This window comes from Anomaloglossus baeobatrachus, chromosome 6 (genome assembly GCF_048569485.1).
Source record: "Anomaloglossus baeobatrachus isolate aAnoBae1 chromosome 6, aAnoBae1.hap1, whole genome shotgun sequence".
NCBI lineage: Eukaryota > Metazoa > Chordata > Amphibia > Anura > Aromobatidae > Anomaloglossus > Anomaloglossus baeobatrachus.
This window is the reverse complement of record NC_134358.1, coordinates 551,422,204-551,494,292: the sequence shown is the minus strand read 5'-3', so window position 1 is coordinate 551,494,292 and position 72,089 is coordinate 551,422,204. Positions and strand designations below refer to the sequence as shown.

The window sequence follows — 72,089 nt, the reverse complement described above, 5'->3', positions numbered from 1 at the left end:
GGACTCCCGTGTCCTGGAGCTATTTGAAAGTCCCTTTTCTTTAGCCTTGGCCCTAATGCAAGCAGCCTGGACTATTTAAGGGGTTCAGTCCTCGGTCCCCTCTTCGCTGCTTGTGCTTCAGGCTTGTTTGGTTGGTGATGGACCCTGGAGATCTTCTCGCCTGGCAGATTTAACAGTTGACCATAAAGTGTCCCACTGTCTTAGGGTCTGCAACCCGACTCGTGCTGAGTCCTGTGAGCCTTGGTCCCAGATTTCCACAGGCCTCCCGTGGTGGCTTCATACTCCACAGTCCTGCACTCCATTTGCAGTACTCCGGTGGTTCTTCAGGTCAGTTTCAGTACTTTCCACTACTACTTCACTCTCCTTCTTGCTTCCTTCTCCTCTCCCTTCGAACTCTCAACTCTCTTCTCCCTTCTCCTACACTCCTTCCCGCCAGCCTCCAACTGACCGCTCACCCCTCCCCCTCGCTGGGTTACCCCCAGCAGGTTGGGTGGCTACTATCCAATCAGTGCCCTCCCCTTTTACCTGTTTCTAGGCAGTCTCCCAGTCTGGTGTTGGGGTTGTGTATGTGGCCTGAGGGTGCTGGTGTACAAGCTGGCATGGGTATTCCGGGGTTTGGGTTTTCCATCGGTTACATTTGTGGCACCTGGTACCGCAGAGGTGCTACTGAAAAATGTTAGAAAGGCAGAGTCTCTCAGCAGCAAACATGGTCAGAGATCTGCAAACAACTGAGTTTAAAAATGGTGGAACAATTTTAGAAAAATATTCTACAACATGAAATGTTAAAAGATATACAGTCTCGGCCGAAAATATTATTAATATTAAATTGTTCCAGAAAATGAAATATTTCTCCCAGAACATTATTGCATTTACTCATGTTTTATTATACATATGTTTATTTATTTTCTCTGTATTGGAACAACACGAAAAAAAAACAGAGGGAAAAAAAGGCAAATCAGACATAGTTTCATATAAAATCCTAAAGGGGGCTTTACACGCTACGATATCGTTAATGTTTTATTGTCGGGGTCACATTGTTAGTGACGCACATCCGGCGTCATTAACAATATCGCAGCGTGTAATACTTACCAGCGACCTTAGGCGACCTCAAAAATGGTGAAAATCGTTCACCATGGAGAGGTCGTCCCAAACTCAAAAATTGGTAGGGGTTGTTTAGCTTTGTGATTCATCGCTCATGCGGCAGCACACATCGCTATGTGTGACACCGCAGGAGCGAGGAACGTCTCCTTACCTGCCGCCGGCCCCAATGCGGAAGGAAGAGGTGGGCGGGATGCTTACGTCACGCTCAGCTCCGCCCCTCCGCTTTGATTGGCCGGCCGCTGTGTGACGTTGCGGTGACGTCGCTGTGATGCCGAACGTCCCTCCCCCTTGAAGGAGGGATTGTTCGGCAGTCACAGCGACGCTGCCGACCAGGTAAGTACGTGTGACGCTACCGTAGGGCAGCGATCACAAACAATCGCATGCGCGACGGGTGCGGGTACTTACACGCTCGCTATCGCTACAAATTGCTAGCGATATCGCTACCGTGTAAAGCCCCCTTAAAAATAGGCCAGAGAAAATTGTTGACACACTCAACTTAACATTTGGTTGTACAGCTTTTGGAATAGTTGCATACTTACATGTAATTATGTAACATAATATTTGGCTGCACGCCCTTTACCCTTTGGAATAAATACCTGCAATCACTCGCCTCCTATACCCGTCCACAAGCTTCTTCCTCCTCTCACCTGGAATCTCGGACTCTTCTTTATAATCTGCTCCAGTTCTCTCATATTTGAAGACGTCTTCTCTTCTCTTCTCCCAACAGCAATTTTAAGATCTCTCCACAGGTGTCAATGGGGTTTAGATCCAGACTCATTGCTGCCTCTTCAGAACTCTCCAGTGCTTTGTTTCCATCCATTTCTGGGGCTTCATTAAGTATGTTTGGGGTCATTGATCTAGGATGCAAACCTAGCTCACTGACACTGGGCACGACCTTGCCACCCAAAAATGATTTTTCTATAATAATTGTCCTGAAGAAGGAGGCTGCGTCCTCCGAAACGCGTAGACCTGATTAAATAAAGGAGAATGAATCAACTTCTTGACGTTTTATGTCAGCGCGGCATATCCCGGCTTCCTCTCGCCTCGCTCCCACTAGTGAACGGCATTGGATGCGATATACTAAAGACCCTTGGCTCAGGCTTTGCTGTGAGCATGAGCCGTGTGTCATGCAACTGTGATCTGATTCTGAGATCGGATCACAGGTGCGAAGAATAGGGAGACAGCACTTTCTCCCTCTTCTCCGCTCTCTGTCTATGCGTATATCGCACTGCACTCGGATGACATCCAAGTGCTTGCTGTGAGTGGTTTCACACGCACCCATAGACTTATATGGGTGCGTGTGATGCAAAACTTGCTACCAAACACAGTATCATGCTCCAGTTCTTTTCTCATGCCAACCTGCAATTTTTTTAATATTTTTTTATTTCCAAAAGCAGGGTTTTTTTTTCATATATTTTCCTTTCCTGTTTGTTGTTGTTTTTTAAGTCTTTTTGCTTGGACAATTGTAACGGGGTGCCAGGGGTGCCTCGGGGGTTGTAGTCGTGGCCCCTTTTTCCATCAGGCTTACCCCCGGCTCCGCCGTCACTATTGGGACAGGAGATGACTTGGTGGGGCAGAGTGTGGTGGTGCAGATAACGCCGTCAGATGTACAAACACTTTGCAGACGTAGGTCGGTTGAACCAGAAGGCATGTTTATTGTACACTTCTTCATAACAGAGGCAGTAATCAGATGTTTTCACACGTTCTGCTGGGGAAAACCTTTTCTGGACGTCTCCTCTAGTGGGGATGTGCCCGGCTACTCCACTTCACCTAGGCTCCCACTCTGGCTATCACAGACTGGACCCACACCAACTGTGCTTCACCCTGGAGGACACTTCTTCTCTTCTTTTTCTCCGCTTTCCTGTTCACCCAGCTCCCACACTCTGCCCCTTCTGCTTCTTCTCTCCCGTCCCGGACTCAACTGCCTCCTGATTCTAACTTTTTCTTAACAACCCCTTTTCTCCCTCCCCTTTCTGCTGCCGGCTCCTCCTTTCCTTCGTCCTGTTTCTATGGGGACAGCCGTCCCACCCGGCCACTAGGGGAACCCACTAATACAGTAAAAACATTTTTATTAAATAACATTAACAATTCTCAGGGGTAAACTGCGCCTCATTGTAAGGGATCTGCCCACCCCTTACATACCTCCCCTCTTTAAGCCTAAGCCTCCCGGCAAGGCACAAATCTAGAAAATACAACTTAGCAGCCAAGTCATTTTTATAAAAACTCTAAACAGGTTCACATCAAGGCACACTCAAGGGGCGCACCAGTCTGGTGCCCGGAGTCCCTCCTGGGAGCTCCCGGTCTTGGTAGATAGTGTCCCCGGAGGCCTTCAGCACTCCCGGTCTTTGCAGGGCTTCTGCCCGGAGGCTTTCACAGCACTCCCGGTCTTGGTAGGCAGGAACAAAAACCGCAGAGTCCTCCTTAACAACACAGAGGGAGCCCCTGGCTCAGTCCAGCATCAGGCTCCTTCCGGGCTCGGTAGCTTAAAACGTGGTTGCAAACTGTGGAACTTTCCCGGCTCTTTAACAATGCCGGTATTCAACACAAACATGTCCATCACCTCCGGTCATTACGGGTCACTCGGGATGGTAAGCGAGCTGCCATTCGGCCCGCTGAGCCCTCACATAATCAGAAAGGGACTGACTTGGCAAGCGACGCAGTCTCCGGAACGGCTCGTAGTTGACGGTTGGTTCTGGTGCCTCCGTCTCCGGTCTTGCCTCCTCAACCCCCGACGGGGGTGACGGGGTCGCTGAACGGGATGGCTGGGGACTGCCCACTACGATCACCGGGTGTGTGACCAGACTCTGTTGAATTGCCAACACCGCCGGTGTCCCCTTCTCTGGGTCGGCACTCAGTCCTGTCTTGACTTCGGGCGATACCGCCAGCGTGCTTTTCGGCCGAGGAATTTCAGCCAGCACCGGTCTCTGTTTGGCACGCCTCTGGTATTGGCACTCTTCCCACTCGATTTCTTGCTGCCACTGTGCAGCCTCTTGCGCCGTGGGCATCCGGGTCACTCCTACGGCAAATAGGCCCCGGCATCCCACCTCTCTCCGGAACTTCACCTTTTCTCCCGGGTACAGCGTATGAAGGCGTTGTGGTAAGCCCTCAGTGTCCAGGTTAACCCGGTTGTAGAAGAAATGGTCTCCGGTCTCTTCATCTTCAATGAATCCATAGCCCTCCTTCTGGTTAAATTTGACTACAGTGCCCACGGTACACTGCCGTTCAAACTCCTCGCTGAGGGGACCGGCCATTATCTCGCGGGCCACGGTCTCGGCAAGTAGCCTCTCCTGCACCGGGTCGGGTTCAGGCGATGGGGACTTTCGCTGAGTCAGGGGCGTCGGCTTTACCGGCTCCCAAAAGAATCCCCACTCATCTTCTTCTAGCTCCCGGGCATATTGCTCCTCCGGGGCCGGAACTGCTGTGCGGGTTGAAGATCCCACCGCGACTGGCGGGAACACTTCCGAACACTGGTGTGAAGCACCCAGGACTTTGTTTCCCGGCTGTATCTGCGCCTTGTAAGTGGCTCGGACTTCGGTCGAGGTCTCACTGGTCGCGGCATCCCAGGTAGTGACCCAGGTTACTTTTGTGGGCCGCTCCGGTCCTCCTGGCGCAGCCGGTAAGGTAAGGGAAAGTCCTTCTGCAGCCGCAGTCTGTTTCGGGCGCCCTCTGCCCAGGCTGGTTGCTACCAGCGCGCCCACTGCAATATGCTGTTCTCTCGGGGTCTCCATCTTGCTCGGAGTTGACGTTTCTTGCAATGGCGCCGGGGACAGTGGAGATGCTGGAGAAGGTGGAGGCGGGCCTTTTTTTCCCGCTCTTGAATATACTCCACCCCCAGTCTCGCACATCGAATCGACCCAGCATAGGCGGCCCTTCTTTTTCTCTGTAACGCCGGCCTCTTCACCCATCTTCAACAACATCCTGGGGCCAGCACCTCCCCTCTTTGGGCGGAGTACTCCGTACTTCTTTTTCTTCACCGGCCAGCCCCAGACTTTTCTTTTGGCGCCAATTCTTCGCGCGCTCTCCGTGTTCATACAGACGGCGGCCATCTTGTCGCCATCTTGTGCCCGGTCCAACGCCTTAGGCACCACTTGTTCTTCCCACCATGGGATCGGGACCCTTTGCCAATAATCCGGATCCTGCCGACTAAGCCACATGTAACGGGGTGCCAGGGGTGTCTCGGGGGTTGTAGTCGTGGCCCCTTTTTCCATCAGGCTTACCCCCGGCTCCGCCGTCACTATTGGGACAGGAGATGACTTGGTGGGGCAGAGTGTGGTGGTGCAGATAACGCCGTCAGATGTACAAACACTTTGCAGACGTAGGTCGGTTGAACCAGAAGGCATGTTTATTGTACACTTCTTCATAACAGAGGCAGTAATCAGATGTTTTCACACGTTCTGCTGGGGAAAACCTTTTCTGGACGTCTCCTCTAGTGGAGATGTGCCCGGCTACTCCACTTCACCTAGGCTCCCACTCTGGCTATCACAGACTGGACCCACACCAACTGTGCTTCACCCTGGAGGACACTTCTTCTCTTTTTTTTCTCCGCTTTCCTGTTCACCCAGCTCCCACACTCTGCCCCTTCTGCTTCTTCTCTCCCGTCCCGGACTCAACTGCCTCCTGACTCTAACTTTTTCTTAACAACCCCTTTTCTCCCTCCCCCTTCTGCTGCCGGCTCCTCCTTTCCTTCGTCCTGTGTCTATGGGGACAGCCGTCCCACCCGGCCACTAGGGGAACCCACTAACACAGTAAAAACATTTTTATTAAATAACATTAACAATTCTCAGGGGTAAACTGCGCGTCATTGTAAGGGATCTGCCCACCCCTTACACAATGACTAGTGTTTTGGAGTATTTTCTGTCAGGTGAGGAGTGAATGTGCCTTCTTTTTTCCCTACCAGGGATTTTGTTAAATTTGAAGAGAAAGAATAATGCTCCAAAGACTGAACATATGTACAACAATGTAGATTTACAATAGAAATGAATAGAAAGAGACTTTAAAGTGCTTTTCAGTGATTTTTTCAAACATTTTTTAAGCAGACCTGCTCCACAAAACTCCTCAAAATACACATTGTGCACATAGCTTAACTCTATATCTCCTTTCTACCCACAGACCAATCTGAACCAGAACCAAGAGCACCGGATAATAGGAATGGGAATTGTCCTGAGGCTTATACTCTATGACAAAAAGTGGAGCAGTGCAGGGACTATACAGTTACACTCCTGTCCCGGATCCATGCTGTGCTCCCCTCCCCGGTCTGCTTGACTCTGTTGTGCTCCAAATCAAGCTTTGCAGGTGGCCTGGTTTGCTCCCTTGTGATTGTCTGCCTGGGCCCATATAAGCCTCACTAAGACACACACCCGTGTCTTGGTATTAAGTTTATTTGAGTCCTGTTTACCTGCGGCTTCTAGTACCTCTGCTACTGATCTCCTATCTGACTGGAGCTTCCAGCACCTCTGCTACTGATCTCCTATCTGACTGGAGCTTCCAGCACCTCTGCTACCGATCTCCTGTGTGCAGCTTCCAGCACCTCTGCCACCGATCTCCTATGTGCAGCTTCCAGCACCTCTGCTGCTGATCTCCTATCTGACTGGAGCTTCCAGCACCTCTGCTACCGATCTCCTGTGTGCAGCTTCCAGCACCTCTGCTACTGATCTCCTATCTGACTGGAGCTTCCAGCACCTCTGCTACCGATCTCCTGTGTGCAGCTTCCAGCACCTCTGCCACCGATCTCCTATGTGCAGCTTCCAGCACCTCTGCTGCTGATCTCCTATCTGACTGGAGCTTCCAGCACCTCTGCCACCGATCTCCTATCTGACTGGAGCTTCCAGCACCTCTGCTACCGATCTCCTGTGTGCAGCTTCCAGCACCTCTGCCACCGATCTCCTATCTGACTGGAGCTTCCAGCACCTCTGCTACCGATCTCCTATCTGACTGGAGCTTCCAGCACCTCTGCCACCGATCTCCTATCTGACTGGAGCTTCCAGCACCTCTGCTACCGATCTCCTGTGTGCAGCTTCCAGCACCTCTGCTACTGATCTCCTATCTGACTGGAGCTTCCAGCACCTCTGCTACCGATCTCCTGTGTGCAGCTTCCAGCACCTCTGCCACCGATCTCCTATGTGCAGCTTCCAGCACCTCAGCTGCTGATCTCCTATCTGACTGCAGCTTCCAGCAGCTCTGCTACCGATCTCCTGTGTGCAGCTTCCAGCACCTCTGCTACCGATCTCCTGTGTGCAGCTTCCAGCACCTCTGCTGCTGATCTCCTATGTGCAGCTTCCAGCACCTCTGCTACTGATCTCCTATCTGACTGCAGCTTCCAGTACCTCTGCTACCTATCTCCTGTGTGCAGCTTCCAGCACCTCTGCTACCGTTCTCCTGTGTGCAGCTTCCAGCACCTCTGCTACTGATCTCCTATCTGACTGCAGCTTCCAGCACCTCTGCTACCGATCTCCTGTGTGCAGCTTCCAGCACCTGTTACTGATCTCCTGTGTGCAGCTTCCAGCACCTCTGCTACTGATCTCCTATCTGACTGCAGCTTCCAGTACCTCTGCTACCTATCCCCTGTGTGCAGCTTCCAGCACCTCTGCTACCTATCTCCTGTGTGCAGCTTCCAGCACCTCTGCTTCTGATCTCCTATGTGCAGCTTCCAGCACCTCTGCTACTGATCTCCTGTGTGCAGCTTCCAGCACCTCTGCTACCTATCTCCTGTGTGCAGCTTCCAGCACCTCTGCTACCTATCTCCTGTGTGCAGCTTCCAGCACCTCTGCTACCTATCTTCTGTGTGCAGCTTCCAGCACCTCTGCTACCTATCTCCTGTGTGCAGCTTCCAGCACCTCTGCTACCTATCTCCTGTGTGCAGCTTCCAGCACCTCTGCTGCTGATCTCCTGTGTGCAGCTTCCAGCACCTCTGCTACCGATCTCCTGTGTGCAGCTTCCAGCACCTCTGCTACCTATCTCCTGTGTGCAGCTTCCAGCACCTCTGCTGCTGATCTCCTATGTGCAGCTTCCAGCACCTCTGCTACTGATCTCCTATCTGACTGCAGCTTCCAGTACCTCTGCTACCTATCTCCTGTGTGCAGCTTCCAGCACCTCTGCTACCGATCTCTTTGTGCAGCTTCCAGCACCTCTGCTACCGATTTTTTGTCTGCCTGTGGCTTCCAGTCTCGTGTCTGCCTGCAGCTTACAGTACCTCTCCTGTTTGCAGCTTCCAGCATATCTGCAGACAGGGAGCGAATAACTAGCAAAACCCAAACTACCTTTTAGATATTCTGCAGCACCTATCATTAAATAACAGTGTATTCCACAAACTTTACTTGCCTATATTTCAGAAAGTATACATCCAATCTCACAACTAAAGGTATGTATAGAATCAGCATGATAGCGCCAGTATAGCACTGGATTTATTTTATGTATGAAAATCCTGGTGGTTGGTCCTCTTTAAGTATGAGCTCCATCAGGTGCCAGGGCACAAATGCAACTGCAACCACTATAGTTGTACAGCAGGTGGTACCATTATAATGTTCTTATTATGATTTTTCAGCTCAATTTCCAGACTTTTTAAGTGTTTTCCAGACTTTGATGCATCTATGTATACCAACAGTGAGCAACAAAAACGTTTATATGCTACTATTGTCAAGGTAAAATTCCATAGTTTCTGAAATCACCTTCTTAACAGTGAATGTCTGCTGAAATCTCTGATTAAGAGTCACTGAGTGCCGGCAAAGAGATTTAGGGTACCTTCACACTTAGCGATGCAGCAGCGATCCGACCAGCGATCTGACCTGGTCAGGATCGCTGCTGCATCGCCACATGGTCGCTGGTGAGCTGTCAAACAGGCAGATCTCACCAGCGACCAGTGAACAGCCCCCAGCCAGCAGCGACGTGCAAGCGACGCTGCGCTTGCACGGAGCCGCCGTCTGGAAGCTGCGGAGACTGGTAACTAAGGTAAACATCGGGTATGGTTACCCGATGTTTACATTAGTTACCAGTGTGAGCAGGGAGCAGGGAGCCGCGCACACTGAGCGCTGGCTCCTTGCTCTCCTAGCTACAGTACACATCGGGTTAATTAACCCGATGTGTAATGCAGCTACATGTGCAGAGAGCAGGGAGCCGCGCACACTGCTTAGCGCTGGCTCCTTGCTCTCCTAGCTGCTGTACACATCGGGTTAATTAACCCGATGTGTACAGCAGCTACATGTGCAGAGAGCCGGAGCCGGCACTGGCAGCGTGAGAGCTGCAGAGGCTGGTAACTAAGGTAAATATCGGGTAACCACCTTGGTTACCCGATGTTTATCTTGGATACAGCTTACCTCAGCTGTCAGACGCCGGCTCCTGCTCCCTGCTCGCTTCATTTGTCGCTCTCTTGCTGTCACACACAGCGATCTGTGTGTCACAGCAGGAGAGCGGCTTTGAAGAAAACGAACCAGGGCTGTGTGTAACGAGCAGCGATCTCGCAGCAGGGGCCAGATCGCTGCTCATTGTCACACACAGCGAGATCGCTAATGAGGTCATTGCTGCGTCACAAAAAGCGTGACTCAGCAGCGATCTCGGCAGCGAGCTCGCTGTGTGTGAAGCACCCCTTAGACCACACAGATATCTGGTATAAACCCTATTCTTAGTGAGAGTAGGTACACAAGAGTGACATGCTTTATTTTTACCAGCCTTTTATAGAGCAGTTATAGGGATATTTTAGTAAAATGCCTAAGTATGCCATTGGCTATATTAAAAAATATGCAAAAAGTCTGTGATGTATATCTATTTTGGAACTCCCTCTGCAGCGCCTCCTATTTTCCGACTTCATCTCTGGCAATGTCTATGGCACGTAACATCTTTAGCCTTGAATTTGGACTTGCACAGATAGCCAGTCTCTTATCACATCTGCATTCCGTTGCTTTGTATCAGTCTGCAGCTGGTGACTTTGGTATACAGTACACATACCTTTCCTGATACCAGCGGTAATCAGAGAACAGACTCTTCCATGTATCAAAAATCAGCTGCAGGCTTTTAAAACTCCATCTTGCTCCTCATATACAAAAGAAAACTTGGTTACAGAAAGGTATATAGAGGTTATATAAAACCATATAGTGAAACATATTTTATATATATATATATATATATATTTTTTTTTATATATATATATTTTTTATATATATATATATATATATATATATATATATAGTACTCACACAGTAAATAAGCATATAGAAAAATATTTTGTATTCTAACACTATGTAATCTATGTGTCTCCCATTGAAATAATCTGGCCATTGTTCTCCATGGAATGGCAGAAAGTATTATTTGCTTTACCTTTGTCCTAGATCCCGATATCAGGACGTGTAAAGGACTAATAATATTCTGACAAACAAGTGACACACCCTGCTAGAGGTGACCTGATATGTGTGTATGCATCAGGGTAGGCAATTAGAAGAACTAAATTTACTCATGTGAAACCCTCAGATTGTCACTTAATTAAGGGCAATACTTGGATGATGCATTTTGAATATTGCCAGTTGAGGGTATACTTTCCATACAAGTAGCATATGGGGCCCATGAGAAGAGGAGGCCCTTTTATCCTTTCATATGTCCCACAAACACAGCCGAGAATGGGAGCAATTGGAGGGAAATTGTTTCCTGCAAATGGGTGAGGAAGCAATAATTATCCATGGTTATCCAAGTCAGTAATACTGGAAAATAACAAAATAGGCATTACTTATCCATTGAAATCCCTCCAACTCTACGAAGTTAAATTCTGTCTACAACATGTGACCACTGCAGACGATCAATGAACATGTTGAATTAGATGACAAATCATTGAGGTCAGTAATTGGCTGCAGCGGTCACATTGCTGCAGCCACGTTCACATGGACTGGGGGGGTTGGCAGGTATTGAAATTTCTATTTTGCTATTTTGAAGCATTACCGATTCGTCTTTTTTTTTACAGCACAAGAGCGATTAAAGAAGAAGAATCCAGTGTTTTCACATTTTACACATTAATTTTAAGAAAACTGAAAGTAAACGCCTCCCAGCCGGAAAGAATTCTGCCGGAAATCAGCGTTTTTTATTGGTTGTTTTCTTTATTTTCCCAGCAATTTTGCTCTCCTAGTGAAAAACAACAGGAGGTGTGATCCTGTCTTCTACACAAACGTACTCCCATTGGCTTAAAGGGCTGTGATGTGGGCTGTGATGTGGGCTGTGATGTGGGCTGTGATGTGGGCTGTGATGTGGGCTGTGATGTGGGCTGTGATGCGGACGGTTCTGCTCCAGGACTTGTTTACCTCTGGAGAGCTGGATGAACCCTCGTACACAGTGTCACATTGTGTTCCTGGAAATGCTTGTGGACAAAAAGGGAAAAGTCAAGGAAAGCGGGAGGGATATGGAGGATGTGTAATTGCTACAAATGGATGAACTTGTGTTACAAACTTTAGGTCAATCAGGGGTGGACACATTTCTATTCTAAAAACAGCAGATTTACAGCCAAAACTGAATGTATGGCAGGGGATGAGAGGTATTATAAATGGATTGGGTTAGATTATAAATTCCCCCAAAAAATGAAAATGGAATTTTGAAATTTTACATTAACAAAAAAATATTTTTTTTCCATTATTTCCTTTTATATATATATCAGTCCATTTGATTAGTCTAGGGTCTGATAATGGAGATGTAGAGTTAAAGGGAATCTGTCACCAGGTTTTTGTCACCTAATCTGTGAGCAATATAACGCAGGGACAGAGATCCTGATTCCTGTGATGTGTCACTTACTGGGCTGCTTAGTGTAGTTTTTATAAAATCACAGTTTAATCAGCAGGAGATTATCATTACAGGACTACTTGGTGTGCTGCAGGTAGTCCAGCATGTTCATGAGCTTTGTACAACTACTAGCTCTGCAGCAGAGAAAACATTCATTATGTCAAAATGACAACAAACAGCTCAGTAAGTGACACATTATTGGAATCAGGGTCTCTATATTATGCTGCTCTCTGATGGGGGAGCAAAAACCTGGTGACAGATTCCCTTAGATTGAATTTTTGCATGACTTTTTTCCTGTAGTGAAACATTGTACAATAGCTCTGGTAAACTACGATTTTACTGCAGCAATATTGACCTAGCCTTAGAATTATTATTATTTATTATTGTAGGCTTGTCGGAAGAGGTGGGTCTTCAGGTTCATTCTGAAGGATTCCATGGTAGGCAAGGGTCTGATGTGTTGTGGTAGAGAGTTCCAGAGAACAGGGGAGGCACGGGAGAAATTTTGCATTCGGTTGTGGGAAGAGGCGATAAGAGAGGAAAAGAGAAGGAAATCTTCTGAGGTTGCAGGTAGGTAAGTACCAGGAGACTAGGTCACAGTTGTATGGAGGAGACAGGTTGTTGATGGCTTTGTAGGTCATGGTTAGGGTTTTGAACTGGAGTCTTAGGCTAAGTTCACACACTGCGTTTTTTTGACACTGCGTTTGTGTGCGTTTTTTTGCAGCAAAAAACGGACAAACACGCACCCGCGGCAAAAACGCATGCGTTTTTACTGCGTTTTGGTGCGTTTTTTGCTGCGTTTTTGCGCACTGCGTTTTTATGTGTTTTTTATCAGTGAACAATCTCATTAAAGATTGTTGAAAAAAAAAAAGGTCTGATGTCATTTCCTTCTTCAATATGTTCTTCATTCTCCACTAGTGTATGCAGGAGAGCAGACAGCTGCAGGTACAGGTACAGCAGGCAGGTACGGGCTGTCCGCAACCTCCAGCTGCCTATTTGTACACGGCTGGGAACGAAAAATATAGGGAAGCCCTTTTTTGTTTAATTATTTCATGAATTTCATGAAATAATTAAAAAAAAAATGACGTGGGCTTCACCCAATTTTTGTGTCCAGCCAGGTACAACTAGGCAGCTGGGGATTGGAATCCGCAATGCAGAGTGCCCAAGCTTTCTGGGCACCCCCGCTGCGAATTGCAGTCTGCAGCCACCCCAGAAAATGGCGCTTTCATAGAAGCACCATCCTCTGGCGCTGTATCCAACTCTTCCAACTGCCCTGGTGACGGGTGGCTCACTGGGTAATGATGGGGATAGGGCGAGCAGGAGATTGCAGTAGTATAGGCAGGAGATAATGAGGGCACTAGTGTTTTTCCAGATTCTTGGTTAAGGAAAGGATCCAGGGGAGTCTGAAGGAGGTGCAGAGGGCTTGGATATTTGCTTGAAGGAGAGAGCAGAGTCAAGGGTTACCCTAAGGCAGCGAGCACATGGGACTGGGAAGGAAAGGATCCAGGGGAGTCTGAAGGAGGTGCAGAGGACTTGGATATTTGCTTGAAGGAGAGAGCAGACTCAAGGGTTACCCTAAGGCAGCGAGCACATGGGACTGGGAAGAGTAAGCAGCCATTGACTTTGATAGATAGGTTGACTGGAGGAGATGAGTGAGGAGGAGGAAAGATGATGAATTCCGTGTTGTCCATGTTAAGTTTTAGAAATTGAGCAGAGAAAACGGATGAAATAGTGGACAGTCATTGTGGGATTCTGGTTAATAAGGAGGCGATATCAGGTCCAGAGAGGTAGATCTGCGTATCATCAGCATAGAAATCATATTGAAAGTATGAGGTATCCCAAATTGAAGGTGAATATGGAGTAGAGCAGAGGTCCAGGAACTAAACCTTGGGGGACACCGACAGATAGGGGGCGAGATAAAGAGGTCGTGTGAGAGTAGGAGACGCTAAAAGTTTGGTTGGTTAGGTATGAAGAAATCCAAGATAGCGCCAATTCTGTGATGCCAAGAAATGAGAGAATCTGTAGTAGGAGGGAATGGTCCACAATGTTGTGAATAAACGTGGTATTACTGTGGGTCTGACTTCTGCAAACCCATTAACTACCAGAACAAAATGAATTGGGATGAGCTGTTGTATCGGGCAGAAAAAATATTGAAGACAGAGCATAACCAAGGCCACCATTCTGGTGATCCCCAATGATCACAAATTAATGCCGTATTCTAACATATCTGATGCCTTGTAGGTGCTTATGAAACAGTGGTACACTAAAGCGGGCTTTACACGCAACGACATCGCTAACGAGATGTTGTTGGGGTCACGGAATGCGTGACGCACATCCGGCCTCGTTAGCGACGTCGTTGCGTGTGAAACGCAGGAACGACCGTTAACGATCAAAACTACTTACCTAATCGTTGATCGTTGACCGGTCGTTCCTTTCCCGATTATCGTTGCTGGTGCAGGACGCAGGTTGTTCGTCGTTCCTGCGGCAGCACACATCGCTATGTGTGACACCGCAGGAACAAGGAACCTCACCGTACTTGCAGCCGCCCGCAATGAGGAAGGAAGTAGGTGGGCGGGATGATCGGCCTGCTCATCTCCGCCTCTCCGCTTCTATTGGGCGTCCGCTTAGTGACGCCACTGTGACGCCGAACAAACCGCCCCCTTAGAAAGGAGGCCGTTCGCCGGCCACAGCAATGTCACTAGGCAAGTAAGTACGTGTGACTGGTGTAAGCGATGTTGTGCACCACGGGCAGTGATTTGCCCGTGACGTACAACCGATGGGGCGGGTGCTTTCACCAGCGACATCACTAGCGATGTTGCTGTGTGTAAAGCCTGCTTAAGGCTTGTATACTGCTATGGGCACAGACAACATGAGCAGCCTCTGTAGACAAATCGGCCAAAATAGGAGTCTTTCTTCACTATTGGATATAATAGATATTTCCAATGGATTTGGATTATAAAAGAATATAAGCAATTCTCTGGCATGCCAAAATAGTTTTAGATCCTAAAAAGTAAAGCTACCCTGTAAAGTTCAATGCCCGGGACACTGAACTGTGTTGGTTGCTGCAAGAAGGTCATCTTATGTTTGCAGAAGGGCTGAAATTCTGGTAAATATGTGACGCCCTGAACTATCCAGGTCGTCCCAGGTAGACACAACAACACTACACACACCCCCTTCCCAGTTAGGTAACAGCAGTCAAACTAAAAGCCTTGTCACCACCCTCCAGGTTTGATGTCCACACCAGAGGGGTGGAGCCAGGCAGTTGGCTCCACCCACCGAGGAGTTCACAGGCCTGGAGGTGGGAACCCAAGTAGCAGTAGTCCCCGAACCGGGGAGCCAACTGGATATCGGAGCACCAGGCAGGGTACTCAGACCCCGAACTAGGCTATAAGCCACCACCATAGTCAAATTAACTGATTGCGGTCTGGACCTCAGGGGTTCATTCCCAGCTAAGTCCCGATTGAAGGCAACAGCCCAACCATTCCGGATAAGTGCCACCGCCAAGAGCCAGCGATCCAAAGGGCCAGCGTCTGTGGGCAAACGGGCTCCTACGACAGATACACGCCGGGGAGCGGACTACCAGTGCCTAGGCACAGGAGTCAAGATTCCCATACAAAGGTGCAGGAGAAAGGCGGACATTACCAACCTAACCTGGGAAAAGCTGCAGCCGGCTGCGGGCCCCGTTCATCACTCCGTTTGGTTTACCAGTGACTCCAGTGTCTTGTGTCAGAGTGAGTACACCAGTGCCATCAGGCACCGCGCCGCGCCGCACCGCAACCCTACACCCTGCACCCGGGCTTCGGCCCGCCGGACCCCGGGACTCACATCCCCTACCCACGAAGGGGTCAACACCTAGCTGCGCTACTACACCGCTCCTGGGGGCCCCCACATCTTCACCGCAGTGGTGGTGTCTACAATCACCACAACCCGTGGGTGGCGTCACAAACTATCACCTCAAATCTAAACACCCCACATCCCCGCGTGTAGCGCCAACTCCCTTGCAGAGCGACGTGACCCCCGGGTCCGTGAGAGGCTTGAGTGCGAGCACGGATCCGAGCGGCTCGATGGTCGCAGCCGAGCCCGCGGGGCGGTACAAATACATCAGTTGTTTCAGGACTGTCTGGGATTTCTACAAAAACTGATATGTCATTAATGGGATCGGCTTGAAATGTAATGAAACTGATTTGCTGAAGCACAAATCTTCAACATCTCCTAAAACTCCAAATAAAGGTGGTGTCTCATAGGAATGCTGCAGTTGCAGGGGAACATGCTAGTAATGAAGATGTCTATAAGAGCAGTGTTTTCACATGCTCAGTAACACTTCACTCCCACCATGGATTTTAATACCCTGGTTTTCAGGATCCGTGGGGGAACCCCGGCGATCATACATTCATAGCCTGTCATTATAAGTTATTAATGGATATTTCCCTTTAAGACCATGTATGTTTTGTTGTACTTCTGTATTGTTGGGTGTTTTACCCCTTCACTGTCAGCCCACCTTGGCATCTGAGAATCTATGGTCTACTCTAGTAGATGTGATAAGCATCAATCCCACCATATCCTGTCATAGTAGCTGACACCTGGAGAGTACCAGCATCAGTACAGCCTTGTGATACTGAAGTGAAGTCATTTGAGGACAGGATTTTTGCGCCAAGAGGGGTAGATGGATAGATGAACTGAGGTACTTTGAGAACCAAGAGACTGAGTTGGGCTTGTCCATCGTAAAAGTTGGTGGACAAGAGACTGAGGTGGAATTGTCCATCATGAGAGAGTTAACAGGTCAGAGACTGAGGTGGGCTTGTCCACTGTGAGATTTGGTGGACTAGAGATTAGGTGTGGTTGTCCATTGTGAGAGAGTTGGTGGACTAGAGACTGAGGTAGGATGGTCAACTGTGAGAGAGTTGGTGGACTAGAAATTAGGTGGGGTTGTCCATTGTCAAAAAATTGGTGGACTAGTGACTGAGATGGAATTGTCCATCATGAGAGAGTTAGTGGACTAGAGACTGAGATGGGATTGTCCATTGCAAGAGAGTTGATGGACTAGAGACTGAGGTGGGATTATCCATTGTGAGAGTTAACGGACAAGAGACTGAGGTAGGATTGTCCAACCGTGAAAGTTGCTGGACAAGAGATTAGGTGGGATTGTCCATTATGAGACAGTTGGTTGACTAGAGACGGAGGTGGGATTGACCTTCGTGAGTTGGTGGACTAGAGACTGAGGTGGGATTGTCCAGCGTGAGAGAGTTAATGGGCAAGGGACTGAGGTGGGATTTTCCATCCTGGGAGAGTTAACGGGCTACAGATTGAAGTTGGTTTGTCCACTCTGGGAGCGTTAACGGGCTAAAGACTAAAGCGGGCTTTACACGCTGCAACATAGCTAGCATTTGCTGGTGATGTCGAGCGTGATAGCACCCGCCCCCGTCGTACGGCCGATATGTGGTGATTGCTGCTGTAGCGAACATTATCGCTACGGCAGCGTCACACGCACATACCTGGTCAGCGACGTCGCTGTGAAAGCCGAACAATCCCTCCCTCAAGGGGGAGGTGCGTTCGGCGTCATAGCGACGTCACTGCGGCGTCACTAAGCGGCTGACCAATAGAAGCGGAGGGCTAGAGATGAGCGGGATGTAACATCCCACCTACCTCCTTCCTTCTGCATTGCCGGTGGACAGAGGTAAGGAGATGTTCGTCGCTCCTGCGGCGTCACACATAGCGATGTGTGATGCCGCAGGAACGAGGAACAACATCGCTAATAAGCAGGCAACGATTTTTGGTTTTAGGACGACCTCTCCAAAACCAACGATTTTTGCCTGTTTTGCGATCGTTTAAGGTTGCTCGTACGTGTCACACGCTGCGATGTCGCTAACGACGCCGGATGTGCGTCACAAACACCGTGACCCCGATGATAATATGTTAGCGATATCGCAGCGTGTAAAACCCCCTTAAGGTGAGATTGTCTACATTAAGAAAGTTAAAGCGTTAGGGGCAGAAGTGGGCATATTTATTGTGAGAAAGTTGGTAATCAAGATGCTGATGTGGGCTTATCCATCTTGAGAATGTTGTTGGGCTGGAGATTTCAGTGGGCTTGTATATATGATGACGTGGGTTTTTCGATCAGGAGAGAATTGGTGGGATCGAGGCTGAAGTGAGTTTATCTATTGTGAAGGAGTTGGTGAAAAACAGGTTGAAGTAGCCTTGTCTATCATGAGATAGTTGGTGGTCAAGACGCTGATATGGCCTTGTCCATCAAGAGACAGTTAATGGGCTAGGAGGGGGGTGCCTGATATAATGCTTGGCAGTGAGTCTCCAAATTTACTTTGAGGACCCACACAACTAAAAATGCTATTAGCGTACCAGCAAGGTCCAGATACTGTAAGAGACTAGCTAACATTAAGCTGACAGGAGTAACTACTGCTGCCCTAAAGGAGTGGTTTGAGAGGACCTTGAACCATACGAGTGGTCAGCTTTGGCAGGTTTATGAAGGCTAAAGGCAGTCAACCTTGAGAGACTGAGCGAGTTGTGGGTGAACTTCAGCATGCTAGCATATTTTCTGCTAAGGGTAGCAATTTTGTAGTAGTTAGTGTTTTTCCAACCACAGTCAACCCTAAAGACCCTGAGCAGGATAGATGTTTTGGCTTTGAGATATGACTAAGTGAGGAAGGCTGTGGAGAGAACATTCTCTGCTGTGGAACTAAGTGATGGGTAAAAATTTGCAGCCACTACATGTAATCAACTCAACTCTCTGGGAATTCAAGTGCTGTGCCTTGTAGGTACTATTCTGAAACTCTAGATCCGAGTTTGAACTATGTCAATTGGGCTTACTGTACTGCTCAAGCCAGTGGTTGTCCGCTACGGTCATGATGGGGAAGTGGGGCACGTCGATGGCTCTCGTCTTGGTTTACTGCAGTGAAGCCCCTGACTGACTCCTGTCCTCCTCAAGGGTACAAGCATGCCTATACTTTTGCAGTATGTTTACTCTTGTGTAGAAGTGTTGTACATTTTCATTCATAGTTCACCTGTACAGTCTGTAAGATGAAATCTGTGAGGGTATATTCACACTGAGAAATTTCCTGTATATATTATGGAGGAAGCAGAGTGAGGGGAGGAATATTATGGCGAGGGGCAGAGTGAGGGGAGGAACATTATGGTGAGGGGCAGTGTGGGGGAATATTATGGTGGGGGAGGAATATTATGGAGAAAGGCAGATTGGAGGAGGATATGTGGGATCTTTGCTTCATAGCCCAGTACAATGACACACATATTCTGCTTGTCAGGCATTTACAAGTTACCTGCAGCCCTCCAGCAGTTAAAAAACTACAACTCCCAGTGGGATATGCTGAGGTTGTATTCTCCAGCAACCAGATATTTACAGAATGCAAGGCCATTGACTTACAATATTATTATTATTATTATTATTATTAATATTTATTTATAGAGCACTATTAATTCCATGGAGCTGTACATGAGAAGGGGGTTACATACAGAATACATATACAAGTTACAGTAGACAAACTAGTACAGAGGGAAGAAACCATTGGCCGAGTTCCCGAGTGTTGCGAAGGAGCACTTCATTATTAATTGTTCCTCTGTGTACAGTAAACAGACTTGTTATTGCTGTAGAACTTTCCGAATACTTTGCAGGAAATTGCCGATAAATTAAATGCGATACTAAAGTATTAACTGTGCATCTGAATGAGACTCATTAACATATGGACAAAATGGACAATGGAAAACCCTAGGACAAGTCCTTACATGTCACTGCGGAGGGCAGAAACTATGCATTGTACAAATATCTGTACAAACTATCTGGCGGTGTTTTCCGAAAGTCTTGCATCAAATATAGTTGGTCTATCAGGACCCCATATAAGAGCAGTACAGATAGAAATATTGGTTGTCATCCCCCCCAAAAACCAGTACAAAGGTGTCCCACAAAAAATAAAAAACAGCAAATTTACCTCAGATATTGCATTTTTATGTCTTTTAAATGACATTTTGGCACCTTCTGAATTAAAAGTAATTTTTTTTTCTCATAATCAAAGGTTAACAGATATAAATACCTTTTTATCTATATTAGAATTGACTCCAAGACGGACATATTTATGGTCTAATTTCACCCAACTGGATAAGATTACGGATTGGATCTACAGATTAAGATTGGATCTAGATTACGGAATACAGAATGAACCCCGGGGATAATTATACAATTATTTTTTTCCTGAGAAGGGTCAATAGGTAGACACAAAAATTACGGTAGCTGAGAGTCACATTTTCATGTTTTTGCATATTTTAGCACCTTAGATGAAGAGTTTATTTAAGCCAACTAGTCACTACCATGCTTGGTATGCGTAATTAGGGATGAGCGAGCACTACCATGCTCGGGTGCTCGGTACTCGTAAGGCTATGTTCACACATCAGTTTTTTGGCATCAGGCACAATCCGGCATGTGCCTGATGCAACGGATCCAGCGCAGAATCTGCAAAAACGGATGCGCCGGATCCGTTTTTGCATCCGTTTCATCAGGTTTTTTTGCTGGATCCGTTTTTTACAATAAATTGGAGCATGCTCAGTTTAAAAAAACGGATCCCGCGGCCGCATCCGTTTTTTGCCGCATCACGCCGGATCCGGCGTCCATAGACTTTCATTGTAGATCACGCCGTATCGCGCCGGATCCGGCACGATAAGTTTTTTTTCAGAGACAAAAACATCCAATGAGACGTTCCATTCCGCCACCGCATTGTGTAATTACGCCGGATCCGTCAAAAAACGGATGCAACGCAAGGCCATCAGGCACAATCCGGCGCTAATACAAATCAATGGGGTTAAAACGGATCCGGCGCCGGATCCGTTTTATCCGTTTTTTTCCGGATTGTGCCTGATGGAAAAAAACTGATGTGTGAACGTAGCCTAACTAGTGATGAGCGGGCACTACCATGCTCAGGTGCTCGGTACTCGCAACTAGTGATGAGTGGGCACTACCATGCTCGGGTGCTCGGTATGCATAACTAGTGATGAGCGGGCACTACCATGCTCGGGTGCTTAGTGCTCGCAACTTGTGGTGAGTGGGCACTACCATGCTCGGTACTCGTAACTAGTGATGAGCAGGCACTACCATGCTCGGGTGCTCGGTATGCATAACTAGTGATGAGCGGGCACTACCATGCTCGGGTGCTCGGTATGCATAACTAGTGATGAGCGAGCACTAACATGCTCGGGTGGTCGATACTCGTAACTAGTGATGAGCGGGCACTGCAATGCTTGAAATGAGCAGGTCAGATGCTCGAATGGGCACGACTCGAGTACCGAGCATAATGAAACCTCATGAATTTACCTCAGGGTGAACACATTTATGGTTTATGTTCATGCCGAAGGGAATGTGATATACATTACACATACCAAATCAACGAAACTTCAATGATATCAATCTTTCCCATTAGGAATCAGAAGCGTTTGTGAATCGGTTTCACCAACTTCAGTGCAAATGAAAATGAAGATAAGAGTTATTGTCATGTGACGCCACCTGCGGGTTGCAGTTAAGGATGGAGAACCGCCGCTGCTGAATGTGGGTACTCCCAGGGCTGGTGGTAGTGGCAGCTGTGATAGTAGGCCCTCCGCAGGTAGGGCTGTGCTTGGGAGATGTAACGGGGGCAATAACGGAGACCACACCAGGTTGTCTTTAACAGTCTCTACTCACTGTTGACCCAGGGGTTCCTGGTTCAGGTCCCAGGAGGACCAGTGCCAATGTACTGACCCAGGTTGCTCTGTCCCTGGCACTCTCAGTTGATTGGGTCCCCATAGCGTGGAGAGTTTGGGGGCCCCGACTGTCCCTTTTGGGGTACAGTCTCCTTCTCCGTACGGCGGGCAGTGCGGACCCTGCGGTGAGGTAAGTGTCCGAACCCCGATCCTAGTTTACTGCTGATGCCCCCGGATTATTTGGTTCGGTGAAGTCCGTGGAGGTGTCCTCCCCGGGCAGGTATTTGCCAAACAGTGTAAAACTTGCGCTTGACCTAGGGCCCTGTGCCCCGTTCCTGCTCCAGTCCCAGCGGTATCTCGGTACCAGTCCTGGCGACCTCTCTCCTGTGCCCATGGGGTCATCGTTACACGGACCCAGCTCAGGCACGTCCGCACACTTCTTCTGTGTGCTCCCAACTCTCCTTCTACTCTCTGACTGACTGACCCCTCCCACCAGGCTGGCTATATCCAGGGACTCGTTCCCATGGCGACCATCCCCTTACATGGTTAACCCTCTATGCCCAGTGTAGAGAGGAGAATTAGAATTTAGATTGTGTTTTGGTGGAATCGGCACTGGTACTCCAGGTTCTAGGGGGTAGGTCCTGCATCTCCAAGAGGATGCAGTTCCCTGTAGTGCCCTGTGGGTCTCAGGGGCGCTACGATTGGATCACATGTTGTGTGAGGTCTATCACAGTTACTCCCCGCCTTTTTAAGATGGTGGAGCCTGTCTTCTCATGCCGACTGTAGCTTTTGCTAAACAGTTCCATGTGCTGTTGTGTTCCAGTTGCTGTGATTTATTGCTTGGTGTGTTGTGGAAATCCTCTTGTAGTCTGGTTATTTCCTCTCTGTTCTTTATTTCCTCCTTATCACGTATTGTCTCATATCTCAGTTTGTGCTAGCTGTGTGATAGAGTTTTGGTTTCCCCGTTTATTTATATCTGTGGGTTCAACCACTCCTGTCCCAGCCCACCCCCCTTAAGTGGGAGTATAAGATCAGGGCTTGCCAGGAGTGAGGTAAGTAAGGCGGCCCAGACATCTTCACCATCAGATGTATCTCTGAGATTAGGGATAGCTAGAGCCCCCTAGCCTGAGGGCCAATCTAGGACTCCAGGTCCCCTGTTATCCCCTTACATCCTGTGACAGAGGCGATACCTGAAGCCCATTTAAGTAACACAAATATCCCAGCTGCTCCAGGACAGCATAGTCTCAAGAGCATGGAGCAGATACCAGGAAAAGAGGAAGCGTAGAGGGTCACCAACCCAACAGCATGACCGGTATCTGCTCCTTTGTTCGAGGAGTAACAGGATGATCACTTGTCAAAGTCATACAAAATTGCCTCCAGCTGCTACTGGTATGAATGTTATAATAGAGTCAAAATCAGATCCTATGAGAGCGACATGAGGGTCTGACATTGTGGGATCTGCGATGACAATCTAACAGTGCCATTGCCATCTCCGACATTATTTTCTCATAGATGAGCACAGGTTCATACTGATCACAAATGTAAGAGTCTGGAGACACCCAACATTGCTGATTTGCAAAGAAGGCAAATCCTTGGAGGGTCGTACAAACCTCCATGTCATATCTAACTGCTGTGGGGTACCGGGATGAAGTCCTCAGAGCCATTGTCAGACCTAACGATGGTACAATTGGCTCTGGTTTCAGGACTATGGCTGACCTCATGTAGGCAGATCCTGGATGACAAAGGCTTTATGCCACCGACTGTCCCTCACGTTCCTGAATCTGATTGAGAACCTTGGAGACATTTTGTATCGGTGCCACAGACTGTGGAAGATGGTAATGCCTTGCTCCAGGTCAGGGATGAGATCCCCCATCCCATGGCACCATCTACCGTCTCATCAGGAACATGCCCAAACATTACCGGGGGCCATATTCTCTACAGTCACATTACGAGCTGCCACCATGAAATTCACACAAATTACATCTGTGATTTCACTTTTTGACTTCGATTTTTGCGGTGATCATGAATCCGATTCTCGGGCAATTGATGATTTGGTTTTTATTGACAGTGATAATTTATTACACCATTTATATCTATCATCGAGATCCAATGTACAAGTTACATGTCCCCGGCTCCATTTTTTGAACAGTGTATAATGTACCTCAGAAATCACATTTTCAGATGCGATTTTACCTATTTTACCTCAGGAAAGCGCTTTTTATGGGTGTATTTTCACAAAATGGAAATTAAATATACTATGCACAGCAGCGGACACAGAATTTACCTCAGAATTAATTGACTTGAATTTTTTTTCACTAAAGGAAGGTTATTTTACCTCAGGAATCACAATTTTCATATATCTTGGCACCCTACGTGGTGCTTTTACCTCAGGAAAGTGCTTTTTATGGATGTATTTTTACAAAACAGAAATTAGATGTACTGTGCACAGCAGCCGACACAGAATTTACCTCAGAATTGTGTTTCTTTTCACTAAAGGAAGTTTATTTTTCCTCAGGAATCACAATTTTCGTATATCTTGGCACCCTACGTTGTGCGTTTACCTCAGCACGGCCATATTTATGGTTTATTTTCACACAAAGGGAATAGGACATAATCTCCGCTGCACCAGATGTATTTTTACCTCAGGAATAACAAAAAATGTTTATTTTCCCTCAGAATCAACGTTTAATAGGTGTTTGAAGCGTAATTTCACATTTATACGCCTTTCAATTGACATTTTTTCACTCTAAATTGAGAGTTTACCTCAGAACTGACCTATTCATTTACTTTTCACACATCTGACATCGAATCTACCTCACAAATAGCTAATTCAAAGTCAATGGGTTCCTAGAAAGTGAAATGAATGGGACACAACACTGCAGCGAATGAAGGCACAGACTGTACTACTGGGGGGTGCACTGCAGTCAACAGTTGACGCAGCAAAAGCAGCACATCCCCCTTCAAGCCCCTCAGTCACAGCAACTACATGACCCAATGAGGTGCCTCAATGCTTGTACTGTGCCTGGCAACATTCCCTTCTTGCCCCGCCCACACGCTGACGACCCCCACGTCTTGTACTTGTTTGTTCCGTTCTCCAGTATCGAGAACGGAGTACTCTCTGATTGGACTGTTCCATATTGGCAGGGGCGGGGTGTTTTCTCAGAGATCCCCCGAATGAACGTAAACAAGGGTGGTCACTGATTGGAGGGTTGAGCTGTCAGTCAATAGACTGGGCGGGATTTTTGTCCACTTGGCTCCGCCCCTTGGCTACTGAATAATAAAAGCGAGTGGCTGCAGGGCGCTATCAGTGACGAGTGGACCCATAGGCTGAAGCATTAGCCCACACTGGAGCTGCAGTACATTCTCATACGGTTGCATCATACTGAGATTCCCCTGCAGAGCTGACACTCCATACATCAGAGTCACAGGGGGAGCTGCTCATTGTGAGGGGTGAGTGTCCTAAATCATTAATGGGGGGCACAGGGGTGCATGATGCAATGATAACCAGTGGCTGCTGCACAAATATGTGTTGTATCGCATGTTTTTACTAATGGAACTACAAGTCCCAGCATGCACTGGGAGCAATAAGGGGGTGTAAGAAGTTTTGCAACTTTATAAACAGTTTAGGGGGAATGAAGTAATTATGACCCTGTCCAGCTGTTCCAAAACTACAACTCCCAGCATTCCCATGCACTCTGCGTCTATCGGGGCATGCTGGGAGTTGTAGTTTTGTTCCAGGTTGGATTTCCTGTATTCTAAAAAGTGCATGCACCAAATTTATTCCAATTTCTAGAATAAATGTATTTATTTTTGGAAATGGTGTAAATGATGGAGGAGGGATCATTCACTGACAGTGGTCAGTCATGCTGGCAAATTGAGGGGATTGTGGCATAAATTTTCAGTGGGTATAATAATGCTCACCATAGGAGCTGGCACCTTGGGTGCCCTGGTGGCCCGGAGGTGGGGTGTATACAGATTCCCTGCTGGTGGAACAAGGAGTGGGGCGGGAAGGGGTGATTGCATGGGGGGTAGGTTGTTAGCAGATGTCCTGGTGGTATGGAGGGGCTGGGTATTTGCAGATGCTCTTGTGGTACAGGGGTGAGGGGGCTGGGTGTTTGCATGTTCCCTGGTGGTATGGGGGTGTGTGGTTGCTGATTCCCTGGTGGTATGGGGATGAAGGGGCTGGGTGTTTGCAGATTCCCTGGTGGTATAGGGGGGAATGGTGTGGTTGCAGATGCCCCTGGTGGTACAGGGGGGGGGGCTGTTGTTTCAGATGCGCTGGTGGTACGGGGGGGTGGGTGGTTGCAGATGCGCTGGTGGTACGGGGGGGGGGTTGCAGATGCGCTGGTGGTACGGGGGGGGGGTTGCAGATGCGCTGGTGGTACGGGGGGGGTTGCAGATGCGCTGGTGGTACGGGGGGGGGGTTGCAGATGCGCTGGTGGTACGGGGGGGGGGTTGCAGATGCGCTGGTGGTACGGGGGGGGGGGTTGCAGATGCGCTGGTGGTACGGGGGGGGGTTGCAGATGCGCTGGTGGTACGGGGGGGGTTGCAGATGCGCTGGTGGTACGGAGGGGGGGTTGCAGATGCGCTGGTGGTATGGGGGGGTTTGCAGATGCGCTGGTGGTACGGGGGGGGGGGGGGGGTTGCAGATGCCCCGGGGCTGGGGAGGTGGTAGGTGGTTGCTGCCCTGGTAGTACGGCAGGAGGGGGTGGTTGCAGGTTCCCTGGTGGTACAGGGGGTGCAGCTGCCCATCATCCCAGGTCACTTAGTGTTCATAGTCCCTGGCACTGCCTGCTTCCTCTTTTCCTGGCTGGCACCCATTATTTGCCTTGTACCTGCCGGTTGTATACTCTGCCCTGGCTTGCCGTGTTATATAACTATTTGTAGAGTTTCACAACCTCCTGTTAGTTTGTCACTCGCCCACCGGGTACAGGACGCCTCCTTCCATTATTTATTATCCTCGGTGCCCTTAGAGACCTGGACTGACACGACCTGAATCATTTTGGGGTACGCCCGCTGTAGCAGGCTGGCATCACTTTACACATCGGTGCCCAACCTCTTGTGTTTCCAGCTGTTACCAAACTACATCTGGGCATGCTGGGAGTTGTAGTTTTGCAAAGTTTAAAAGCCAGTGTGACTATATATGATTTCTTCTTTCTTTCCCCCCCCTGTGCAGATAAAGCCGCTTATTTCTGAGCTCCAACATGAAGTTTGCAAAGTTCCTGCTAAAAAATGCCGCTCTGGCAAATGCACCGAAACAGATCGAGAGGTTCAGTCGCTACTCACCGTCGCCGCTCTCCATGAAGCAGTTTATCGATTTCGGTGAGTGCTTTCTATGTGGCCACATACAAGGGCCGAGCGGAGAATACATGTGTTTTGGGATATGGGGGAAAAAAATTAATTTAAAGGGATCCTCCCGTTTTATAAAGTTGGCGCCCCCCTTTATCCAGCACCAGTCATGTGTACCAGTCCTTTACTACGACTTTACCATGACCCCAAATAAACTCTCGGCTCAGCTTTTCCTGGTGTTGCTTTGTTTTCTGCCGCTCAGCTACCAAGGCCAGCGCCCATCAAAGGGACAATTCCTCACTATATTTACTGGTTGTGACACTTTATTGCTTTCTGTTATCAGTCATTTCTGTTAGACTTGATGGCAAATATTAACTCCTTTTTTCACTTGTTACATTCAAATGATGACTATTATATTCAGAAATTGCTTTGTGATCAGCTTTGAATTTTTTTTTTTTGTGTCCCTTGCATTGCTATGTAAGGATCTTCTTCACCCTCCCCCTCGACTCTTATATCTCCTGGGGCCGGGGGAGGGGTGTGAGATGTTCTCTCCTTATACAGGAGGGATCTCGTCACTGCCTCCAGTTGTTTTCGGAGCTTCTGACTCTTCATTCCCCCCACATGTTGTGGAGTAAACAAGTTGTCCTCCCTCCACCACCTGCACGTACCGAGGGCCGATGTGCTCTGTACATAACAGAGGATCCACATTGCAGACCCTGATGAAGAAAAATGTAAATTTGCGCCCCTCCCCCACACACAAAAAAAATGCATGGGAACAATGGCACTTTCACAACTTCTCCCCAGTGCATGACTCGAATTTCACCTCCATGCACACGTTTTCACTACTTCTTGCAAAAGGATAGTTTTGCATTTTTATCTTGCAAACTGTTGAGACAAGGGAGTTACCCAGTCTGTGTATGGACCACAATGCCCAGCCAGACCGCCTGTGTCCTGACCTGACCTTTTGGTTTCGGATATGCCCATGAAGCTGTAGGTTGGGATGAGGAGACCCCCGGTGAGGCTATGCTCATATGGTCCATGAACTTAGACTGTGAGCCCCAGTGGGGACAGTGGTGTACCGTATTTTTTAGTATTATAAGATGCACCACCCAAATTTAAAGGGGGGGGGGTTAAAAACAAATAAAATTGGAGCCTGTCTTACAATCTGGTGGTGTCTTACCGGGAGTGGTTTACAGTGGTGGTGGAGCGGGGTCACAGGAGGCAGCGGAGTAGGGTGATGGCACTGTGCTGGGTCTGCGGGATGCGGGCGCTGTGCTGGGTCTGCGGGATGCGAGCGCTGTGCTGGGTCTGCGGGTGCTGGGTCTGCGGGTTGCGCTGTGCTGGGTCTGTGGGTGCTGTGCTGAGTCTGCGGGTTGTGGTCGCTGTGCTGGGGCAGCGGGGCGCTGTGCTGGGGCTGCGGGCACCATCCTGATAATTTTGGTGTTGCAAACTTCAAACAATGGCGTCCGGAGTCGGCGCGTGCGCAAATGGAGCTCTCGTCTCAAGATCTCATCTGCACACGTGCCACCACCGGAAACCATTGTTCTACCAGCAGCGGACTTAAGGAAAATGGTACCCGTAGGCAGCACGTGTGCAGATGAGCTCTTGAGACGAGAGCTCCATCTGTGCACACGCCGACTCCGGGCGCCATTATTTGAAGTTTGCATTGCCGCAGCATTGCTCCTATGACTCCTTCCCACAATCCCAGTAAGCAACATTCTGATAAGACACACCTTTCATTTTCCTCTCAAAATTTTGGGAGGAAGAGTGCGTCTTATAATATGAAAAATACGGTATGTAAAAGTGCCGCTATATAGCGCAAGCATACTAAATAAAATGCACCTGTCGGGTTCATCCAGTGGCCACATGCGAGTTTCCGTAGCCTCCTGCTTGCTCAGCAGATGCTGGGGGGGAGGGGGGGACACGTCTCTCCATACAAACCTCCTTTTATAATGCAGCATTTCATTGCACTGCTGGAGTCCGCGCCAGTCTGAAGCATCGGAGCATGCTGGGGGTAGTAGTCATTCAGCAGCTGGAGAGGCACCTGTTAATGCTGATAGAGGACATCTGCCTCCTGAGGTCTCAGATTTGCAGTCACTTAGAAGCCATTGTCTTCTCCCTCCTGTGGGGGGGGATCAATGAGGCTTATTGATTAGCCACAAAAAACAGTAACCCAAAACCTTAACCCCCTGTTAGGTCACCACCTCCTGTTTCTTTTTCTAACTTCAAATGCAAATTACTTCTATTTACATATAAAAAAGAATATTAATCTTGTCCTGAAATGCAACCCAAAACCTGGGATTAAAATGCACCAGAGGCTTCCCCGAAACGGCAAAAAATGTTAGCTCCGTATATAATCCCGGAGTCTTTTGTTAGTTATTTTTGATTCTGAGTGACAACCAATCATGGGTTAATAATTTTCCAGCTCACAACCTTTCCCAAATACTAAATATCCAATCTGTTTACCCATCTGGACACCCCCTTTAATTAGTCACTTATTTACCATAAGTGTAGAACCGTTACTGCCAGGTTCCTGCACTGATCGCAAGTGTCCAGTCTCCCCACAGCGCCACTGCAGGGGAAATGAAGTATTACAGTGTCCATTCATCATGGGTCCTCCAGACGCTAAAAACTTGGCTCAAGGACTCATTTTCAGGGCTTGGAACTCCTTGTTCTTCTGATTTCTTAGAAGTCTCTTTGGCCTCATGTCTGAGGAGTGGCTTGATATCCGTCCAGCAGTTTTTCCAGGGTTCTTCTAGGGAATGCAGCAGATGTCCTCGGCAGCTGATAAACTTCTCAAGAGCAAAGTCCTTACATAATTTAATCATGTTGACTACAACTCCCAACAGGCACCAATATGGGTCTGCAACGCCAGCTCTTATGTGCTCTTATCTCCCAGAATGCCCTGGTAATTCTGTTGCTTGTGTAGAACTACAACTCCCAGGAGTCATTCTGCATTGCCGCTATTTAACTTAAGTCTACACGTGCCGTGTGGCTATTTCAGAGTTGCTGGGAGTTGTAGTTCAGTGCAAATCCATGCATTTGGACTTCCAAATTGTAGCTTTCCATCAGTGGTGAATCTACACCCCCCCCCCCCCCGCATGCTGGGATTTGTAGTTTGTCCACATTACATAGTGTAAGATGAGGGGGTGACGCTCGGGGTGCATGGAAAGCTGGGTAGTAGTGTCAGCAGAAAATAACAACTCCGACATAATCTCGTATTTACTCCAGCGGCTGGGGTTCAACAGGGCAAGGGCCGACCTCCGATAAGGAGGGCACAGTCCAAGTGCGGAGCTTGTGTTTTGGCAGCCGCTTATCAGATTGTGGCTGAGCCGTGTGGAACAGATCGCTGACTTCTAATAGAAGCGAATAAACACTGTTATCTTTCAATAATCTTTCATTTGTAATTTTATGGAATTGCCTTTTAAGCAATTGTCTGAATTAGTTTCTGTTGGATGCAATTCAGGAAATATTGAAAACCCACTATTACGATGCGTATTTGCAATCTTTCTAATATTTGCATTCCTCCATATAGTAATTCTGACATGCAATCTAGCAGCCTGTATTCTGCACATTTTAAAGGGGTTGTGTCCACTACTTGGTCAACCCTGTCTCATTCCCCAATTAATAAGCCTATACTCTCCTCCGGTGCGGCCGCGCTTTCAGTTATATCTAAAGACGTGTTCCTTGGGCTGATTTGACCAATCCACACTCGGCGTCTGTCTCCCTGCCTTTGCACATTTGAGCAGGATGTAAGTGCAGCGCTGGCTTCCTGCTCAATCGTCCAAAGGTGGGGAGCAGGAAGCTGGCACTGACTTTAGTGGTGCAACCTGCATGGACCCACACCCAGACTCTGCCCCCCCCCGTCTATTTATTGGACCTGCTGTGTGAGAATAGGATTTTAGGCAATGTTTTATCTTTGTTTAATTTGTTTAATATTTTGTTGGACTTAATGCTCCTTTTTTTTTTTTTTTTTTTTAGGGTCGGCCAATGGCTGTGAGAAGACGTCTTTTGTTTTCCTGCGTCAGGAGCTTCCTGTCAGGCTGGCGAATATCATGAGGGAGATCTTTATCCTTCCGGATGCGTTACTGAGAACGCCGTCCGTGCAACTCGTCCAGAGCTGGTAACTACAACCTCCAACATATATTTTACAGGGTCATATCCTCTGCATCATTGATGGCGTATTAAATGGAAACAACGAGCAGGATTTTCATATATAAAGTAAATCCAGTGCTATGCTGGTGCTCGGATGCTGAATGTAAGCATAGCTTCTGTTCTGAGATTGCATATTTTATTTCTGAACTATGTGAAAGTAAAGTTCCAGCAATGCACTGCTATTTGATTGACAGGTGCAACAGGAAAGGAATATGGGGGTTGGGTCTTGCTATCTATTCCCACCCCTGTCTGTCTGCCAAAAAGCTGTGCTTACATTCAGCATCCTAGCACCAGTACAGCACTGGCCTTACTTTATATAGGAAAATACAGCTGGTTGGTTCCCTTTTAACCCCTTCCCGACCATGGACGGAAAGATCCGTCCTTGTGCCCTGGGCCTTAACGACCAAGGACGGATCTTTCCGTCATGGCGGAATCGCGGCACCGGAGCCTCCGGTGACTGCAATATGTTAACAAAAACCGCAGATTCGGGGAGGAGGGGACCTGTTCCTGACCTTAGGAGGGGTGGTGCCTCCTCCCCGGACCTACGGAGGCTGTGATTGGCTGACGAACGCCGCTCAACCAATCACAGCCACTGTAATGTTCCAGCCATTTAAAATGACTGAAACATTGAAATCCAGCCCTGGCCAGTGCAGCTGTAGCACTGGCCATTGGCTGGATCTGGGTGACCTCACTGGATCACCCTCCCCCAGCTCCAATGCTCTGATTGGAGAGATCGGCCTTGTGACCGATTTTTCTCTAATCACAGTGGACCTGTTGCCGGTGACCGCCCCCATCAGCTTCACTTGTCCCTGCAGCACGCCAGCACACTGAGCACAGTGAGTGTACACAGTGCAATGGCAGGGCGACAAGCTCCGGTCCCATGCTGTTATGAGACCGGAGCATGGGACCCGGAAGTTGCCGCGCTGCCATTGCACTGTACGAAAAGCGTCCCGATCCGCTGCCCTCCGCGATCTGCCACCTGTCTCCCCGATCTCCTGCCCGCACCCTCACCCCCACACCTCCCGATCCGCTGCCGCCGCCGCCCTCCATCTGCCACAGTGCCACTGCTCCCCCCAATCTCCTGCCCGGCCCCTCACCTCCGTGCAGCAGATCGGAGGGAGCGGTGGCACTATGACAGATGGAGGAGGACAGGGATCATGCACCCTGTCCTCCTCCATCTGTCATAGTGCCACCGCTCCCTCCGATCTGCTGCCCGCCCCCTCCCCTCCGTGATGTGCTGCTCGCCCCCTCCCCTCCGTGATGTGCTGCTCGCCCCCTCCCCTCCGTGATGTGCTGCTCGCCCCCTCCCCTCCGTGATGTGCTGCTCGCTCCCCCCACCTCTCACCCCCGTGGTCAGCTACCCGCCCCCTCCCCTGTCACCGCCGTGCTGCACGCTCCCCCCACCTCTCACCCCCGTGGTCAGCTACCCGCCCCCTCCCCTGTCACCGCCGTGATGTGCGCTCCCTCCCCTGTCACCGCCGTGATGTGCGCTCCCTCCCCTGTCACCGCCGTGATGTGCGCTCCCTCCCCTGTCACCGCCGTGATGTGCGCTCCCTCCCCTGTCACCGCCGTGATGTGCGCTCCCTCCCCTGTCACCGCCGTGATGTGCGCTCCCTCCCCTGTCACCGCCGTGATGTGCGCTCCCTCCCCTGTCACCGCCGTGATGTGCGCTCCCTCCCCTGTCACCGCCGTGATGTGCGCTCCCTCCCCTGTCACCGCCGTGATGTGCGCTCCCTCCCCTGTCACCGCCGTGATGTGCGCTCCCTCCCCTGTCACCGCCGTGATGTGCGCTCCCTCCCCTGTCACCGCCGTGATGTGCGCTCCCTCCCCTGTCACCGCCGTGATGTGCGCTCCCTCCCCTGTCACCGCCGTGATGTGCGCTCCCTCCCCTGTCACCGCCGTGATGTGCGCTCCCTCCCCTGTCACCGCCGTGATGTGCGCTCCCTCCCCTGTCACCGCCGTGATGTGCGCTCCCTCCCCTGTCACCGCCGTGATGTGCGCTCCCTCCCCTGTCACCGCCGTGATGTGCGCTCCCTCCCCTGTCACCGCCGTGATGTGCGCTCCCTCCCCTGTCACCGCCGTGATGTGCGCTCCCTCCCCTGTCACCGCCGTGATGTGCGCTCCCTCCCCTGTCACCGCCGTGATGTGCGCTCCCTCCCCTGTCACCGCCGTGATGTGCGCTCCCTCCCCTGTCACCGCCGTGATGTGCGCTCCCTCCCCTGTCACCGCCGTGATGTGCGCTCCCTCCCCTGTCACCGCCGTGATGTGCGCTCCCTCCCCTGTCACCGCCGTGATGTGCGCTCCCTCCCCTGTCACCGCCGTGATGTGCGCTCCCTCCCCTGTCACCGCCGTGATGTGCGCTCCCTCCCCTGTCACCGCCGTGATGTGCGCTCCCTCCCCTGTCACCGCCGTGATGTGCGCTCCCTCCCCTGTCACCGCCGTGATGTGCGCTCCCTCCCCTGTCACCGCCGTGATGTGCGCTCCCTCCCCTGTCACCGCCGTGATGTGCGCTCCCTCCCCTGTCACCGCCGTGATGTGCGCTCCCTCCCCTGTCACCGCCGTGATGTGCGCTCCCTCCCCTGTCACCGCCGTGATGTGCGCTCCCTCCCCTGTCACCGCCGTGATGTGCGCTCCCTCCCCTGTCACCGCCGTGATGTGCGCTCCCTCCCCTGTCACCGCCGTGATGTGCGCTCCCTCCCCTGTCACCGCCGTGATGTGCGCTCCCTCCCCTGTCACCGCCGTGATGTGCGCTCCCTCCCCTGTCACCGCCGTGATGTGCGCTCCCTCCCCTGTCACCGCCGTGATGTGCGCTCCCTCCCCTGTCACCGCCGTGATGTGCGCTCCCTCCCCTGTCACCGCCGTGATGTGCGCTCCCTCCCCTGTCACCGCCGTGATGTGCGCTCCCTCCCCTGTCACCGCCGTGATGTGCGCTCCCTCCCCTGTCACCGCCGTGATGTGCGCTCCCTCCCCTGTCACCGCCGTGATGTGCGCTCCCTCCCCTGTCACCGCCGTGATGTGCGCTCCCTCCCCTGTCACCGCCGTGATGTGCGCTCCCTCCCCTGTCACCGCCGTGATGTGCGCTCTGCTCACCTGTCTCCCCCGTGATCTGCTGTCCGCTCTCCCTCCACCTCTCACCCCCGTGATCTGTGCTCTGCTCACCTGTCTCCGCCGTGATCTGTGCTCTGCTCACCTGTCTCCTCCGTGATCTGTGCTCTGCTCACCTGTCTCCTCCGTGATCTGTGCTCTGCTCACCTGTCTCCTCCGTGATCTGTGCTCTGCTCACCTGTCTCCTCCGTGATCTGTGCTCTGCTCACCTGTCTCCTCCGTGATCTGTGCTCTGCTCACCTGTCTCCTCCGTGATCTGCGCTGCGCTCCCTCCCCCACCTCTCACCCTCCCCGATCTGCTGCCTCCTTCATCTCCTGTGATCCAGCTGCCCAGATCCATCCTGTAGGGTAGCTATCCCCAATCTCACCTCCCACTCCCCTTCCCACCCATCCCCCCCACCCGCTCCCTCCCCCCCATCCTCTGCCGCTCCTGCATCCACTGCGCCCTCTCCCAGCCGCCCCCACCCTATCCCAGCCGCCGTCTCACAATCACAGATGCTCCCTTTAGATGCCGCTGCCCCCCCCATCTGCTGCATCTCCATCCCCCCCCCCCCCATCTTCCGCTGTTTTTTTTTTTCTATGCCATGGGGGTCTAGTTTCCAAAATGGGGTCACATGTGGGGGAACTCCACTGTTTCGGCACCTCAGGGGGTCTCCAAACAGCATGGAGTGCGCTAATTATCCCAGACAATTTTGCGTTTGAAACGTCAAATGACGCTCCTTGCCTTCCGAGCCCTGCTGTGCGCCCAAACATTTGAGTTCCACCACATATGAGGTATCTGCGTACTCAGGAGAAATTGCACAATACATTTTATGGTGCAATTTTTCCTGATACCCTTGTGAAAAAAAAAGCTACCTGGTTGAAGTAACAATTTTGTGGTAAAGTTTTTTTTTTTTTTATTTTCACGGCTCAACTCTATTAACTTTTGTGAAGCCCCCAGAGGCTCAAAGTGCTCAATAAACATCTAGATAAATTCCATGAGGGGTCTAGTTTCCAAAATGGGGTCACATGTGGGGGAGCTCCACTGTTTCGGCACCTCAGGGGCTCTCCAAACGCAACATGGTGCGGCTAACGATTCCAGCTAATTTTCTGTTCAAAAAAGTCAAATGGCGCTCCTTCCCTTCCGAGTCCTGCCGTGCGCCCAAACAGTGGTTTTTCGCCACATATGAGGTATCTGCGTGTTCAGTAGAAATTGCCCAACAAATTTTGGGGGTTCATTTAATCCTGCTACCCTTGTGAATATGCAATATTTGAGGCTAAATTAACATTTTTGTTGCAAAAAGTAAAATGTTCATTTTTTCCTTCCACATTGCTTTAGTTACTGTGAAGCACCTGAAGGGTTAATAACCTTCTTGAATGTGGTTTTGAGTAGCCTGAGGGGTGCCGTTTTTGGAATGGTGTCACTTTTGGGTGTTCTGTGTCATGTAGACCTTTCAAAATTGCTTCAAATGTGATGTGGTCCCTAAAAAAAGTGGCTTTGTAAATTTTGTTGTAAAAATGAGAAATTGCTCATAAACTTTGAACCCCTATAACTTCCTTAAATTTTTTTTTCTTTTCCCAAAATTGTTCTGATGTAAAATAGACATGTGGGAAATGTTATTTATTAATTATTTTGTGTCATATGTCTCGTTGGTTTTAGAGCATAAAAATTCAAAGTTTGAAAATTGCAAAATTTTCAAAATTTTCGCGAAATTTCCGTTTTTTTTCACAAAGAAATGCAAAAAATATCGGGCTAAATTTACCACTAACATGAAGCCCAATATGTCACGAAAAAACAATCTCAGAATCACCGGGATCCGCTGAAGCGTTCCAGAGTTATAACCTCATAAAGTGACACTGGTCAGAATTGCAAAAAATGGCCTGGTCTTTAGGGTCAAAATAGGCTTGGGGCTGAAGGGGTTAAGAAATTACAACCTTTTTATACAGTTATACACAGATGGAGTCATGGTGCTGTGGGTGACACAAATAAGGCTATGTTCACATGTTGCATTTTTGTAATTGTGTATGTATAAAATCTATATTTCACTGAAAAAAAATGGTATAATATATATATATATATATATAAGTAGTGAATGAAGTAGATATTAAAATATATGATCTATATGTTTTAATATCTATTTCATTCACAAAAAATATATATTTTTTTGTGAATGAAATATATATATATATATGTTGTGTGTACTTACCAAGTGTTTGTGTAGGGCGCTGTACATGTTCTGGGTGTGGCGGGGGGTGAGAGCGGTGTTGTATGTGTGTTGCGTTGTTTGTGGAGCGCTGTGTGTCTGTAGCTTGTGTGTGTGTGTGTGTGTGTTGCGCGGTTTGTGTGGTGTGTTTTGGGGGGAGGTATGTTTTGTGCAATGTGTGTGTTGTGCGGTATGTGCGTATATTTATGTATGCCGCGGTGTTTGGGTGTTGGGTGTTGGGTGTTGTGTGTGTGTGTGTGTGTTGGGGGGAGGTGTGCACCTCCCATCGTGCTCCATCCCCCATGCTGCGCACCCCCCATCGTGCTCCATCCGCCATGCTGCGCACTCCCAAACGTGGTCCATCTGCCATGCTGCGCACTCCCCAACGTGCTGCATCCGCCATGCTGCGCACTCCCCAACGTGCTGCATCCGCCATGCTGCGCACTCCCCAACGTGCTGCATCCGCCATGCTGCGCACTCCCCAACGTGCTGCATCCGCCATGCTGCGCACTCCCCAACGTGCTGCATCCGCCATGCTGCGCACTCCCCAACGTGCTGCATCCGCCATGCTGCGCACTCCCCAACGTGCTGCATTCGCCATGCTGCGCACTCCCCAACGTGCTCCATTCGCCATGCTGCGCACTCCCCAACGTGCTCCATTTGCCATGCTGCGCACTCCCCAACGTGCTCCATCCGCCATACTGCCCGCAGCATCAGCCTCTCTGCCCGCAGCATCAGCCTCTCTGCCCGCAGCATCAGCCTCTCTGCCCGCAGCATCAGCCTCTCTGCCCGCAGCATCAGCCTCTCTGCCCGCAGCATCAGCCTCTCTGCCCGCAGCATCAGCCTCTCTGCCCGCAGCATCAGCCTCTCTGCCCGCAGCATCAGCCTCTCTGCCCGCAGCATCAGCCTCTCTGCCCGCAGCATCAGCCTCTCTGCCCGCAGCATCAGCCTCTCTCCTCCCAGCATCAGCCTCTCTCCTCCCAGCATCAGCCTTTTCTGTCCCCAGCATCAGCCTCAGCCTCTCTTCTCTCAGCCTCCCCCTCCCAGCCTTCCCCAGGATCAGCCTCTCTCCTCCCAGCCTCCTCCAGCACGCCGTGCTCCTCTGCCGACACACACCCGATCGCATACACTCACGCACACACACACTGACGATATTGCACATACGCGTTCACACTCACAACATCCGGAGATACCACATGCTTCTGGCCATGTGATCCTCCGGCAGGTCCTGGAAGTTCACTGCACAGTATCGCCGCTGAGAAGCAAGCGATATCCCAGGATGTTGTGAGTGTGTGGATGTGATGTGATGTGATGTATGTGTGTGTGTGTTCCGCCGCTGCAGGACCTTGATGCGCTGGTAACTATGCTACCATGGTTACCAGCGTATCCCGTCCCCCGCTCGCACGGGAGCCCACACCAGCATACGGCGGCAACCCCAGCAATGCGAGGGTATGTGTCGGCTGGGTTGGCGACGTACGCTGATGTGGGCTCCCGGGGGTACAGTACTCACCTGGGAGTCGTGGCTCCGTGTCGGTCGTTTCGGGGAATACGTGGGGGGGGCGGGGCCAGAGCGAGCGTGCATTGCGTGAGGGGGGCGGGGCATGGGCGAGTTGCCTGGGCGAGCGGCCAATCCGTGCGGGGGGGCGGGGCCATGGCGAGCCCAGCGGCCAATCAGCTTTGTGTCACCGTAAGGACACAATTTTGGAGCAAGACAGACAGACAGACAGACAGAGGCAATTATATATATAGATTTATTTTTTTTTTTTCATTCACAAAAAAATATAATATTTTTTTGTGAATGAAAAATTATATATAATCTATCCATTTTTTTGTGACATAGAGATAGATATAGATATATGTCTCAGTCACAAAAAAATAGAGATGGAGAGATAGATATTATAGAATTTCATTCACAAGTATAATGTATATAGTTTCTCAGATTGTAAAATGCACTATTTTAAGAGGCAGAAAATAGGGGACAAAAAATAAAATTTATTTTATGTTAAAATGGGGGTCCGTCTTATAGGCAAAATGTAGTCTACATGGGGTGAAGCTGGGAGGTGGGGTGTACGGCTATGGACTTTAGGGAAATGGCGCTCTGAGATATCAGTCCACGCATGCACCGCTTTTGCTGCCATTTTCATGTAGCCTCGCTGGGAGATCAATGGCGCCTGCCTTGCTCCACCAGTACACCCCTATTCCCAGCCCAGGCCCACAGCATTGCCCCACACTTGTGCTGCTGCCAGTTTGTGACTCCCGTGCACACCCCCCTTAGCATTGAGTTCCTTTTGACGCTGGGTGTGTACACCCTGCTTTCGGTACTTGTCCACACTAAACCCCCCCCCCTCCCCCTTATGTGCACTACGCCTCTCTGTAGCCGGGACACACACTCCCTCCCCTCCCTTCTCCTGACAGCATTGTAGGGGGGGTGGGCAGATGCAAATCCCTGTACAGGTGCGCTCGCTGTGGCTTCTCCACATTTCTGAGATCTGTAGACTGTAAGTCTATGTGCCCACTGGACTCTGTACCCGTGGGATTTGCCACGGAAAACCTAATATGCAGACTGATGAGCACACAAGCCCCCCCCCACCCCCCCCGTTGATCAGCTATTTGGAGCTCAATGTGAATGGTGTGTTAAGCGTGGTCTGGACTAGCATTAGACATGGGGGAGACCTGGCGCTGTCGGCCCATACATTGTGCCATCCATTCATTGCATAACACTCGCTCCAGGACAGTACCGCACCCTGGCAGGGAGATCACCTTTGTAGAAAACAACCTCTGTGTACCGGCTGCCCTGGCACTGGGTACAGAACAGTTTGTCCCAGTTTCCTTATCTCTGGATTGTGAACGTAGTTGGGACACGTCCAAGGAAATTCCAAAAAGCTGCTGGCGTCTTATGCCAGGTACCTGTCTGTGAAGAAGCTGGGGCACTACTGACGGGAGGAGGCACTGACTACACGGGGCACACAGGCTGACATAGGGGGCACTGTGACTATACGGGGCACGCAGGCTGACATAGGGGGCACTGTGACTATACGGGGCACGCAGGCTGACATAGGGGGCACTGTGACTACACGGGGCACACAGGCTGACATAGGGGGCACTGTGACTACACTGGGCACGCAGGCTGACATAGGGGGCACTGTGACTACACGGGGCACGCAGGCTGACATAGGGGGCACTGACTACACTGGGCACGCAGACTGACATAGGGGGCACTGACTACACTGGGCACTCAGGCTGACATAGGGGGCACTGTGACTACACTGGGCACGCAGACTGACATAGGGGGCACTGACTACACTGGGCACTCAGGCTGACATAGGGGGCACTGACTACACTGGGCACGCAGGCTGACATAGGGGGCACTGACTACACTGGGCACGCAGGCTGACATAGGGGGCACTGTGACTACACTGGGCACGCAGACTGACATAGGGGGCACTGACTACACTGGGCACGCAGGCTGACATAGGGGGCACTGACTACACTGGGCACGCAGGCTGACATAGGGGGCACTGACTACACTGGGCACGCAGACTGACATAGGGGGCACTGACTATACTGGGCACTCAGGCTGACATAGGGGGCACTGTGACTACACGGGGCACGCAGGCTGACATAGGGGGCACTGTGACTACACTGGGCACGCAGGCTGACATAGGGGGCACTGTGACTACACTGGGCACTCAGGCTGACATAGGGGGCACTGTGACTACACGGGGCACACAGGCTGACATAGGGGGCACTGTGACTACACGGGGCACGCAGGCTGACATAGGGGGCACTGTGACTACACGGGGCACGCAGGCTGACATAGGGGGCACTGTGACTACACGGGGCACGCAGGCTGACATAGGGGGCACTGTGACTACACGGGGCACGCAGGCTGACATAGGGGGCACTGTGACTACACGAAGCACGCAGGCTGACATAGGGGGCACTGTGACTACACGAAGCACGCAGGCTGACATAGGGGGCACTGTGACTACACGAAGCACGCAGGCTGACATAGGGGGCACTGTGACTACACGGGGCACGCAGGCTGACATAGGGGGCACTGTGACTACACGGGGCACGCAGGCCGACATGGGACATAGCCAGGATTCCTCGTACCATACATGATTTTATCGTTTATGAGCTGTGATTGCTGATGTCTCGTTCCTCTCCCGTCAGGTACATCCAGAGTCTGATGGAGCTGATAGAATTTGTGGAGAAGAATCCGGAGGACCAGCGGGCGCTGTCGGAGTAAGTGCCGGCTGCTTCTGGCCGCGGTTATAGCTGCAGGCGCAGGACGGGGATTGTCACAATCCAGAGATCGCTCACCGCTTGTTTATATAAACACACAAGACATTTCTCACAATCACGCCTGGAGGGATGTGAGGAAACGTCTACCTGCCGGTGTAATAGTGGTGCTAAATACCTCTATAATAGCCCTGCGATCTCCGGAGAGATGAGCGGCGCTGCATATCTCTTCTGCAGTAGAAGCCTTGTTCTACTTTAAGGGGTTGTCCACTATTTGGACAACCCCTTAATTCCCCTGGTTCGCCCCTGTACAAATAAATAAGCCTATAGTCACTTCCGGTGTGGCTGTGGTTCCAGCGATGTCTGAATTTGCATTCCCGGGGTCTACGTAACAATTTGAAACACAGGCACTGCGACCATCCAGCGCTGGTTTCCTTCTCCCCGCCTTTTGTACGTTTGAGCAGCATGTGAGTGCAGTGCTGACTTCCTTCTCAAACATCCAAAGGTGGGGAGAAGGAAGCCATCGCTGATTGGTGGCGGGACCAATGTGCTATAACAATCAGCGATGGCTTCCTTCTCCCCACCTTTGGACGTTTCAGCAGGATGTGAGTGCAGCACTGACTTCCTGCTCAAATGTCTGAAGGCGGGGAGAACGAAGCCGGCGCTAATTGCCTGAAGCAGAGTTCCCGGGGCCCAAGTGACATTATGACACACTGGTCCCGCCACCAATCTCACATGGGCCCCGGGAACTCTGCTTCAGACAATTAGCGCCGACTTCCTTCTCCCCGCCTTCAGACATTTGAGCAGGAAGTCAGTGCTGCACTCAAATCCTGCTCAGTCGTTCAAATGTGGGGAGAAGGAAGCTGGCACTGATTGGTTGCGGGGACCACATATCATGTGAGCCCCGGAAACCTGGCTTAAGACATTGCTGGAATCACGGCCGAATGAGAGGGGAGTATAGGCGTCTTTATTTTTATGGGGGTGAACAAGGGGAATGAGAAGGGGTCATCCACTACTTGAACTTGCCAAACTGTCCCTCAGCTGCTGCAGAACCTCAGCCACACTGTATCACCGTATAATAAATCTTTATCCTTCAGTTTTACAGAGACGCTGGTAAACATCAGGAACCGCCACAACAATGTGGTTCCCACCATGGCCCAGGGGGTCATCGAGTACAAGGAAGTCTTCGGAGTGGATCCCGTGACCAATCAGAACGTGCAGTACTTTTTGGACCGTTTCTACATGAGCCGCATTTCTATCAGGATGCTAATCAACCAGCACAGTAAGGATCCGCTCATTGGGTCGATCATGGCCGATCCATTTCTTACATGTATCAGCTTTGTTGGTCAGAATACAGTTACCAGTGACCTTCATGCATGGGATAAGAGGAACGCTGCTATTATTAGAAGGGAAATCCACTTCTGCCTGCTCTGTTCCATTACAGTATGGTAGACTAAGTCCCCAGTATATCTGACCCTGCAGACCATGCTACTCTTGCAGGAGAGTAATAGAGCATATATAATATTACACTTCTTAGTGGGATTGAGATATGAAGTCTTCCTGGGTATGACTGTGAAATTTTAATTTTTCTTTGTCGCTCCATTGGGAGACCCAGACAATTGGGTGTATAGCTTCTGCCTCCGGAGGCCACACAAAGTATTACACTTTAAAAAGTGTAACCCCTCCCCTCTGCCTATACACCCTCCCGTGCATCACGGGCTCCTCAGTTTTATGCTTTGTGTGGAAGGAGGCACACATCCACTCAGCTTCTCATTTTAGTTATATCGGTTGGAAGAAAAGTGGGCTCCCACGGGGCCCCCGGCATGTTCCCTTCTCACCCCACTACGTCGGCGGTGCTGTTAAGGTTGAGGTACCCATTGTGGGTACAAAGGCAGGAGCCTCATGCCGTCTCCTTCACCATCCCTTAGCGGCTCTGGGAGAAGTGGGATCCTGAGCGGTCATCCAGTCACTGGGACCGTGCTCCCTCCGCAGCCCCTGGGGGAATCTGTCGGACAGGAGTTTGTTGATCCTCAGGGACCGGGCCCTGCATCACTAAGGTACTCTGTACCCCCATGGGGGATGTGCATGGAGCGCCTACATTCCGGACGCTGCAGCAGCTGCTTATTTGTGACGGCCGGCGGACTTCCGCGCCGACCGTGCCTGTTTGTCGGCCGCGGTGTTAAATTTAGTCCCCGGCTTCAATTGCGGCCTAGTAGCAAAACTCCCGCCCCCGGGCCTGTCTATCAGGGATAAGGGCGGGACTGCCGACCTGACGTCTGCTGTGAGGGCCAGGGCATCCTGTATGTTCCTCCCCCCCTCACTGATCACTGTGGGGACTCCAGATTCCCGCACTTTTCTAACGCCGCCCACGGCTAATCTCCTCCCCTGAGAGCTCCGGCAGCCATTTCTTTGGCACTCTGCCTGTGGAAGATTTCCTGGAAAGAGCTCTGCAACGCTGGGAGACCTAAGGCAGGGAATCTGGAGGACACACACTCCGCTTTTTAGCGGTCGGTAAGCCACACCGGTCACCCGGTGCTGGTCCCCTTAGGGTGCCGGAATAGATACTATATATATTTATATATTTCTGTTCGGTCGGGCTGTATACCCTTCCCATATACCCTCAGTGATCACTCTCCTAGGAGACAACAGCATGTCGTCCACAAGGAGCAAGGGGGCCAAGACACAGGGTTATTTTGCGACCTGTACCTCTTGTGCGGCTAAGTTACCTGCGGGTTCCACCTACCCTCACTGTGGGCAATGCTCAACCCCTGTTTTGCTTCCACAACTGGAGCCTCGGTCACTAGTGGGCCCCTTGGCTCAGGTAGAATCCGTTGCTCCCCCTGTCCAGGCGGCAGGGACAGAGTTTGCAGCTTTTGCTGAAAAACTCTGAGTCACTTTCACAATCCATGGCTCAGTCCATGGACAAATGGTCTGCCAAGCTGCTGGAAGCTTTGCAGTCCAGACCGGTCCCTACACAGGCCCCGGGCCCTGTTGGATCTTCACCCCCAGGCCCCTCTCTGCCCGCGCCGCAGCACGTTCCCAGGGGGGGCCCTAGGTCTCATGGGGAGGACTCCGGCCCGGACCACAGTCCCAGACCGGCTAAGCGGGCACGCTGGGAATCTTCCCCGACTTCTTCACGCTGCTCGGGTTCCCAGCGTGAGGACTCTCTGGAGGATGAGGCGGACGTCGCAGCTCAGGGCTCTGACAGTGACGTTGCCCTCAATCTTGATACACCTGACGGGGACGCCATAGTAAATGATCTTATCCCGTCCATCAACCAGGTGTTAGATATCTCTCCCCCACCGCCACCTGTAGAGGAGTCGACTTCTCAGCAGGAGAAACACCAGTTTCGGTTCCCTAAACGTACACGGAGTGCGTTTTTCGATCACTCTAACTTCAGAGATGCTGTCCAGAAGCACAGAGCGGTTCTGGACAAGCGCTTTACTAAGCGACTTACTGACACACGTTACCCCTTCCCTTCTGACGTTGTCAAGGGTTGGGCTCAATGTCCCAAGGTGGATCCCCCAGTCTCTAGATTGGCGGCTAGATCTGTAGTATCGGTTGCAGATGGATCATCGCTAAAGGATGCCACTGACAGGCAGAGCTCCTGATGAAATCCATCTATGAAGCCACGGGCGCGTCTTTTGCCCCGGCCTTTGCAGCCGTGTGGGCACTACAAGCTATCTCAGCTTGTCTGACTGAGATTAATGCCGTTACACGTAATTCTGCTCCGCAGGTTACGTCTTTGACTTCCCAACGTCAGTTTTTTCTTCCTACGCCATGAACGCAGTTTTAGACTCTGCTAGCCGTACAGCGGTGGTATCCGCTAACTCTGTGGCAGTCCGCAGGGCCATGTGGCTGCGCGAATGGAAGGCAGACTCGGCTTCCAAGAGGTTCTTAACCGGTTTGCCGTTTGCTGGCGACCGATTGTTTGGCGAACGATTGGATGAGATTAAGGAATCTAAGGGAAAGGACTCCTCCTTGCCCCAGTCCAAGCCAAAGAGACCTCAGCAACGACAGATACAATCGAGGTTTCGGTCCTTTCGTCCCTCCGCCAAGCCCCAATCCTCTTCGTCCAGCAGGCCGGAGAAAGGCCAGAGGAACTCCTATGCGTGGCGGGCTAAGTCACGCCCCCAAAAGGCCGCAGGAGGCACTGCTTCCAAGGCGGCCTCCTAATGACTCTCGGCATCCCCGAACCGCATCCTTGGTCGGTGGCAGGCTCTCCCGCTTTTGCGATGCCTGGTGGCCACATGTTCAAGACCGATGGGTGAGAGACATTCTGTCTCACGGTTACAGGATAGAGTTCAGCTCTCTTCCTCCGACTCGTTTCTTCAGAACATCCCCGCCCCCCGAGCGAGCCGATGCACTTTTTCAGGCGGTGAACGCTCTGAAAACAGAAGAAGTTGTGATCCCTGTTCCCCCTCAGGAACATGGTCGCGGCTTTTACTCCAACTTGTTTGTGGTGCCAAAGAAGGACGGCTCGTTCCGTCCCGTTCTGGACCTCAAACTACTCAACAGACATGTGAGCACCAGACGGTTTCGGATGGAATCTCTCAGCTCTGTCATCGCTTCAATGTCACAAGGAGACTTCCTAGCATCGATCGACATCAAGGATGCTTATCTCCATGTGCCGATCGCTCCCGAGCATCACCGCTTTCTGCGTTTCGCCATCAGGGACGAACACCTTCAGTTCGTGGCATTGCCTTTCGGCCTGGCGACAGCCCCACGGGTGTTCACCAAGGTCATGGCATCTGTTGTGGCGGTCCTACACTCTCAGGGCCACTCGGTGATTCCCTACTTAGACGATCTCCTAGTCAGGGCACCCTCTCAGTTGGCGTGCCAAAACAGCCTTTCCGTCGCTCTGACGACTCTCCAGCAGTTCGGGTGGATCATCAACTTCCCAAAATCAAAGTTGACACCGACCCAATCACTGACGTACCTTGGGATGGAGTTTCATACTCAGTCAGCGGTAGTCATGCTACCGCGGCCGCGGGACAAACATTTCACAACTCTGAAAAAATAGGACTTGGGGGAAAACTTTTTATAACTTGCATCTTTTGTGAACTTTACATTTCCGCCTGGAGCAAAGTTCAGGAAAACAACTTTGTCAGGTTATTCCTGTGGGTTGTGCCGTGCGCTCCGTATCTCACCGGCTGCTAGAAATGTGCTGATTGCCCTTTCTATCACTTGGCTTTCCAGGAAAGAAGATATATAATTTTATTTTTCTACTGGATTCTCGTAATCACCTTTCCAAGAATAGCTTATTGTGGCCTTGTGTATTGCAATCCCATCTATGAATGTACTGTATAGTATAGCTGTTATAGAGTTCTCCATCTTTATATATACATTTATTTTATTTTTTTATTTTTTTTTATTTTAGCTCTTCTGTTTGATGGCGGCACTAACCCTGCACATCCCAAACACATTGGAAGTATCGACCCACACTGTGACGTTGTGGAAGTTGTACATGGTAAGTGACAAATCGTCCGTTTTAAGGCTGTGTCCACGGTAGAATGTACCTGCGGATTTTTCTGCATGAAAATCCGCGACTTTCGCGGCAAATCCGCACCTTATTTTTGCCGCGGATTTTGATGCGGATTTTTTTTTTTTCCTTTCCCAAGTCTGAAGCCAAAATCCGGATCAAAATCCGCAACAATAATTGACATGCTGCAGATTTTTCCGGATCAAAATCCGCGGCAAATCCGCCGCGGAAAAATCCGCAGCATGGACACAGCATTTCCAAAATGCCATTGAAATGGCTTGGAAGTGCCGCTGCTGCAGATTTTCGGTAAATCCGCGGCAAAATCCGCGAGAAATCCGCAGCGTGGACACATAGCCTAAAGGGGAGCAGCATCTCTATGAAACCTATAGTGTCAGATATCAGTGTGGGGAGGTCTGTGCGATGGGATTATTTCTATCATTTTAGGGGTATTCATATCTTGTAAATGGGTGACTTATCTTTGGATCAGTAGAGGTCAGAACACCAATAATCCTGAGACTAAAGGGTCGTCTATGCTGGTGTATTGCTGTATACCCCTCCAATCTTTCCTGGAACTGTTCGCCATGCAGGGAACTACAATGTGGCCCCACACACTTGAATATGGCCATAGGTGGCTGGGAGCGCTGCTCTGCAGGAGGAGTAGCAGTAGAACGGGTGCTGCTCTGAACTAGCACAGGGGTTACTTCATATTCCATATTGAAGGGGTCCCAGAATTTTGCGCTCCTCTGATCCTAGGGATGTACAATCCCTTTAAAACACGAGGGAGAAAGCACTTCAATGCTCGGTCACAAGCCCACTCCTCTCTACTGTATCATTTGCTTATTTGGGAGAAAGCTGGAGTTAATGGGAATCTGTCACCAGGTTAGTCTGAGAGCAGCTTAATGTAGAGACAGAGACCCTGATTCCAGCGATGTCACTTACTGAGCTGCTTAGTGTAGGTTTGATATAACCACTGTTTAATCTGCAGGAGATTCTCATTACAGGACTACTTGGCGTGCTGCAGGTAGTCCAGCATGTTCATGAGCTAAGTAGAACTGCTGGATCTGCAGCAAAGAAAACAGTGATATGTATCAATATGGGCAGCTCAGTGGTTAGCACTGCAGTCTTGCAGCGCAGGGGTCCTGGGTTCAAATCCCACCAAGGACACTGTCTGCAGGGAGTTTGTATGTTCTCCCTGTGTTTGCGTGGGTTTCCTCCGGTTTTCTCCCACACTCCAAAAGACATACAGATAGGGACTCTAGATTGTGAGCCCCAATGGGGACAGTGTTGCCAATGTATGTAAAGCGCTGTGGAATTAATAGCGCTATATAAATGAATAAAAATTATTAAAAAAAATTATAATTATCAATGACAGCAAGCAGCTCAGTAAGTGACACATCGCTGGAATCAGGATCTCTCTACATTATGCTGCTCTCAGATGGGGAGTAAAAACCTGGTGACAGATTCCCTTTGCACTACAGCACCATTTGATTGGATGCAGCATTACACTTGACCTCTGAGTAATGGATGTTTCTGACCTGCCCCAATAACCAAATCAATTGGAAATGTATAATATAATCTTTCAATCTGTTTCAGATGCCTTTGACAATGCCAAGATGCTGTGTGATCAATATTACTTAGCTTCTCCTGAACTCATAATAAGACATGCAAATGGTAAGTAAATGTGAATTATCACCATCTAGTAATATATATATATATATATATATATATATATATATATATATATATATATATATATATATATATATATATATATATATATATATATATATATATATATATATATATATATATATATATATATATATATATATATATATATACTGTCTGCATTCATTCTCACAGCCACACCAGGGGGAACTTACTGCACAGACCATAACTCGGCAAGCTCTCTCCTTCAAACAGGAGCCTGAACTTTACCAGATCCTGACTATTTTTATATACTTTTTTTTTTTATCCTGCATATCCTATGGATTCTGCAGAACTGCTAAAGGAAGAGGACATAGCTGTTTATAAAGCGTGCATCTGCTAATAGGAGGACACTGCAGCTTGTAAAGGATTAATCTGTCTCTTTACTACATGCTGCACAGAGAATAACCAAACCACATGGATAAGGCATCAGTCTATCTTCCTCCTCCTGTAGCAATGAATATAAAGGGATCAATTGATTTTAGCCACATACATAATATATTTACCTTTTTATATGAAGCAGAGATCTCTGGTTTACATGCTGCATCCCCCCAGGCTCCCTCCACACAGTGGCCTCACCCTGCTTGGAAACGGGAAGCCTCCCACAGCTGTGACAATAGTGACAGTGGAGAGCCTGACTTCAGCCTCCTTGTTTTAAAAGGTCCAGGGGCTTGATCACAAAATTGAGGAAATGTGTTTTTTTTTTTGTTTTTTTGTTTTTTCTTCAGCGCTCTATTGGGAGACCCAGACGATTGGGTGTATAGCACTGTCTCCGGAGGAAGTGTAAGGCCCCTCCCCTTCTGGCTATACACCCCCAGTGGGATCACTGGCTCACCAGTTTTCTGCTTTGTGCGAAGGAGGTCAGACATCCACGCATAGCTCCACTGTTTGTAGTCAGCAGTAGCTGCTGGCTATATCGTATGGAAGAAAAGAGGGCCCATATGGGGCCCCCAGCATGCTCCCTTCTCACCCGCGGTGGTGCTTGTAAGGTTGAGGTACCTATTGCTGGTACAGAGGCTGGAGCCCACATGCTGTTTTCCTTCCACATCCCCTGGAGGGCTCTGTGGAAGTGGGATCCTACCGGCCTCCAAGCCCTGAGGCCGGGCTCCATCCACAGACCCAGAGAACCTGCTGGATTTGGAGCGGGAGTGCCGTTCAGGGACAAGGCCCTGCAACTTTCAGGTACTCTGTGTCCCCGGCAGGCACGGACACTCTCAAGGCTTGCTGAGCGTTATAGTGCGCCGGGGACAGTAGCGCTGTGCGCTGGGGTTAGGTCACTGCAGCTTTGCTGAGTGACGTTACATGTTGGGAACTACTGCGCCGACCGCTACTGGAGCGGCGGCGCAGCTGCGACTTGTGGTGCGCCGGGGACTTTGCGCCGACCGCGCTTTTACGGCGGCGGCGCTTCTAACTTTAGCCCCCGGCTTCTGCGGCCTAGCGCCGCTTCGTTCCCGCCCCCACCCTGTCAATCAGGGTAGGGGAGAGACGCTGCTCAATTGGCAGCGCCGAGGGCTGGAGCTTTATTTACATGCTCCAGCCCTCTCACTAGGCACAGTGGGAAGCAGGCTTCCCGCTCTTCGTCTGTATACGCCCAGGGCCCGCCCCCCCTCTCCACAAGGACGCCGGCAGCCATTACACATGCGGTCTGGCTGGGGAAAGGCAGCAGGCTCTGGGAGTCCCAGACTAAAGGGATTTCGGCGACCACACACCCGCTCCTAAGCGGGCGGTAAGCTGCACTTTAGTGCTGGCCCCACTAGTGCCTCAGTGTTATATTAGTGTACTTTTTTCTTAGTACCATATATATATATAGTTGCACTGTAAGGTCGCTTCTTGGCTGGACACCCTGTACTGCTCTGAGGAGGCAGCAACATGTCATCCGCAAAACGCAAGGGTGCCAAGGCACAGGCTGTGTACACTGTTTGTACTGCATGTGGAGCTGATCTACCGGCAGGCTCCAAAGACTCACATTGTGTGCAATGTTCAGTCCCAGTGGCACTTCGTCAGCCAGAGCCTAATGTGGTGGTAGCCCAGGCAGAGACGCCTGTGAACCCTGCCCCGGTGACGGGGACAGACTTTGCAGTTTTTGCTGATAAAATGTCTGTGACTATGTCAAAAATCCTGGAGACCTTGCAGTCCAGGCCAGTTACTCAGACCATGGACACTGCTGTGTCTATGCTCTCCGGTCCCCCTCAGTTGGAACTAATCCGTACTTCAAGGGGGTCTCAAGCATCACAGGCTGAAGTCTCTGACTAAGATGACAGTCCCAGGCAGCCTAAGCGAGCTCGCTGGGAAAGACCCTCCACGTCATCACACTGCTCAGGGTCTCAGCGAGAAGAGTCTCTCTGTGATGAGACTGAGGACGGTGATCAGGATTCTAATCCTGAGGCTCCTTTCAATCTGGATGCCCCTGATGGTGACGCCATGGTTAATGACCTTATATCGGCAATTAATAGACTGTTGGATATTTCTCCCCCAGCCCCTTCTGCAGAGGAGGCAGCTGCACAGCAGGAGAAGTTCCATTTCCTGTATCCCAAGCGTAAATTAAGTGCTTTTTCGGACCACTCTGACTTCAGAGAATCGATCCAGAAACACGACGCTCATCCAGACAAGCGTTTCTCTAAACGTTCTAAGGATACCCGTTATCCTTTTCCCTCTGAGGTGGCCAAACGCTGGACCCAGTGTCCAAAGGTGGATCCCCCAATTTCCAAGCTTGCGGCTAGATCCATAGTCGCAGTAGAGGATGGCGCTTCACTTAAAGATGCCAACGACAGACAGATGGACCTTTGGTTGAAATCTGTCTATGAAGCTATCGGCGCGTCGTTTGCTCCAGCATTCGCGGCCGTGTGGGCACTCCAAGCTATTTCAGCTGGTTTAGCACAGGTGGATGCTTTCATACATCCAGCAGTGCCGCAGGTGGCGTCCCTAACTTCGCAAATGTCTGCGTTTGCGACCTATGCTATCAATGCTGTCCTAGAATCTACGAGCCGTACCGCTATGGCGTCCGCCAATTCTGTGGTTTTGCGCAGAGCCTTGTGGTTAAAGGACTGGAAAGTAGATGCTGGTTCCAAAAAATGCTTAACCAGCTTGCCATTATCTAGAGACAGACTGTTTGGTGAGCCATTGGCTGAAATCATAAAACAGTCCAAGGGTAAGGACTCTTCCTTACCACAGCCCAGAGCAAGTAAACCTCAACAGAAAAAGTGGCAGTCGAGGTTTCGGTCCTTTCGAGGCTCGGGCAAGGCCCAATTCTCCTCGTCCAAAAGGACTCAGAAAGAACAAGGGAGCTCAGATTCCTGGCGGGCTCACTCACGCCCCAGGAAAGCAAATGGAGGAACCGCTTCCAAAGCGGCTACCTCATGACTTTCGGCCTCCTCCCTCCGCATCCTCGGTCGGTGGCAGGCTCTCCCGCTTTTGCGACATTTGGCTGTCACAGGTCAAAGACCGGTGGGTAACAGACATTTTGTCTCGCGGGTACAGAATCGAGTTCAGTTCTCGACCTCCACTTCGGTTCTTCAGAACCTCCCCACACCCCAACCGAGCAGATGCCCTGCTGCAGGCGGTGGACTCTCTAAGAGCAGAAGGAGTCGTGATCCCTGTCCCCCCTCAGGAACGGGGGCGAGGATTTTACTCCAATCTCTTTGTGGTTCCAAAAAAGGACGGCTCCTTCCGTCCTGTTCTGGACCTAAAACTGCTCAACAAGCATGTGAACGCCAGGCGGTTCCGGATGGAATCCCTCCGCTCAGTCATTGCCTCAATGTCTCAAGGAGATTTCATAGCATCAATAGACATCAAAGATGCTTATCTCCACGTGCCGATTGCTACAGAGCACCAACGCTTTCTACGCTTCGTGATAGGAGACGACCATCTTCAGTTCGTAGCTCTGCCATTTGGTCTGGCGACAGCCCCTCGGGTGTTCACCAAGATCATGGCGGCAGTGGTAGCAGTCTTGCACTCTCACGGACACTCTGTGATCCCTTACTTGGACGATCTACTGGTCAAGGCACCCTCTCAAGAGGCATGCCAACTCAGCCTGAATGTTGCACTGGAGACTCTCCAGGCGTTCGGGTGGATCATCAACTTCCCAAAGTCAAATCTGTCACCGACCCAATCACTAACGTATCTGGGCATGGAGTTTCATACTCTCTCAGCGATAGTGAAGCTTCCGCTGGACAAGCAGCGGTCTCTACAGACTGGGGTGCAGGCTCTCCTTCAAAGTCAGTTGCACTCCTTAAGACGCCTCATGCACTTCCTCGGGAAGATGGTGGCGGCAATAGAGGCGGTTCCGTTTGCGCAGTTTCATCTGCGTCCACTTCAATGGGACATTCTCCGCCAATGGGACGGGAAGTCAACATCCCTGGACAGGAAAGTCTCCCTTTCCCAGACGGCCAAAGACTCTCTGCAGTGGTGGCTTCTTCCCACCTCATTATCACAGGGAAGATCCTTCCTACCACCGTCTTGGGCGGTGGTCACGACAGACGCGAGTCTGTCAGGGTGGGGAGCAGTCTTTCTCCACCACAGGGCTCAGGGTACGTGGACTCGGCAGGAGTCCACCCTTCAGATCAATGTTCTGGAAATCAGAGCAGTGTATCTTGCCCTACTAGCCTTCCAGCAGTGGCTAGAAGGAAGGCAGATCCGAATTCAGTCGGACAACTCCACAGCGGTGGCATACATCAACCACCAAGGGGGGACACGCAGTCGGCAAGCCTTCCAGGAAGTCCGGCGGATTCTGATGTGGGTGGAAGCCACAGCCTCCACCATATCCGCAGTTCACATCCCCGGCGTAGAAAACTGGGAAGCAGACTTCCTCAGTCGCCAGGGCATGGACGCAGGGGAATGGTCCCTTCACCCAGACGTGTTTCAGGAAATCTGTCGCCGCTGGGGGGTGCCGGACGTCGACCTAATGGCGTCACGGCACAACAACAAGGTCCCAACCTTCATGGCACGGTCTCGCGATCAAAGAGCGCTGGCGGCAGACGCCCTAGTGCAAGATTGGTCGCAGTTCCGGCTCCCTTATGTGTTTCCACCTCTGGCACTCTTGCCCAGAGTGCTACGCAAGATCAGATCCGATTGCAGCCGCGTCATACTTGTCGCCCCAGACTGGCCGAGGAGGGCGTGGTATCCGGATCTGTGGCAGCTCAAGGTCGGCCAACCGTGGGCACTCCCAGACCGACCAGACTTACTGTCCCAAGGGCCGTTTTTCCATCGGAATTCTGCGGCCCTGAACCTGACTGTGTGGCCATTGAGTCCTGGATCCTAGCGTCGTCAGGATTGTCCCAAGGGGTCGTTGCCACCATGAGACAGGCTAGGAAGCCCACGTCCGCTAAGATCTACCACAGAACGTGGAGGATATTCTTATCCTGGTGCTCTGCTCAGGGAGTGTCTCCCTGGCCATTTGCATTGCCTACCTTTCTTTCTTTCCTGCAATCTGGGTTAGAAAAAGGTTTGTCGCTCGGCTCCCTTAAAGGTCAGGTCTCGGCGCTAATCGTCTTTTTTCAGAGGCGTTTGGCACGCCTTCCTAAGGTGCGCACGTTCCTACAGGGGGTTTGCCATATCGTACCCCCGTACAAGCGGCCGTTAGATCCATGGGATCTGAACAGGGTACTAGTTGCCCTCCAGAAGCCGCCCTTCGAGCCTCTGAGGGAGGTTTCACTTTCTAGACTATCGCAGAAAGTGGCTTTTCTGGTAGCGATCACATCTCTTCGGAGAGTGTCTGAGCTGGCAGCGCTATCATCCAAGGCTCCCTTCCTGGTCTTCCACCAGGACAAGGTTGTGCTGCGCCCCATTCAGGAGTTTCTCCCGAAGGTGGTATCCTCTTTTCATCTTAATCAGGATATCTCTTTGCCTTCGTTTTGTCCTCATGCAGTTCATCGGTATGAGAAAGATTTACATTTGTTAGATCTGGTGAGAGCACTCAGAATCTACATTTCCCGCACGGCGCCCTTGCGCCGTTCGGATGCACTCTTTGTCCTTGTCGCTGGTCAGCGCAAAGGGTCGCAGGCTTCTAAGGCCACCCTGGCTCGATGGATCAAAGAACCAATTCTTGAAGCCTACCGTTCTGCTGGGCTTCCGGTTCCATCAGGGCTGAAGGCCCATTCTACCAGAGCCGTGGGTGCATCCTGGGCATTACGACACCAGGCTACGGCTCAACAGGTGTGCCAGGCAGCTACCTGGTCGAGTCTGCACACTTTCACCAAACATTATCAGGTGCATACCTATGCTTCGGCGGACGCCAGCCTAGGTAGAAGAGTCCTGCAGGCGGCAGTTGCCTCCCCGTAGGGGAGGGCTGTCTTGCAGCTCTAACATGAGGTATTTCTTTACCCACCCAGGGACAGCTTTTGGACGTCCCAATCGTCTGGGTCTCCCAATAGAGCGCTGAAGAAGAAGGGAATTTTGTTACTTACCGTAAATTCCTTTTCTTCTAGCTCTTATTGGGAGACCCAGCACCCGCCCTGTTGTCCTTCGGGATTTTTTGGTTTGTTTGCGGGTACACATGTTGTTCATGTTGAACGGTTTTCAGTTCTCCGATGTTACTCGGAGAGAATTTGTTTAAACCAGTTATTGGCTTTCCTCCTTCTTGCTTTTGCACTAAAACTGGTGAGCCAGTGATCCCACTGGGGGTGTATAGCCAGAAGGGGAGGGGCCTTACACTTCCTCCGGAGGCAGTGCTATACACCCAATCGTCTGGGTCTCCCAATAAGAGCTAGAAGAAAAGGAATTTACGGTAAGTAACAAAATTCCCTTCTTTTTCCCCAATTATATTTGAAAGAAAAATAAAACTATTTTATTTGAGGTTTCACGGTTATCCCCTCCCTCCCCTCTTGAAGAGCCCCCAATTTACATAGGCTAGGCTCTTGTGTAAGAGTTCATGAGAAGGAGAAGACCTCGCATCACCTCCTGTCATAGGTGCTCAGGAGAAAAATATATAACAGTCAATGGAGATTAACTCCGGCATACTATTAATTTCCAATAGAAAGAAGGAACGCAGTAGTTGGATAAAAAATCCCTTTCTTTTATTTTGTAAGTGTCACACGTGAAAAAAGTGCTGTACAATTGTCCGCCGGGTGTCGACGTTTCGGCTAACAAGCCTTCATCAGGTCGGACAGACTTAACCTTAAGCTGGAATCATAATCAGGTGAGTATGATAGTAGCTGTGAGATCACATACGGAGACTACCTGTATAGGGTCCCTGGGGGTGCCGGCATATAAGATCACATCCTATAAAGGTATAATCGGCGGAGGGAAAGAGTCTTGGCAATCGTGTGTGTCTCCTGTTAGAAGTGGCTGTTGTACCTTATTAATGTAGTAGCTACTTCAAAGGGACACCAAGGTCCAGGGTTCAGGCTTTGGATTCAGGACAAGGGCTCGGCTATAGTTGTAGCTATATAAAAGGGAATGTGGGGTGGTTCAGTAGTGGCTACGAGGTGTGGGGTAACTGCAATGAGAGATAAGTGATATGGATAGAATTACCTGTAGTCTCTATGTTATGGCTAGGATGTAGGTTCACTGGATGAAGGACATACTGTGGGTATGCATAAAGCGTGTGGAACTTGGGTCCAGGGTTCACGCTCGGAGTCAGGGTAATATGCCTGATGATTGCTTCAGTTACATGTCTAGAAATACAATAATGATACAATGCTTATGTAAATAATGTTATCTAAAGGAAAGTGGTAACTGCAATATAGAAGCAGGGTCCAGGGCCCGTGCCAGGAATAGGAATGCTACGTCTGGTTGTTATGCCAACAATAGAAACTGAAAGTCAAAGCCAGGGTGACCTGGTGGTAACTAGAAGATCAGGTGTGTAAGTAAAGGGGTAGGGGAAGAAAAGTATGTAGAGGAGCAGCATTACCTAGCGACTTCTATATGAAAGCCTGGAGAGAGGTCCGTAGGGCATGGAGAAAGTCAGAGGCAGCTGATAATGGAGAAGGGAAAGACAATGAATGCAGAGAAAATGATAGCAGAAAAAGTCCAGCAAAGTACAGATGAGTCACCTTACCAAGAACCTGTGGTGCCGCAGAGCCAAATCGTGTGTCCTGTAGGATACAGGAATATGGGGAAAGCGTCCTTTTAAATCGGAGTGAGCCGTGACATCATTTCCGGTTTGAGGGGGCATGGTGTACTGCGCCTGCGCGCATGGATGCCGTTTGTCCAGTGCAGAGAGGAGGAGGTACGTCACTATTAGGTGGAACGCGGAAGTGGATTGCTGAAGCGCACATGTGACAGGGGGGGCGTGCAGGTGGGTCACATGATCGTGCAGGAGATGAGGCCAGGAACGGAGACTGTACTTCAGTGAAGGGACAAGTGGTGGGCTGGATGTGGTAATCAGGTGGTGCTAGTTCTGTAATGGAGAAAGGAAGAGTTAGGGTGTCATATAGCAGAATGATCACATATTCATATAAGCACAGAGATTATATACATTATAGTAGCGATCTGTACATCATTGATAGTCTTTAATATTACATAATGGTGGGATAATAAATCCATGGTTCCTCAGTGGATAATACATATGCACACACTACAGGATAAAGGAAATGCTGGTATGGACATATATTAAAAAAAGGATGCATATATGTGTATATAGTTTGATAATGTGCTATGAGCAATGAATGGGAGTGAATAAAATGATAGGGTATATAACACAAAATATGGTCTTTAAAAGATCTGTTCATATCTCCGATTTAAACCATGGGGCTCAAGGGTGCCCAGGGTGTGGATCCATCGGGCTTCTCTTTCACGGAGAAGTTTAACCCCATCTCCTCCCCTGCGGTTGGTGCCAACGTGATCAATCACTTGGAATTTGAGCTGAGAGATCCTGTGGCCCGCGGTTATGAAATGAAACGGGATGGGCAGTAGGGTGCGTCCGCATCTGATATCAGATTTGTGTTTGTTGACGCGGTCTCGGATATGTTGGGTGGTCTCCCCAACATACCCGAGACCGCAGGGGCATTTGATGTAATACACCACAAACGAGCTGTCACAAGTGAAGAAATCCCTGATAGGGAAAGATTTGCCAGTTCTGGGATGTGTGAAAGAGGATCCCTTGGTAATGTTGGAACACTGAGCGCATCTGAGGCAGGGAAAGGTCCCAAATTGTGGGTTATTGAGAAACCTCTGTCTGGGAGTGTGGCAGCTGGAGCCTATGTCCGCCCGGACAAGCTTGTTCCTGATATTAGGTGATTTTTTTATAGCTGAACAGAGGGGGTGCCTGGAATTCGCTGATTTGTGGATAGGAGAGGCCAAGGAGTGGCCAGTGTTTCAAGACAATCTTTTTGACTAATGGAGAGAAGGGATGGAATGTACTAATCAGAGGTATGCGGTCAGATTGTATTGGTGACCTCTGGGATACAGATCTTGTCCTAGTGGCTATATCGTCGGGATAACCCCTCTGTCTGAACCTGTTGCTCATTTCTTCGTGTCGTGTCATACGATTGTCATCATTACTAACGATCCGGTCGACCCTTGTGTGTTGGCTAATTGGTAAGGAGTTCTTGGTATGCCTGGGGTGATTGCTGCTATAGAGGAGGAGACTGTTCTTGTCTGTGGGCTTTGTGTAACTGTCGGTTGTGATGGTTCCATCATCATTTTTGATGACCCAGCAATCCAGAAAATTGATTCTGTTGGTACTATGGTTAAAGCTCCTACAGGACACACGATTTGGCTCTGCGGCACCACAGGTTCTTGCTGCCTCTGACTTTCTCCATGCCCTACGGACCTCTCTCCAGGCTTTCATATAGAAGTCGCTAGTCATGTAACTGAAGCAATCATCAGGCATATTACCCTGACTCCGAGCGTGAACCCTGGACCCAAGTTCCACACGCTTTATGCATACCCACAGTATGTCCTTCAGCCAGTGAACCTACATCCTAGCCACAACATAGAGACTACAGCTACAACTATAGCCGAGCCCTTGTCCTGAATCCAAAGCCTGAACCCTGGACCTTGGTGTCCCTTTGAAGTAGCTACTACATTCCTAAGGTACAACAGCCACTTCTAACAGGAGACACACACGATTGCCAAGACTCTTTCCCTCCGCCGATTATACCTTTATAGGATGTGATCTTATATGCCGGCACCCCCAGGGACCCTATACAGGTAGTCTCCGTATGTGATCTCACAGCTACTATCATACTCGCCTGATTATGATTCCAGCTTAAGGTTAAGTCTGTCCGACCTGATGAAGGCTTGTTAGCCGAAACGTCGACACCCGGCGGACAATTGTACAGCACTTTTTTCACGTGTGACACTTACAAAATAAAAGAAAGGGATTTTTTATCCAACTACTGCGTTCCTTCTTTCTATTGGAAATTAATAGTGTGCCGGAGTTAATCTCCATAGGCTCTTGTGTAAAACTGGGATCCCCATTTTTACAAGAATGGTGGCGGTTTCTTTGACTAATTTATGTGGAGGTGGGGAAGTATTCTGTGCTGTGATGTCCATGATTACATAATGGATAGCCACAGCGATCACTGACAACAAGAGGCGCGGGTATAACGTATCACACCTTGTAAATAACCTGGTATTGTCTTGCAGGTAAGGCTCCTGGCCAGCCCATAAACATGGTCTATGTACCTTCCCATCTTTACCACATGCTGTTTGAGCTCTTTAAGGTATGAAAACTTCTTATATTGGGTGAATATATAAAGGTTGAAACCTCCCCACCCCCCACTACCCCCAATGGCCATACCATTTTTTTTTTTTCATTGGGCTTTTGGTTTTAGAGGGAACCTGTCAAGTGCAATATGCACCTGGTACCATGAACAGTTTTGGGTGCATATTGCTAATCCCTGCGTAACCGGCCCTGTATACACTAGCATAGATAAAGGGATCTTTAGAAAAGATATTTCTAAAGATCCTTTTATTATATGCTAATAAGGCCAGGGACTAGTCACAAGGGCGTTACTTCCCTTGGCTAGTCGGCCCCCTCAGCATGTAAGCACACCCCTGTGGGTGTGTTAACATGCTAAGGGCGCCGACTAGCCAAGGGAAGTAACGCCCTTGTGACTAGTCCCTGGCCTTATTAGCATATAATAAAAGGATCTTTAGAAATACTTTTTTCTATAGATCTCTTTATCTATGCTATTAGATGCAGGGGTTAGCAATATGCACCCAGAACTGCTCGTGGTATTGGGTGCATATTGCACCTCATAGGTTCCCTTTAAAATGCAAGTGCTGCTACTGCAGGAAAAGCGAGGGATTACATAGGGTCTATTATAATCGGTGGCCATCCTGGATGTGTGAGGATAGCCGAGGCTCTTCTCTCCCTCATGGGGATATCCCAGTCAGGGCCCCCTGTAATTCATAGACCTTTTTAATGGGATTGTCCATACCTGCCAGTACTGTCAGCTGTCCGGGATGTTTCGGAGTCACCCCATACGTTATATATAGCCTTCTAATAGCAGATGCCCTCTCGGCTGCTGGCTAAATTTGGCACACATTTCTTTCTTGTAATGATACTAGACAGATCAGCCCAGGTCATCAAGGCTGGAAAAGTGACTAGAACTTGTGTAAAGACATATCCCCCAGTCCACGGCGTGGCACTGTGCATTGAAAATTTCAACAAGCCTTGCCACGTCTTACTACCCATTTCTTTGTCGCTCCATTGGGAGACCCAGACAATTGGGTGTATAGCTTCTGCCTCCGGAGGCCACACAAAGTATTACACTTAAAGTGTAACCCCTCCCCTCTGCCTATACACCCTCCCGTGGATCACGGGCTCCTCAGTTTTATGCTTTGTGTGGAAGGAGGCACACATCCACTCATGCATTCTCATATTAGTTATGTCGGTTGGAAGAAAAGAGGGCCCCCACGGGGCCCCCGGCATGTTCCCTTCTCACCTCACTACGTCGGCGGTGTGAAGGTTGAGGTACCCATTGCGGGTACAAAGGCCGGAGCCTCATGCCGTCTCCTTCACCATCCCTTAGCGGCTCTGGGAGAAGTGGGATCCTGAACGGTCAGCCATTTGCTGGGACCGTGCTCCCTCCGCAGCCCCTGTGGGAATCTGCCGGACCGGAGTCTATTCAACCTCAGGGACCGGGCCCTGCAACTCTAAGGTACTCTGTGTCCCCATTGGGGAATATGCAGGAGCGCACCTTCTTCCTGGACGCTGCGGCAGCTGCTGAATTGAGAAGACCGGCGGACTTCCGCGCCGACTGTGCCTGCTTGTCGGGCGCGGTCTCAAATTTAGTCCCCGGCTTCATCGCGGCCTAGTCGCAAAAATCCCGCCCCCGGGCCTGCCTGTCAGGGGTAAGGGCGGGACTGCCAACCTGACGTCGGATGTGAGGGCTGGAGCATCCTGCATGTTTCCTCCCCCCTCACTGATCACTGTGGGGACCCCAGATTCCCGCACTTTCCTGGCGCCGCCCACGGCTCCACTCCTCCCCTGAGATCTCCGGCAGCCATTTTTTGGGAATTCTGACGGTGGAGGATTCTCAGGAACAGCTCTGCAGCTCCAGGGGACCTAAAGCTGGGAATCTGGAGGCACACACTCCGCTTTTTAGCGGTCGGTAAGCCACACCGGTCACCCGGTGCTGGTCCCCGCCAGGGTGCCGGAATAGATACGTATTTATATATATATATATATTTCTGTTCGGTCGGGCTGTATACCCTGTTTTTGCCCATATACCCTCAGTGATCATTCTCCTAGGAGACAACAGCATGTCGTCCACAAGGAGCAAAGCTGTTAAGGCACAGGGGTTTTTTGCGGCCTGTACCTCTTGTGGGGCTATGTTACCTGCGGGTTCCACCTACCCTCACTGTGAGCAATGCTCGACCCCTGTTTCACTTGCTCAGCCGGAGCCTCGGTCACTAGTGGACCCCTCGGCTCATGTAGACCCCCCTGCTCCCCTTGTCCAGGCGGCAGGGACAGAGTTCTCCTCTTTTGCTGAGAAACTCTCTTGAGTCACTTTCACAATCCATGGCTCAGTCTATGGACAAATGGTCTGCCAAGCTGCTAGAAGCTTTGCAGTCCAGACCGGTCTTTACACAGGCCCAGGCCCCTGTTGGATCGTCTCCTCCAGGCCCCTCTCGGTCTGAGCCGCAGCGCGCTCCCAGGTTGGGCCCTAGGTCCCACGTGGAGGACTCCTGCCAGGACCACAGTCCTAGACAGGCTAAGCGGGCTCGCTGGGAATCTTCCCCGACTTCTTCACGCTGCTCGGGTTCCCAGCTTGAGGACTCTCTGGAGGACGAGGCGGACGTCGCAGCTCAGGGTTCTGACCCTGACGTCGCCCTTAACCTTGATACACCTGAGGGGGACGCATTAGTGAATGATCTTATCTCGTCCATCAACCAGGTGTTGGATCTCTCTCCCCCGCCTCCTACTGTGGAGGAGTCGGCGTCCCAGCAGGAGAAACACCAGTTTCGGTTCCCCAAACGTACACGTAGTGCGTTCTTCGATCACTCTAACTTCAGAGACGCTGTCCAGAAGCCCAGAGCGGTTCCGGACAAGCGCTTTACTAAGCGCCTCACTGACACGCGTTACCCCTTCCCCGCTGAAGTCGTTAAGGGGTGGGCTCAATGTCCCAAGGTGGATCCTCCAGTCTCTAGATTGGCGGCTAGATCTGTGGTATCGGTGGCAGATGGCTCATCGCTAAAGGATGCCACTGACAGGCAGATAGAGCTCCTGGTGAAGTCCATCTTCGAGGCCACGGGCGCGTCTTTTGCCCCGGCCTTTGCAGCCGTGTGGGCACTCCAAGCTATCTCGGCTTGTCTGACTGAGATTAATGCTGTCACACGTAATTCTGCTCCGCAAGTTGCGTCTTTGACTTCTCAAGCGTCAGCTTTTTCTTCCTACGCCATGAACGCAGTCCTAGACTCGGCTAGCCGTACAGCTGTGGCATCCACTAACTCTGTGGCAGTCCACATGGCCATGTGGCTGCGCGAATGGAAGGCAGACTCGGCCTCCAAGAGGTTCTTAACCGGTTTGCCGTTTTCTGGCGAACGCTTGTTTGGCGAACGATTGGATGAGATTATTAAGGAATCCAAGGGAAAGGACTCCTCCTTACCCCAGTCCAGACCTAAGAGACCTCAACAACGGAAAATACAATCGAGGTTTCGGTCCTTTCGTCCCTCCGCCAAGCCCCAATCCTCTTCGTCCAGCAGGCAGGATAAAGGCCAGAGGAACTCCTATGCGTGGCGGTCCAAGTCACGCCCCCAAAAGGCCGCAGGAGGCACTGCCTCCAAGGCGGCCTCCTCATGACCCTCGGCATCCCCTAACCGCATCCTCGGTCGGTGGCAGGCTCTCCCGCTTTGGCGACGCCTGGTGGCCACATGTTCAAGACCGATGGGTGAGAGACATTCTGTCTCACGGTTACAGGATAGAGTTCAGCTCCCGTCCTGCGGCTCGTTTCTTCAGAACCTCTCCGCCCCCCGCTCAGGCCGACGCACTTTTTCAGGCGGTGGACGCTCTGAAGACAGAAGGAGTTGTGACCCCCGTTCCCCTTCAGGAACGTGGTCGCGGCTCTTACTCCAACTTGTTCGTGGTGCCAAAAAAGGACTGATCATTCCGTCCCGTTCTGGACCTCAAACTGCTCAACAGACACGTGAGAACCAGATGGTTTCGGATGGAATCTCTCCGCTCGGTCATCGCCTCGATGTCACAAGGAGACTTCCTAGCATCGATCGACATCAAAGATGCTTATCTCCACGTGCCGATCGCACCCGAACATCAACGCTTCTTGCGTTTCGCCATCAGGGACGAACACCTTCAGTTCGTGACATTGCCTTTCGGCCTGGCGACAGCCCCACGGGTTTTCACCAAAGTCATGGCATCCGTCGTGGCGGTCCTACACTCTCAGGGCCACTCGGTGATTCCCTACCTAGACGATCTCCTAGTCAGGGCCCCTTCTCGGGTGGCGTGTCAACACAGCCTCACAGTCACTCTGACTACTCTCCAGCGGTTCGGGTGGATCATCAACTTCCCAAAATCCAAGTTGACACCGACCCAATCACTGACTTACCTTGGGATGGAGTTTCATACACAGTCAGCGGTAGTCAAGCTACCGCGAGACAAACAGCTTTCTCTGCAGGCAGGGGTGCAATCACTTCTTCGGAGTCCACCACAGGGCTCAGGGAACCTGGACTCCGATAGTCTTCCCTTCAGATCAATGTTCTAGAAATAAGGGCAGTGTATCTAGCCCTATTGGCTTTTCAGCGGTGGCTGGAGGGCAGGCAGATCCGTATCCAGTCGGACAACGCCACTGCCGTCGCATACATCAACCACCAAGGCGGCACTCGCAGTCGTCAAGCCTTCCAGGAAGTCCGGCGGATTCTGCAGTGGGTGGAAGCCACAGCCTCCACCATCTCCGCAGTTCACATCCCGGGCGTAGAAAACTGGGAAGCAGATTTTCTCAGTCGTCAGGGCATGGATGCGGGGGAATGGTCTCTGCACCCAGAAGTGTTTCGAGAGATCTGTCGCCGCTGGGGAACACCGGACGTCGATCTCATGGCGTCACGGCACAACAACAAATTCCCGGCATTCATGGCACGGTCTCAGGATCAGAGCTCTGGCGGCGGACGCGTTAGTTCAGGACTGGTCGCAGTTCCGACTGCCTTATGTGTTTCCTCCTCTAGCGATGCTGCCCAGAGTGTTACGCAAGATCAGGTCCGACTGCCGTCGCGCCATTCTCGTCGCTCCAGACTGGCCGAGGCGGGCGCGGTACCTGGATCTGTGGCATCTCACGGTGGGTCAACCGTGGGCGCTTCCAGACCGCCCAGACTTGCTGTCACAAGGGCCATTTTTCCATCTGAATTCTGTGGCCCTCAACCTGACTGTGTGGCCATTGAGTCCTGGCTCCTAGCATCTTCAGGGTTATCTCAGGATGTCATTGCCACCATGAGACAGGCCAGGAAGCCAACGTCCGCCAAGATCTATTACAGGTCTTGGCAAATCTTCTTATCCTGGTGCTCTGATAACGGTTTCTCTCCATGGCCGTTTGCCTTACCCACTTTTCTTTCATTCCTCCAATCTGGAATGGACAAGGGTTTGTCACTCGGCTCTCTCAAGGGCCAAGTATCGGCGCTCTCCGTATTTTTTCAAAAGCGTCTAGCCAGGCTTCCGCAGGTCCGCACGTTCCTGCAGGGAGTTTGCCACATAGTCCCACCTTACAAGCGTCTGCTGGAACCCTGGGATCTTAACAGGGTACTAACGGCTCTTCAGAAACCACCTTTCGAGCCGCTGCGGGATGTCTCTTTATCACGTCTTTCGCAAAAGGTGGCCTTTCTAGTGGCAGTCACATCACTCCGGAGAGTGTCTGAGCTTGCAGCGCTATCATGCAAAGCCCCCTTCCTGGTTTTTCACCAGGATAAGGTGGTTCTGCGTCCGGTTCCGGAATTTCTCCCTAAGGTGGTATCTACTTTTCATCTCAATCAGGATATCTCCTTACCTTCATTTTGCCCTAATCCAATTCACCAATGTGAAAAGGATTTGCACTCTTTGGATCTGGTGAGAGCACTCCGGCTCTGTGTCTTGCACGGCGCCCCTGCGTCGTTCAGATGCGCTCTTTGTCCTTGTCGCTGGCCAGCGTAAGGGGTCGCAGGCTTCCAAGTCAACCTTGGCTCGGTGGATCAAGGAACCGATTCTCGAAGCCTACCGTTCTTCTGGGCTTCCGCTTCCTTCAGGGCTGAAAGCCCATTCTACCAGAGCCGTGGGTGCGTCCTGGGCATTGCGGCACCGAACTACGGCTCAGCAGGTGTGTCAGGCAGCGACGTGGTCTAGTCTGCACACTTTCACGAAACACTATCAAGTGCATACCTATGCTTCGGCAGACGCCAGTCTAGGTAGGCGAGTCCTTCAGGCGGCGGTTGCCCACCTGTAAGAGGAGGGCCATTTCGGCTCTTTTTATTGAGGTATTCTTTTACCTACCCAGGGACTGCTTTTGGACGTCCCAATTGTCTGGGTCTCCCAATGGAGCGACAAAGAAGGGAATTTTGTTTACTTACCGTAAATTCCTTTTCTTCTAGCTCCTATTGGGAGACCCAGCACCCGCCCCTGTTCCCTTCGGGCTGTTGTTCTTTTGTGTACACATGTTGTTCATGTTGAATTGTTCTTTTGGTTCATGGTTCAGTTCTCCGAACATCCTTCGGATTGAATTTACCTTAGACCAATTTATAAGTTTCCTCCTTCCTGCTTTTGCACCAAAACTGAGGAGCCCGTGATGCACGGGAGGGTGTATAGGCAGAGGGGAGGGGTTACACTTTTTAAAGTGTAATACTTTGTGTGGCCTCCAGAGCCAGAAGCTATACACCCAATTGTCTGGGTCTCCTAATAGGAGCTAGAAGAAAAGGAATTTACGGTAAGTAAACAAAATTCCCTTCTTTCCTACACCCCTAATCTTATAGTTATTCAGAGGGAAAGGGGGGGGGGGGTCCTGCTGTTCTCCTATTGAAATTTAATTAATTTATTATTTAATATATATATATATATATATATATATATATATATATATATATATATATATATATATATATATATATATATATATATATATATATATATATATATAAATTATTGTTTAATATAATATAAATTATTGTTTAATATAATATATATTATTGTTTAATATAATATATATATTATTGTTTAATATAATATATATATTATTGTTTAATATAATATATATATTATTGTTTAATATAATATATAAATTTTTTTTTTTTTTTTTTGCTGTCTTTCTGTTAGAACGCCATGCGAGCCACTGTGGAGAGTCACGAAAACAGCCCCTCCCTGCCTCCTGTAAAAGTGAACGTTGTCCTAGGGAACGAGGACCTGACCATAAAGGTAACCGCATGCTGGAATGACAAGGTGCAGACACCATCTATTCCTCCGCTCCGCGTCGCTGCATTATCAGGGTAATATAACTAATGAGCCGCTCTCCGGGATTACAATCGTGCTCTCATGATAAAACGCCAGATCTGCCCGAGAATCGGATAGTGCCGGTATTTCCAGATACGTGCAGCCATGGCTCCATTAATTGCAGAGGCTACGAATGATGGCCTATTGCTGTTCACACAACCATATCCACTCAGCTTTCCCACATTCCTGATTGGCAAATCCGCCCCCCACAACCCCAGGTTCTCTTTAAAACTGCAGTTCAGGCCCAAATCAATTTTATATAATTGATTTTGTTTTCTTTAATTCTTCTTCCTAGATCTCTGATAACGGAGGAGGTGTGCCTTTAAGAAAAATAGAGCGTCTCTTCAGTTATATGTATTCCACGGCTCCCCTTCCCATGATGGACAATGCACGCAACGCACCACTGGTAAGCCACTGCGGACACATCCGTACATATACTAGATACTACATGCTTCTGCTGGATTACAGGTTGTCGCTTTACATGGGACTGCACATCAACCTGCTGCTTTACACTAAAGGGTCCACTTAAAAATAAAAATGGGTGTTCTAAATTCAGCAAGCACTTTGGCAAAACTGTCCAATATCTCTTCTCCTCCCCACCCACCGCGACGGGATAAATCCTTCTGTCAGATTGACAGCGGGATTTAATTGGATAACATCCGTGGGTGGATCTCTGCGACTGTTAGAGGCAGATGATGGCTGATTTAACAGCAATCATGTGCGGGGAAAGATGCGGGCTCAGCGTGTGAGCCTACATCTAAGGCAAGGACATGACTGATTACTTGTAAAGGGGTTAAAATATAGAATACTGTCTGGCTTCAGACCCTGTTGTTGCAGCATAGGAGGCTCCAGTGATCTCTGCTGTGATGGAGACAGATTAGGTCCCGTTCTGTAGTCACCTGATTACTGCAGCCTGTGATTGGCAGCAGCGGTTAGGTGATTGGATTGGGACATCAAACAAGGTGCAGTTAAAGTCCTAACTTTCTGTCCTGGTGCATTGACCACTGGAGCGGCCTGATGGGTGTTTAGTGGCTTTAAGTGTATTGATGACAGCTGTAAGTTGGACAATCCCTTTAAATATTCTTTTAAAGCAAACAGCAATAATCACCTTGGCTCTGCTGCATTTGATTAGTGGGCTTCCTATATAGAGTAATCCCTTTTTGATTAACTCCAAAAAAAAAATCACTGGTACACATGACATGCTTACAAAATTTTCTACAGCACCCCCATAGGGCAGGTGGAGTATTACACCATCCACATTAAAATCAATGGGATCCATGTAAAACGCAGACCTGCCAGGATCCCCCAGATACTGTGGATTTGGAGCAGGGTCCCTAATTTTGTCAGGGAGCATTGCAAACTGGATTTGCTAATGTAGGTAACCTTCAGTAACTTCGGCTCTGCTTCACGTGTACAACAATACAGTAACAATAAATATATATTAATAACAATAAATATATTATAAATAATCTATTAATATGAATATCAATAAATCTATTAATATGAATATCAATAAATCTATATTAATATGAATATCAATAAATCTATATTAATAATAAACATAAATAATAAATATATATTAATAATAAATATATTAATAAATGAAATAATAAATATATATTAATAATGAAAATATTTTTAATATTATATATATAGATTAGATATAATATAAAATATAATATATTATTATATTATTTTTATTTATTTATTTATTTATTTTTTTCGCCCAGGCTGGTTTTGGGTACGGTCTGCCAATTTCTCGACTTTATGCCAAATACTTCCAAGGGGATCTGATGCTGCATTCGATGGAGGGATTTGGCACGGACGCGGTCATTTACATGAAGGTAATGTCTTTGTATTATTCGTTAGTTATTTTTCTTGCGGTTTTGGCCTCAGGGATGTTCTTGTACCATGAAGTGACACTCTCTTGTTGTGGAGACCGGTTACTGATTGTATCGGAGGATTGTGTAGACTGGTTATTATTGCTCAATCATTTCACCTCCTGACGACCCGGCTCACCTGAGCAATAATAAAGGTGAAGGAGGGATCCCACCCGGACCGCACAACGTGCACGCATCTCCTACATCCCTCTATAGGCAGAACTAGATTTACAGGGAGTTGTAAGTTCAGCAATTCCCTGATATATTATATTGTTGCATATACAGCTTTTTCTGTTGAGGATGGCGGCCTTATTTTCTCATCTTAGTGTGAAAGTTCTCTGAGGGCTAGCCATGTACTTGTGGTCACATATATAATAACACCGTGTTCTCTAAAGAGGAAGAACAGACTCGGCGGTTTTAGCTTCATTTCCCCTTCAGATGTAGGATCCGATATGAGAAATTCACTGTAGGCGAATCCCAAACTGACTGCACCAGCAGAATAGTGAGTGCAGCTCTGGAGTGTAATACAGGAGGTAACTCGGGGTCATTACAGGATCAGTAATGTATATACACAGTGACTGCACCAGCAGAATAGTGAGTGCAGCTCTGGAGTATAATACAGGAGGTAACTCAGGGTCAGTACAGGGGCAGTAATGTAATATATGTACACAGTGACCACCAGCAGAATAGTGAGTGCAGCTCTGGAGTATAATGCAGAATATAACTCAGGAATAGTATAGGATCAGTAATGTAATGTATGTACACAGTGACTGTCCAGCAGAATAGTGAGTGCAGCTCTGGAGTATAATACAGGGTGTAACTCAGGATAAGTGGAAGGAATGTGAATGTAATTTCTTTGTATATTTTTGTTGCAGGCGCTATCCTCGGAGTCTGTAGAGAGACTACCAGTCTTTAACATGTCCGCTTGGAAGCATTATAAGCTATGCACGGAGGCCGATGACTGGTGTATTCCCAGCAGTGAACCCAAGAACCTCGCCCGGTAGAGGAGCCTCGCAGACTGTGGAGATGGGAATAAAGGGATCAAGCACTGGTTGCACAGGACTATTGCCTGCGAGTGTTACCCAGAGGATATCCGGAGCCTTGTACTGTGCTGGAGCTGGCCGCGGACACGACAAGGAGCAGCCGCCAGCCACGCTGTGTAGTAGTTATTAGATATATGTTCACTCTTCTTCTAATATTCCCATATCCGGTGCCTCATAAATCAGAAAATCAATGTGTATCAATGAACATTGCTGATCTCAATGGACGAGGCAAAGTGAGTAAATCTGCTTCCTTCAAGGAAAAGGAAGGTTTTTACCAAAATCCCGAGGGTTTGACCCTTTTACCATCCATACTGCAACCTGGAGGGACTCTGCATGTTGAAAAGCCATATCCCTACCTTGTACTACACTGTTCTTAGGAAAGTGGATTACCTTTAATCCACCCTATAATCTAGTTCAACTCCATTTTTTTTTTTTTTTTGCAACAAACAAAACCTGGATCGTTTCCGGTTATTGCCAAACATGACCCGAATGTTCCTGTGATGCCATATTCATGGTGGCTGACGCGTTTTGGTCACTTCACTACTCCTGAGAATGTAAAACTGAATGTGTAATGCCGGGATGTATATAGATATTTTTTTATTTTTTTTTTTTATATATATAATATTTCAAGTATATTTATCTTGCAGCTGTAGATAATGACCTCAAAATGCGTGGGCTTTATGTATACAGCCAGTTACCAGCCTTGTATGATGTGAGCCGCCGGCACACAGTGTGTTCTGAATGTTACATGTGAAGGTTTTAATGTCCCAAAATCCATTGTCTGTGGGTTGTTTTTTTTTTGTTCCTTCCCCCCGCCCTATGGATATATGGTGATACAGGGGCGTTTTCCAGCTCCGCTGCTACCAGCCGGGTCGTGTGCTCGATGAGTATCACGTCAATGGTGTCACTTACTGATACTTGTTGAGTCACGTGTGCAATCGGAAGGTTCTTCCTTTATAATAGCAGATGCCTTTTTATCCCGGTGACCACCATTTGCATACAAGTAGCCTTAGTACTTGTATAGAAGTGATCCCAGGAAGTTAGGTTTGCTATACAACAGACTGCCTATCCGTGCTGCACAGACTTGTTTATAGACCTATCCTGTAACAAGAATAGGGGAGTACACTATATAGTAAAAGCTTTTTCTACATGTATTTCAGTTCTAATAGGTCTTCACTTTTAATTAAAAAATCCACCCAACCCCAAAAAAGTTGTAACTTTCTTATTCCATTCTTTCATGTGCCTTGTTGCCAGCCCCGTATTCTCTTTTAAAGATTGTCTAAATCTTGTTAATTTATTATGAATTCCTCCGTGTGCTGCGCCTCCGTGTGCTGCGCCTCCGCTCTGGACAATGCATTTTTGGACAGGTGTAAGGAATTATCTTTTACGTCTTGTGTGGTTTCTTCAGATGTTTTTCTATTGAAAAATAAAATACTTGAAATTATAAGTTACTTGTAATTTGTCTTATTGCAGATTCAATTTAGACTAAAAATCCTACCGAGGCGCTGGTTCTTATGAAGGAGTTTCTGTTTTGAAGTGTTTTCCTGTTTAACCCATTTTCTTCAGCGCTCTATTGGGAGACCCAGACGATTGGGGTATAGCTACTGCCCTCCGGAGGCCACACAAAGCACTACACTAAAAAGTGCAAGGCCCCTCCCCTTCTGGCTATACCCCCCCGTGGTATCACGGGTTCTCCAGTTTTCAAGCTTTGTGCGAAGGAGGTCAGACATCCACGCATGCCTCCACAGATTTTAGTCAGCAGTAGCTGCTGACTATTTCGGATGGAAGAAAAGAGGGCCCATATAGGGCCCCCAGCATGCTCCCTTCTCACCCGTGGATGGTGTTGTAAGGTTGAGGTACCTATTGCTGGTACAGGGGCTGGAGCCCCACATGCTGTTTTCCTTCCACATCCCCTTGTAGGGCTCTGTGGAAGTGGGATCCTGCCGGCCTCTAAGCTCTGACGCCGGGCTCCATCCACAGACCCATAGCACCTGATGGATACGGAGCAGGAGTACAATCAGGGACATGGCCCTGCATCATACAGGTACTCTGTGTCCCCGGCAGGCACAGACACACTCCGGGCTGGCTGGGTGTTGTAGTGCGCCGGGGACCGTAACGTTGGAGTTAGTGTTCCTACAGTTTACTGGGGGACTTTGTGTTGTGGGAACGCAGCGCCGACCCCCACTGGATCGGGCGGCGCTGCTGTGACTTGTGGTGCGCCGGGGACACGCCGACCGCGCTTTTACGGCGGCGGCGTTTATAACTTTAGTCCCCGGCTTTTTGCGGCCTAGCGCCGCTTCGTTCCCGCCCCCACCCTGTCAATCAGGGTAGGGGAGAGACGCTGTTTCGCAGCAGCGACGAGGGCTGGAGCCTGATTTACATGCTCCAGCCCTCTCACTAGGCACAGAGGGAAGCAGGCTTCCCGCTCTTAGCCAGGAACGCCCAGGGCCCGCCCCCCCTCCTCTCCCAGGACGCCGGCAGCCATTACATGCAGTCTGGCTGGAGGAAGGACGCAAGGCTCTGGGAGACCTGGACTAGGGGGCTTTTGGCGACCACACACCCGCTCTTAAGCGGGCGGTAAGCGGCATTTCAGTGCTGGCCCCTCTAGTGCCTCACTGTGTATTGGTGTACTGTCTACCAGATATATAGATATATTTATTTCTTGCACTGTGAGGTCGCTTCCTGGCTGGATACCCCAGATCGCTCTGAGGAGGCAGCAACATGTCATCCACAAAACGCAAGGCTGCCAAGGCTAGGGCTGTGTACACTGCGTGTGCTGCATGTGGGGCTGCTCTACCAGCAGGTTCCAAAGACCCCCATTGTGTGCAATGCTCCGATCCGGTGCTGCTTCGCCAGTCGGAGTCCGGAGGGGTAGTGACCCAGGCTGAGACGCTTGTAAGTCCTGCCCCGGTGTCAGGGACAGACTTTGCAGTTTTTGCTGATGGAATGTCTGTGACTATGGCAAAAATCCTTGAAACTTTGCAATCCATGACTGGGGCTCAGTCTATGGACACGGCGAGGTCTCTGTCCTCTAATCCCCCTCAGTTGGAATTAATCCAGACTGCAAGGGGGTCCCCGGCTTCCCAGGCTGAGTATTATGACTCAGATGATAGCCCCAGCCACCCTAAGCGAGCTCGCTGGGAAAGACCCTCAACGTCATCACACTGCTCAGGGTCTCAGCGCAATCAGTCGCCCTGTGATGCGTCTGAAGAGAGTGATCAGGAGTCTTATCCTGGAACCCCTCTCAATCTGGATACCCCGGATGGGGACGCCATGGTAAACGAGCTTATCTCATCCATCAATAGACTGTTGGATATTTCTCCCCCAGCTCCTTCTGCAGAGGAGGCAGCAGCAGAGCAGGAGAAGTTTCGTTTCCTCTATCCCAAGCGTAAATTGAGTGCTTTCTTGGATCACTCTGACTTCAGAGAGTCAATCCAGAAACACGACGCTCATCCAGAAAGGCGTTTCTCTAAACGTTCTAAGGATACACGTTTTCCTTTCCCCCCTGATGTGGTCAAGCGCTGGACCCAGTGTCCAAAAGTAGACCCCCCGATTTCCAAACTTGCAGCTAGATCCATAGTTGCAGTGGAGGATGGCGCTTCACTTAAGGATGCCAATGAC

At 49.9% G+C, this 72,089-nt stretch overlaps 1 protein-coding gene across 1 annotated transcript; it reads left to right on the top strand.

The window, feature by feature from the left end:
* The first annotated feature begins 24,846 nt into the window (after positions 1–24,846).
* On the top strand, positions 24,847–69,915 carry PDK4 (pyruvate dehydrogenase kinase 4). The gene is made up of 12 exons (XM_075315682.1): positions 24,847–24,984; positions 26,711–26,856; positions 30,805–30,946; positions 40,443–40,514; positions 41,609–41,793; positions 45,892–45,981; positions 47,587–47,664; positions 58,228–58,304; positions 65,372–65,470; positions 65,841–65,951; positions 67,276–67,389; positions 68,301–69,915. The coding sequence occupies exons 2-12, from the start codon at positions 26,739–26,741 to the stop codon at positions 68,427–68,429; spliced, it is 1,215 nt and encodes a 404-aa protein (XP_075171797.1). The 5' UTR covers positions 24,847–24,984; positions 26,711–26,738; the 3' UTR covers positions 68,430–69,915.
* The last annotated feature ends 2,174 nt before the right edge of the window (positions 69,916–72,089 follow it).

Excerpts from the sequence above, each read along its gene's own strand:
- PDK4 (XM_075315682.1), top strand. The coding sequence starts at position 26,739 with ATGAAGTTTGCAAAGTTCCTGCTAAAAAATGCCGCTCTGGCAAATGCA. Across the intron at positions 40,515-41,608 it reads GACCAGCGGGCGCTGTCGGA|TTTTACAGAGACGCTGGTAA; the intron begins GTAAGTGCCGGC and ends TTTATCCTTCAG. Across the intron at positions 41,794-45,891 it reads GATGCTAATCAACCAGCACA|CTCTTCTGTTTGATGGCGGC; the intron begins GTAAGGATCCGC and ends TTTTTATTTTAG.